Source organism: Azolla caroliniana, unplaced genomic scaffold (genome assembly GCF_043228905.1).
Source record: "Azolla caroliniana isolate FFs.n. ecotype wild unplaced genomic scaffold, voAzoCaro1.0.p SCAF_5, whole genome shotgun sequence".
Taxonomy (NCBI): domain Eukaryota; kingdom Viridiplantae; phylum Streptophyta; class Polypodiopsida; order Salviniales; family Salviniaceae; genus Azolla; species Azolla caroliniana.
In genome coordinates this window covers 7,578,067-7,650,155 of record NW_028230440.1, presented here as the reverse complement: position 1 = coordinate 7,650,155, position 72,089 = coordinate 7,578,067, and the positions used below count along the sequence as shown (strand labels likewise).

Genomic DNA, 72,089 nt, shown 5'->3' with positions numbered 1-72,089 from the left:
TCTTTTGTTGAAAATAGCTACCTCCAAAAGATAGTGTTTTGGGTGCATAAATGTGTTATAGCAACCTACTGGCTTGACAACAAAGATGTCATTGAATTGTTGCTCAAAAGGTAAGAAGGATTAATCTAAAGATGTGATTTAGGCCTATAGATTACAACACTTCTAAGGTGAATTATGAACTTTCTCCACCTTGCTTTTAACATAAGAGAATATTGGTTTCTATGTATTTTACTTCTGGGTTACATGCTCGCCCAAAAACTTCATAATAGAGTGGGGAATCAATCTATGATGAAAACAAGTGGCAGTAATATTCAAGATGACATGGCCGTTTGCATCGACTAAGATGCAATAGAGGAATTGATCAAGGATAAATAACCCTTTAAACTCTCCAATGAATGAAGTTATCTTCCCACCCCTTTCAACTAAAGAGATTCTCTTGGAGAAGCCAAACAACCTTGGCTACATTGATGGTCAAGCATCAATATGCAAATATGCCTTTTCCTATTTAATTCTTAAGGCTCCTATAAATGGCCTTACACTAATTGATTTAATGTCAAAGTAATAGATTGATGGAAACCAGTTAGGCCAATTTTTTATATTCCAAGAATGGCCATTCTTTTCATTATAGGAAATTACTTTGTTAGAAATACCTCTCTTAATAACCGAAATTACATGTCTCTCATTGGGCAGCCAACAAACTACTTCCCTAACATGGTGTCAAGGTTGTGGGAATACCATACAAACTACCTCCCACACTGCGTCATGGTTGCATGAATACATGCACAACTACCCCGTTAATATGGTGTCAAGTTTGTGAGATTACTATGGAAAACAGTGACTACAATAACGTTATGGGCATTATGGAAATGTCGATGCAACCAACGTTATGATGCGACAGATCAACGTCTCTTAGATGTCTTGCTTGAGATATGGGAGAACTTGCTGGCAGTACTCCGCGGCCAATATGACAACATGCAGGGTTCACCAGAGATTGTGAACAATAGAAAGAAGAAGCTCCTTCACTTATGGACAAAGTTACCCTTGTTTACAGAGTCAACTAAAGGGCCTCAATGGAACTATCAACTTCCATCGACCCTTTCTTGAATATCAGTGAAGCATAGCATAATGCAACAATAAATTTCAATACCTTTTACAAAGTTCTAGCTTTGGTCTTAGGATTATCGTATATCATTGTACAGGAAAATTGTAAGCTTTTGGGCATACAAGCTTAAGTTGTAGCATTCACATGTTTTTTCTTAATACTAATCTTTGAAGAAAAAAAAAACTCCCACAAATGCATGAAAATGAATGAAAGTCCGTGCAATTTTTTGACTTCTCTTAAGATGATAGCTTTGTCAATGATGGACTATTTATTTTATTTCCAACGAGCTTAACTTGGATTTGTCCTTTTGGCATGTCCATATTTTTTTTTTCCAAAAAAGAATATACTCCATTAGTTAAAATATACATGAACACGATCCCTTTCTCAGGTAGGCCGTGCCAAGATTATGCTAGCCTACATACGAGAGATCTCACTTATTTATCTTACACTTTTACATATGACTCAAGCCATCCTTACAAATACATCACCTACCGTCACTATCCCACTTGCCATGTCTTTCACGCCCCTCGTTCAACTAATGGGAGGGGGAAACAACCATCTGGGTACATCATACTTCCATAGTATATCCATTCCATTTGCTGCGGCCATCGGTGTCGTACACCATCTTTTTCGAAAATTCAGCCTCATTAGGTCTGCAGCATCATTAGTACCATTAATCCGCTCATATTGAGCTCTTAGTGTAGTTATGAGTGTGTGCCAAATTAGCTTAATTGATTCAGCTGGAGGGCGTTTGTGTGCGGAAAATACCCTGGTACACCTTGCTGTCCATATATGCCATATAGTGATGGGGGCAAGCAACATCCAAAGATCTTCAAGTTTTTGATTCTGTACACAAGTTGTAGGTACCCCGTTGTCAAGGATCAGCCGAACAATGCCATTCTCCCCTCTGTACTTAGCATTGCATGTGCTATCGTATGTCGCCACATCAACGTCAAGAGACATCCAACAAGCATGTCCCCAGTTGAGGGTGAACGAACTAGAGGCATGGCAAAGCAAACGAAGTGCCCTTCCCCATACAACCATTGCATCACGACATTCCCATAGACAATGGGAGATGCTTTCTATCTGTCCACATGCAGTACATCGAGGGTCTACATTGGGGCCTTTACCCCACGTCCCTACCGGCAAGGCTCTATGTGCAATAAGCCATAAACACATCATTATCTTGCGGTCATATTTGTCGGCATGTCCATATTTTTGAAGATAAACATGTCTAGAGAAGCCGACATCTTATTAATATTGTTTATACCCACGTACAAACGTTTTAATCCACTATTATAAACAAACTAATTATCAAAATAAAACAACATTGTCAACACTTACATGTTCTTAATTGTAGAGTTTGCAACTTGTAAACTTTGAATCACATCATAGGAGTTGAGAGACACAAATAGAGACAATTCTCTTAAATCTTAAGATAAACCATTTAAAAATATCAAAAACCTTCCATGTCAATAGAAAGCCCTTATATTATTGTCCTATAAATTAATAAACAACTTTATAGAAGCTTTTGTCAAAAGAACAAAAAATTAAAGATTAACCCTTCATTGTGACAAACACTTCGTTAGCATACACATGTCATTTGTGGGCAAAAATTTCTTTTTACCAATTTAAATCGGCAAAATGTTTTACAATGGGCGTGATTTCAACCAAATTTGGACATTGATCCATCATGACCTGAAAAGAATAGGTTTGTTGCAGATGCCTTTTCAAGCATCAAATGAGGTCTCCAAAATCTTATTGAACAAAGAAAGCAAAAGAGAATACTTTACCTGCTTGCTTATCTTTCTTTCTTCCAAAACAAAATCTCCTTTGGTAAAATTTTTGTATCACAAATAAACATTTATGACACGGGACATGATTGTCAAGCAATATAATAAAATATTAGATTATAGGCACAGAAGTCAATAACTATAGGTACATATTTGTGAAATTCTGCAAGATCAAGAACATTATATCTCTCATGTTATGATGATGGGGTCCTCCTAATGAAATTTTCCATTGATTTATATCTTACTCTTTTACTTAAGTCCAACAAAGTATATGAGATTATAGTGTTTCATGTTCTCTTCTTTCTAGACTCCTTATATAAGGAAGGAGATGAGTAGCTTTGCGTTACTTCTAGGATCCTATGTAGTTTCTCCCAAATGATGTGAATCCCTCTCTCTCTCTCTCTCTCTCTCTCTCTCTCTCTCTCTCTCCAAAAAGAGAGAGTAAATGGGGAATAAAAGATCTAATTGAGCTCTTAGGTGATGCTATGAAGTATTTGATCATCAAGGATAGATTATTAGAGGCACTAAGGATGATGTGACAAGATATTAAAATGTCAAATTTGGAATATATTATTTTGCAAAATGTCAACCCTCAATGCTTAGCCCGATACAAGGCAAAAAACGTCTAAATATGTTTGTTGAAACATATTCCTCTACATCTTACTACCCCACCATGAGCCTTGGCTCTGAAGGAGCCCTTTGCACTTCTTCCAAGTCACTCACAGTAGTTAGGTGTTGTGGTGGAATCATGCCATCATCGGCCTAGTATAACGATATTGCAAGGTAGGTGGAAAGGAAAACCTTGTAGAAGATAAATATCACTTACTTCCTTCATGCTCAAAATATAACATAATTCACAGGAAGAATGATGACTTGTTAGATGGGAATGATCATTTTAGTGTCATACTCAAAGTCCCTACCAAGAGGAGTGAGCACATGTGTGTGTGCAAATTATTTTCAGATAAAGTGTTTTTACAAGGCTCATGTCACATAGAATATGATATGTTTATTCAGTCCCATAGGTCAATTTTGGCTTCCTCATGGACCATAAACGATAATCTCTCTCTCTCTCTCTCTCTCTCTCTCACACACACACAAAATTTGTATGAAATAGATGTGCGATGATTATTAAGAATTATTAATCTTTCATCATGAAGAAATCTATCTATATTGAATTATATTAATCATATATTATTCGATATGAGCCACATGTAATGTCATGGAGGAGGATAGATGGTTTGCTTGAATTGAATGAAAATTTAGTAATATTTTAGCTTCCCAACGAGAGGGTTAACCCCTCTTTCCCTTTTGCGAGGTGTGGACATAAAAAACTGAATTCCCGCTTTGGAATTGGAACGGGTGGAAGACTTAGAACAAAGAAAAGGAAGAAAGAGAAAGGGATTGGAAGATGGGGACACCATCACATTTTGCTCCATGGCAGGCGCGTCAACGGGTTCGTCCGCGGAACGAGGCTTTTTTTTTGTTTGTCCTTTCCTTTTCTTTCTTTCTTTGCGCAATGCCAATGCATGATGACATACTCGGGAAAAAAAGGAGAGGATGAAGGGGAAGGGGTAGCGTTCTACACATTATTGTGGACGGGTTGTGAACGGGATGACAAAGTAGGTATTAGTTAGATTATTGTGCGGTTGTCATGGAGCTGCATTCACTCATTTGAGGTTATAGTCCAACCCATAGTACGTAATATACTCGTGAATGCATGGGCAAACATTCTTGTTCATAAGAATGCAAAACGAATGCGTATGTTATCACAACATTCTTACGTTTTTTTTTTTTTCAAACACTTTTTACCTTAAACTCTCGTTTTTTTGTTTACACTTTTTTACCTTAAACTTTTTTTTTTTACGTTATAATAAATAATGAATACACAAAAAGTATGGTATTTACCATACTTCGAAGGGGTGTTAACCATACTCGAGAAAACTGCACGTATGGTACGTATGGTTCATACATTTGGGTTCAACCCCTTCCCCCCTCCAAAACAAAAGGCGGGGCATGGGGGGGGACGGTGATCATTTTCTAGTATGTATGTATGTATGTATGTATGTATGTATGTATGTATGTATGTATATGGTAATGGCGTGTGTTCTTTTTGGTTGGGTGGATGTGATAATGTATGATTATTATTACATACATATTATTCTAGAAGAAACTCTGGCCTAACTTCCTTCTCCATTCTTTTGTTGTTCGTCAAACTTTGAATTCATAAAATTATAACACCAACACGCGCGCGCACACACACACACACAAATGAATGGAATGGGGAACCAAAATTTATACATACATACATAAATAAGTTCAAATATTGACTGAAGAGAGAGAGAGAGAGAGAGAGTCAAGGCTATGCTTCCTTACCGCGTGAGGATCTCTATCTCTCTCTCTCTCTTCTCATACTAATCAAACCTGCAAGAAGAAGAAGAAGTTTTGACACTCTCACCAAACCCTCTGCTGCTTAATTCTCTCTCTCTCTCTCTCTCTCAGATTCTCCATCTCCATCTCCATCTCCATCTCCATCTCCATCCTCTGTTTTCCTCCCCAATAATTTCTTCTTCTTCTTCTTCTTCTTCTTCTTCTTCTTCCAATTTCTGTGATTCATACGCGCATACCCGCTGCTGCTTAATCCGCTCCATCTCCATCTCCATCCTCTGTTTTCCTCACCAATAACTTCTTCTTCTTCTTCCAATTTCTGTGATTCATACGCCCATACCTGCTGCTTAATCCGCTCCATCTCCATCTCCATCGTCTGTTTTCCTCATCAATAACTTCTTCGTCTTCTTCTTCTTCTTCTTCTTCTTCTTCTTCTTCTTCTTCTTCTTCTTCTTCTTCTTCCAATTTCTGTGATTCATACGCCCATACCTGCTGCTTAATCCGCTCCATCTCCATCTCCATCTCCATCTCCCCGCCCCTGGGCGCCTTTATATGCCTCCCACTTATTATATGTTTGCGCTCGGATGGCCCCCAGCAGCCATGGTTCCTTCACCAGCCTTCCATCGCTCCAACTTCTCCACCCTATTCTCCTTCTCCTTCCTCTTCATCCTACTCCTTTCTGATCATTGCGCCATAGCAAGCCTCCAGGAGGATGCATCCGCCCTCCTCGCATTCAAAGCGAATCTCATCAACGCAAGGTCTCTCTCCTCATGGCAAAACACAAGCGATGCCTGCGTTTCATGGGTAGGGGTAACTTGCGGTGCAGATGATTATGATCAGAACACGACGAGAATTCTGGCAGTTCGTCTTCCTGGACGCAGCCTCTATGGTCCCATCCCTGCAGGAACACTCGGGAAGCTCCACGCTTTACGAGTTCTGAGTCTTCACCATAACCATCTCCAGAACATCCCATCGGACCTCACAAACTGTGTCTCCCTCCGAGAGCTTTCCCTCTTTAACAACGACTTTTCAGGTCCCCTACCCGCCAATTTCTCTGTGTGGCCTCTCCTGCGTCGTGTTGATCTCTCGTTTAATAGCTTTAATGGCTCCATTCCTCCCTCACTGAACAACTTAACGCAGCTGCGGCTTCTTCGGCTGCAGGAGAATGATCTTTCTGGCTCCATTCCATATCTTTCTGATATAGCCTTGAATCTTCAGAACTTCAGCGTTGCAGGAAACAATCTAAGTGGACCGATCCCTTCATATTTGGCACGATTTGGAGAGGAAAGCTTCACAGGAAACAGCGAACTGTGTGGATCGCCAGTACAAACACCATGCGTAAATAGTCCTTCTACTTCTCCTTCTCCTTCTCCATATCAAGCTCCGTCTCCATCCTCACCCGTATCACAGACGTCGCCGCCACCATCGCCACCATCTTCTAAAAGAAAGCTCACTGCAGGAGCCATTGCTGCGATTGTGGTAGGATCTGTGGCTGGAGCAGCGTTGTTTTTCGTTCTATGCTTGCTTCTCTGGGTAAGGAGGAGATCAAGGCAGAATCGGATGCAAGGATCGGATCCGTACGCAGGAGGAAGGGATAAGTTCGAATCGAGATATATAGTTAACAATCCAAACATGAGCAAGACCACGATTTACAAGCACGAAGCAGTAGAAAGAGCAGCAATCAGCGATGGCGATGGTCAGGATAAAAATAGTAATGGCCAGCGAGCCCTGAACAAGCTTACTTTCATTGGAGACGATGAAAAACCAAACTACGATCTTGAAGACCTGCTTCGTGCTTCTGCAGAGGTTTTAGGGAAAGGAGGATTAGGTGCAGTGTATAAGGCCACCATGAGCGACGGCCTAACTCTTGCTGTGAAGAGACTGAGACAAATCGGTAGGGACATGGATGATGAAGCTTCTTGTAAGAGGGCCGTGGAGAGTGTGGGTAGACTCAGACATCCGAATCTTGTTCCTGTGCGAGCTTTCTTCTTCACCAAGAACGAAAAGCTTATCATCTCTGATTATATGCCTCAAGGGAGTTTGTTCTCATTGCTTCATGGTAAAGCTCTATTGGATCTCTTCGATATACATATTCAGTCTCTGTCTTTTTAGCACTGCTTTTCTGAAGCTTTTTTCTGACTTTCTTAACACTGTGTTTTCAATCAACCCCTAATGCATGTTCAATGACTTCTTCGAAACTTACTGTGCTTTTTAATCGTCCTCACTGATTATTATCCATATGAAATGTCTTGGCTGCTCAAAATTAGGGTTTTCAATCATCTTCTCTGCAATTTCTGGCTTCTCAAAACTATGTTTTTTTCAATCATCATCCCTGATACACATTCAATCTCTGTCTTTGTAGCGCTGTTTTCTAAGCAAATCTTCTGACCATCTGAACACTGATTCCAATCAACTTTGAATGCTTAAACTCAATGTGCTCTGGCTTCTCAACGCTCTGTTTTCATTCAATCTCTGTCTTTTAAGCTCTATTCATTCAATCTCCGACTTTCTTGCCACTTTTGTTTTTCAATAAATCTCTGGCGCATACTCAACTGGAGACAAAACTCAAAACTCTGCTCCACTCAATCTCTCACGTTTTTAACACTGCCTTATTAAACACAAAAATCTCTTGGCTTTTTCGAACACACACGTAGGGGTAGACAAAACTATGGGAACGAATGAAAACATCTAAAATGCATGCATAGTGAGAGGGCTAGAGAAACTTGAGCTAAACCTGTGCATAACCATGCATAATTAGGACTGCACTTAACCAGGATCCATGCATCATTAGGAGACACAACCAATTTAAGTTAACCACAACGTTTTGCATAATTGTGGTTAAAGACGAGACATGCCCACTAATTTGATTTTTCCTTGTATACCAATACATTCATAAACAAGAGCCATTGTATCATATTTTTCCGCATAATCCCTTTTTTCTCGTCAGATCAGATTTAGGTGCCATTCTGTTAACTGTATGATAATGATAGATCATCATATATTCCATTCTAGAAGAAAAACTGATGCATTTGATGAAATAGGAATGGTTGGATTGGCTTAACATGTTTAAATTAAGTGACATGAGGATGTGGGCGAAGTTAAGGTTTCTAACATGAAAAAGAAATTGGGATCCACAGGGAACAACAAAGGACAGATAGAGTGGGAGGCAAGATTGGCAATCGCATCGGGGGCGGCGAAGGGGCTTGTGTTTTTGCATAGCAAGAAAGTGGTACATGGTAACATCAAATCCATGAATGTTCACTTGGATAAGGAGGGGGTGGCGAGATGGAGTGATTACGGCCTATTACAGAAGCTCGCCCCGGCCAAGTCCGAGGAGGTGGGGGCCTCCGGTGCGAGCCCGAATGGCTACACGCCACCAGAGGTCGCATCGGATGGGAAAATGATGACTTACAAGGGGGATGTGTACTCTTTCGGGGTTTTGCTCCTAGAGCTAATCACAGGGAAGTCCCCGATGAAGTTGTTTCCGGAGGAAGGCGGCGTGCTTTTGCCCGAGTGGGTCAAATCTTGTGCCCGGGACGTGGAGGCCGTGGATCCGTGGATCCAAGAGAAGTTTACCCATGAGAACGATGTGTTGTACGACGAGGTTCTCGGCCTCCTCCGTATCGCCTTGCCTTGTGTCTCTCCTTCCCCTGATAAGAGGCCACACATGGTAGAAATCGTTAAGCACATCCAAGATCTCATTGAAACTCGAGGCAATGTATAGGCTCCCGGCCGAATCCCCCCTTCTCTCTTGTCCATTTCCTCTCGGGACATCGAGCCATCCAACGTGTTTCTCAACGCAGTTTCATTTACCAAGCAAAGCTATACAAACGTTTTCTCCGGTGCATACGATGAGTGTTTTGCGTTAGTTTCTCGAGGACTTACGATGCTTTTATACTCTCATTCATTTGCTCATTGAGGATTCTGGTTGTTTCCTTGAGATATCTACAAGGTGATTGTCAAATATTCTCACTAATAAATCCAACATGCTCAATTCTTTCATTATTGCTTCCTGCGAAGACCAGATCGCCTTGATATACATGTATTATTTGTAAGATGTGAATGTTGTAGAAGCTAAGGCCTACAAGCATACAAATAACAGCCTGAAGTTAGTAACCGTAAAAAATCATAAATTCGGTTGTACTCTTTGGACCATGTACATCTATCTCTACATACCTCAAATTCTTTGAGTAATGTATATTCAAATGTGTACCTATCATGTATATCTCCACTTGTATATTCAAATGTTTAGCTATCATGTTCAAATAGTAGAACCTCCTAATAACACACACCTCGATCATGTTTTAATGTATCAAAACGCATAGCACAATGCTTTCATGTAGTAACAAATTTCACAAGTTTATTGTCTCATGCACTACTGGTGTAAATCTCTATCAAGTTCCTTGATTTTGTAATGACTTCAAAGAGTAACTTAAATTTGAGCAAACTTATGAATCTCATACAAGCCTTTGTAACAATATCATCTTGTATGCGAATATGCAAATATTTCGTTTCACTACCCATATAAGCACACCTCCTCTTATTTGCTAAAGGTGCACACCATCTACCCAGTAGTATTCGTTATTCCATAGGAGATACCATCGTCACATTGTCATAAAACTATACGAAATGACTCCTCTGCACAGATAGTCAACCCCAGATAACACCACACGTTGATATGAGACATTTGTGGTGTTCATTTATTCCTTCTAATACACATGTTTGTATATAATGCTTGGGTTTCCATCTATCCACTCTTCTTTCATTTTATTCATGAAACTCCTTAAGCAAATTTGCCTTTGAATCCACTTTGTGGTGATTTTGAGTTGATATTCATGGCTATACTAGAAGATTGTATGAGAGTAGGCACACATCATTGCAATGTTTTGATAATATGACTTGACTTTATGTAGGAAAGACATACAAACATTACAAAAGAATAATGCTAACAATCAACAACTAGATGATGCTAATGATGACTATGACAACATTGGTGATGACAAGAATGATGCTCTACATTGCTGAAATGTTCTTGGATTCTACATAAGTCAAGATAATAGTATCATAAACAACCTTGGAGAATGTCTTTCATTCAATCCATCTCAATTTAGAAAATATCTTACACTTTCATTTTTGTGTAGTGGATATAATATTGCCATGCATGGAGAATCTTTTGCTCCAACCCCTCAGAAAGATTTCCATGTTGTTCTATATGGGCTCAATTTGGAAGATATCATCTTGCAGTTCCACCTTGATTTGAGTTCACACTCTCATAATTTTCATAAAAATGATATTTGTTTTGTTGAATTGAGCAATCCCAACAAATCAATATAATCATAATTGCTCTAACTTCATTCTTGATTGTTGATATGGGGATGTGAAAAGAATTCATCAATGTATCCCAAATGGCTTGGTTTTCCTCCTACCATACAATAATAAAAAATAGAGATTTGTCACACAATATATATGTATACAATGGGTGTGTGATTGAGTGGTTAACAAAACATGTGTTTCTTTTGCATGCAATAGTTTGGATGTTGAATATTTATGCAATGAATTTAAAACACCTATGCATTCAAGATGGCACAACGATTAAGGAGGATACCTGACACATATTTCCGTGCATGCCTACTTGCTAAAGCCATTTTTTATTTGTATGTTGCAACATTGGGCATTAGGGCCTAAATTTGACGGGTTAGTATTAAAGTTTTTTGAGAGGCATCTTTTAAAGATGTATGTCATATAACACAAGAAGTTGTAGCCACTCTAAAAAGCCAATATGATGGCCTCAAGGGCGACTACGATGGAGTTAAAAGACAACGACTAGCCTTCATCCAGTAATGGTTGACCTCCCCCTTTATTGAGTCAGTGGGCATCCACATAAGGTGAACCTATCGCGTCCCTACACGGATTTGTATATATTAATCTCATACATATGTAAAATTTTATAACTAATGGAAGGAGTTTTTTCTTTGGAAAAAGAAAAAGACTCAAGAGTGCAAAAACTAACATGTCATTTGACATACAAAATTAAAAAATGAAAAGCTCTATATAATGCTACATTGTTATACATTTCATTACTATAAAAAGTATGCAAATATACACAAATCACCATAACTACCTCACAAAGATAATGACATACATAAATAAATATCGTGTTCATGTTTTTAAAGCCAAAGCACAACCAAGATATGTATTGAGAATCATAATTCATTCTTGCAAAGTGGATACAATAAGCATCAAACAAAACTCATGCACATTGGATACTTAATCATCATATATTCCTTAAAGCCCAAAAAACATACAAAAATGCAATGCAATATGTATCTTTTTCAATGATAGTATCCTTCTCTCTTTCTCTTCAAACCAATGTGTGATGTCTCTTGAACATTTAATGATAAAACATCTAAACATCTAAAGTTTCGAAAGATAAAATATTTCTAATGTCATTTTTTATGATATTTTGATGTGAAAGCCTCATTGATATGAAGCTTTACTAATAGGAATAGTCATACATTGTTGCCAAATTGCATCATACCCGGAAATAATTGCCACAAAGATTGTGCTTTGCAATAAATATCCCATGCATTATGCATTCTCTTCCTTTAGCAATTCTTACAAGCATACCAACAAAATCTTACATTACATTTGCCTAATAGCTTATGGATGAGTCACACCTTTTGTTTGTTTATTGATGGATGAGAAATCCGTAGGAACACAAACCATGGCTCATCTTGATACTCTCCTACAAATGATCCCATATAACTTGACAAAAAACTCCCTCTTTCTCTCTTTTTTATTTATCATAATTAACTTACCCAATGATAAGTTGTTAGACTGTTTACCCATCTACATCCATCTAGTTTCTCTCTCTAGATAAAAGCACGCAATTATATTAATTGCATGTATAACTCATTGTTACAACTTCTTAGTCATTTTTACCTATGTATGTAGAGGGACATCTTGTAAAGCCATTAAAAATTCTGAATATGAATTTGGGAAAATAATCTCCACATGTTGCAATATCCAAAACCGCCACATCAAAATGCATTTCAATTTCTTAACATAGCCTTTTTCCATGATTGTAAATTTGTATGCTTCCCACCATACATTTCATGATGTGTATGTTGACAATTATCATCAGAACATTCAATACATTATGCAATATATTTTGTTATACAATCAAACCATATTGAGATAGATGAATAATTTGAGATAAATATTTCTTTAGTCTGTTGTATAACGTCTTTGCAAACACTTTGTACAAGCCTCTCATCAATGAAATAGGCCTCCATTGTAAAAAATTTGAAGGGATGGTACCTTTGGTATCAGTTTGAGTACCTTCCAACTCTTATACATGAAACTAGTATCAGAACATTCTTGAAACATTTGGACAAATGGAATCTGAAGAATATGCAAGCATATTTCGTAAGACTTCATTTCTAATACCATGCCAACTAGGTTTTTTCCCAAACACCTCTCCTCCAAAATCGGCATCCAATTATTGACCAATATCTATATTCACAATATACATGCCAACTACAGTATAGATCTCATGTCTTGCTTCCAACACATCAACATTAATAATCAATTCTAGTCCAATCAAAACCTTTAAATGAGATATACATACCCCGATAACCTTGACTAAGTTCACAATAATCTCATGTCTGTCTATGTTTCTTTCTCTCTTTGTCATAATTAGCTTACCCTAGTGGTTTGGATGATAGAAAAAATGAGGGGCTCAAACATGTATTTATGTGTGTGGTTTCTCTGTTCAACGAAGAATACGGTTCTATAGTTAGGTTATAATATGTTAAGGGTGAGCCTCCACACTTTCACCATGTCATGATACGTTGATGTTGCAAAAAGGTTGCATTCAAAAAGGAATTTGTTGATGCCTCATGAAGAAAGAGAGTGTTAGAGAGAGAGAGAGAGAGCTCAAATGGATGTAGCTCAATCGGTAAGGTTGCCCAATGGAGACTAGGTGGTCATGGGTTCAACCACTACAAATTTTTTTTCGTTCACTTGTCTTATAAATATTTAAGTGAGTATTCTAGTTCATCAATTTATTCATGTGTAATTTATCCAACGCTTCAATTTTATTATTTTCATCTTGACGCCACACAATTACCACATTATGAATGACGATTACTCGACTCTATTTTAGATTATTTTCAAGACGTGTTTCCTAACTAATTGCCGCTTACTTTACCACCACAACATAATGTGGATCATCAGATTGAACTCATTCCCAGTGTTGCTCCTATGAGTGTTCCACCACCTTATCGACTTAGTCAATTAGAAGAAGCTCAGATCGCCAAACAACTTAAGGAATACTTGAGTATGGGTCTCATTAGGTATAGTAAATCACCTTGGGGTGCGCCAATTCTTTTAGTTAACAAGAAGGAAGGTTCATGGCGAATGTGTATTAACTATCGCCGTTTCAATAAACTGACAATTAAAAATGCATATCCATTACATCATGCCGATGATTTGATTGATCGTTTGCATGGGGCTCGATATTTTGCGAAAATTGACTTATGAACATGTTATCATCAGATTTGCATTGATGAGGATGATATTCCTAAAATCACTTTTCGTACGCGTTATAGCCTATATGAGTTTTTTGTCATGCCTTTTGGGTTGACTAATGCTCCAACCACATTCCAACAAGCAATGAATGATGTTTTCCGAGATCAATTCGGTGATTTTGTTGTCGTCTTCTTGGATTATATTCTCATATATAGTCGTACCTTGCAAGATCCTGTTCAACATGTTCGATTTGTTTTGCAAAAGTTGCGTGACAACTCTTTCTATGCAAAACATTCAAAATGTGATTTTTTTCAAAAATCTATTGTGTACCTAGGTCATTTAATTACGGAAAATGGCGTTGAAATTGAACCTTCTCATATTGAAAAGGTTAAACTTTGGTCAATTCCTCATAATATTCGTGAACTTCGATCATTCTTAGGATTTGTTGGATTTTGTAAAGAATAGTGTGCGGAAGCAAGTAGAAAACCGAACATAGAAACGCAGGTTTAATGGAGAGCTTGAATATACACAGTACGCGGGAGAGAGAGAGAGAGAGAGAGAGAGAGAGAGAAGACACATTGAAACTCAATTCAAAATAATAATCAATCTATACATAGGATGTGCTCAGTGAGCACTTTTATACAAACCCTGACTATCGAGCTGACACAAGTACTGACAGTACTTGAATTCTCATAAATGAGCCTACTACTCTAACTCCCAAAATTATTATTTACGAGGAATACCATACTAATGGCCTTCCGGTTTACGCACCGATACGGCCACGTTATGCGTATCGTTTTACGCACCCAGTCTACACACTGGGTTACGTACCGTATTACGCACTCAATGTTGAGCTGGTCACTCAACAAATTTTTACAAAAATCAATTCGTAATTATTCTAAATTGACTTTGCCATTGATTGACCTTTTAAAAGGTCATCCACGTAAGGTTGTCAAACCAATTTCATGGAATGAACAACTTGACAAATCATTTGAGACACTCAAAGAGCATGTGTGTCAGCCTCTAACTCTTCTATTACTGAACCCTTCCAAGCCTTTCTCCATTGAAACCGATGCTAGTGATTATGCTATTGGTGCCGTCCTTTATCAAGGCGAACACCCTATTGGTTTTGAAAGTAAAAAGCTTGATGCTACTCAATCTCAACATTCGGTTCAAGAGAAGGAGTTGTTCGCGGTAATACATGCACTAAAAACATGGAGGCATTATCTCAATGGAAATCAATTTGTGGTTACAACAGACCATCAATCCATGAAGTCTTTTTGTGACCAACCAGATCTTGTTGGTTGTAAAGACCATTGGGATGACCTTATGCAAGATTTTGATTTTTCATACGTTATCGCAAGGGTTCTATGAACACCCTCGTGATGCTCTTAGTCGCATTAAAGAAGTTAACATACTTAGCTTCATGGAAATAAAATCTGATCTTTTAGATCACCTTCGAGGGAAATACCTTGATGATAGTTATTTCTTGAAATACTCGATGAAAGCCGAATCTGGTTTAGATGTCGTTACTAGCACCCTACCCTCGAAGGCAATCTTTCACATTACAAACAGTTTGCTCTGCCATAGTGGAAAGGTCTGTGTTCTTGATTTACCAAACGTAAAACAGGAAATTCTTCATGAATGTCATGATGCACCATCTGTTGGTCATCCTGCTATACAATGCACACTCGTTCTCATCTCGAGTACTTTTTTTGGCCTAAGATGCGCTCTGACATGAATAAATATGTGACTCAGTGCTTACAATGTCAGATTAATAGTTGGAAAGGCTTAAAGCCGTTGGTCTTTTACATCCCTTAGATATTCCCAACAACAAATGGGAAAATATCTCGATGGATTTTATTGTTAGTTTACCTCGTACACAGAGGGGTCAAGATGCCATTTGGGTTGTTGTTGACTGACTAACAAATTTGGCTAGATTCATTCCTACCAAAACCACGGTAACCGCTCAATAATTGGCTTATCAATTTGTTGATGAGTTATTTCATTTTTATGGATTACCGATGGATATTGTTAGTGATCGAGATTCCAAGTTTACTAGTGACTTTTGGACTGAGGTCTTTAAGAAACTAGAAACTACATTGAGCATGAGTTTTGTAGATCATCTTCAATCTGATGGACATCAAATTATTGAGGACATACTTCGAGCTTATGTAGCAAAAACCCCTTCTAAGTGGGAACAATACCTTCCTATCTTAGAATTTGCCTATAATAGCTCTAAACATATATCCACTGGATATAGTCCTTCTATGTTGATGTATGGTTTTCGGCCACGTGCCCCAGTCGATGTCATGATTCATCGTGATACATTAGACTGTACACACAATTTTTTGCAAGACATGAACCAAATGTTGCATATTGCCAAAGAAAATGTCAAAATAGCTCAAAATCGTGCTCGATTTTATGTTGGTTAGGATAGTCGTCATCGTGTATTTACTATTAGTCAAAAAGTTTTTTTGTGTGTCCCTACTAACTCTATGTCATTGTCTACATGCAAGTGCGCTAAGTTAGCCCCACGATATTGTGGCCCATTTGAAATCCTTAAGCGAGTCGGGTCATTTGCTTATCACCTTGCCTTACCCCGTAACGTTGGTATTCATCCCGTTATTCACGTCAGTCGTTTAAATCCATTTTTAGGCTCTGGTGATAACATCATCACAATCCAAGATCTTGTAACATTAGAGGGTTTTACTTACAAACCTTATGTTCCTAAATGAATTCTTGATTCTCATACTTAACGTTTAAGTTCTAAAGAGATTCGGCTATTCAAAATCAAATGGATGGATAAACCTATTGATGATGCCACATGGGAATGCGAGCATACTCTTTAAGACACAATTTCCTCACTTTATATTGCAAGAGTGCAATCGGCTGGCAAGAAGGCTTAAGGAGGTCCAAACCAGAGTGTGAAAAGGAATAGTTTATTTGGGAACTGTTGTAATTAGTAGTCTTAAAATATATAGTAATATATGAGTAGATGTGGACGGACGGACCGGAATCGGTATGCCGATCCGGATCCGGACCGATTCCGAAAAGGTGCCGGTTGGCACCGTTTTGTATTTCACACCGGGGACCTATATAAAGGCCCGGTTACAATGTAATTGAGAGTGGATAATTAATAGAACTTATTGCCTTAATCTTTCAGTGTTGATTACCGTTCTGTGCTTATTGTATATCTTACGCGTGTTAATGATGTATTGTTAAGTAATCGATTAAGGTCTAATTAAGCGTTGTGCCGTAAGTCATTCTGCTGTACCACCCTTTGGTGAAGTGTCTTAAGTGGACACCCTGTATTAGGCTCTTGTCCGGCCCTAGGAGTAACACAGTTTTTGGCAACCACGATTCCTGCACAATCACAGTGAACAACGGTAGGAATGGATGACTAGGCCAACATACAACCTGGTTACGGAGAGAGCACGAAGACTTGCTGAATGGAGAAGGCGGCGAGAGGCTTTCCAGCAAGCAGCGGAAGAAATCCGATCGGATCGATCATTTTCCAAAGTGATCCGGAAAGTAGCGGAGGAGTCGCTCCGTTTGCAACAAAACGCCTACCCGGACGAAGGAAGCAGCTTAAGCAGCCTCCGGGAAGTGGAAACCCTGAGAGGCTTTCCAGCAAGCAGCGGAAGAAATCCGATCGGATCGATCATTTTCCAAAGTGATCCGGAAAGTAGCGGAGGAGTCACTCCGTTTGCAACAAAACGCCTACCCGGACGAAGGAAGCAGCTTAAGCAGCCTCTGGGAAGCGGAAACCCTGAGAGGTTTTCCAGCAAGCAGCGGAAGAAATCCGATCGGATCGATCATTTTCCAAAGTGATCCGGAAAGTAGCGGAGGAGTCGCTCCGTTTGCAACAAAACGCCTACCCGGACGAAGGAAGCAGCTTAAGCAGCCTCCGGGAAGCGGAAACCCTTCTCCAGGCCGTGGCCGGAAGAGATGGCGAATCCGAAGCATTTTCAGCGCTGGAATCGGATTCGGAAGGGGGTTACAGCGCGCACACGAATTATTGCAGCAGTAACAACACCCCAGGAGGACCGGAGGACGAGGAGTCGGATACATTACCGACACCGGAACCAGAGTTGGCAGACTGGGAACCTCCGGCACTAAACGTGGAGCAACCTCCGGAGACGGAAAAAGATTGGCAAAAAACTCCAACAACGGAAGTCGAGCCGGCAACACCAAAGGAAGACCGGCAAAGACCTCCGACGCCAACAGAACAGCAGGAAAGACCACCGACACCGCCAGCCCGCGTATCGACACCGGACGACGACATGTCGTTCCAGTACTCCAAGTATAGGGATGATCCGGACGCAGAGGCCCATGTTCACGCGTTTCAACAAACATGGGAGGCGAACCATGTGTCACAACGGTTAACCGCGGCCGAAGAGGAACGATATAAGATAGCCAAATTCGGCGTGACATTGGAAGGATCGGCCGCCATATGGCACCGGACGCAGGATTGCAACACCATCACCACCTTTGCAGACCTAAAAGATCAATTCTTGCACTTCTTTCAGAAGGAGGTGGACCAGAGAGAAATGGTGGGCCTATTTTATACCATCCGGCAGGACCCCGAGAGAGCATTCCGCAGTTTGTTCTCCGGTTTCAACAGATGCACAGTCAGCTTACCCGGGGCTTACCCGCGCACCTCTAGAGGAAGAAACACGAGCTATATTTTTAGCCGCGCTCCGGGAACCTCTACGAACGGTATGCATGGTCATCGACTTTCGCACAAGCACCGTCGACCAGGTCATCGACCGAGTTAGAGAAATGGAGAAAACGAGCTCTTGGCTAACAATGGGAGCCCTCCAACGAGCGTTACCAACCTATGAGGATCTCCGGTTCCGGTAAGCAATCCAATGCACGACCTGCTTGAATTCCGGACACTCGTCACTGGAGTGCACCATGCGAACGCACTGCTTACTCTGCCAATCTACGAGCCACACGATGGACTGGTGCGAATATAACTTATTGAATCGGCAAGCACCCCCAGTTCGGCAAATCAAGCCACGAAACAACCGAGACGAAGAAGACGAACGATGACGGTGAGAGGAGCGATATTGACCAGCACAGGATGTCCGGTACGACGATCGGCGAGACAAATATGACCGGTACAAGAGATATGACAAGTACCGAGATTACAATGGACGGTACGAGCATCACAACCGGGATCACCCCCCCGGGTATCACCAACGACGGAAAGATTACGGGAGGTATGACGACCAATCCCGGCAAGGGTACCGCAAAAAAAAGAACTTTAATAAAAAACGGCATTTCAAAAACGGGAGCCACCCACGTGAACCGGAAAAAGGTGCCTCAAGCAGCGAACTGGACCAGAGCCCCGCGGTTACCACAGGTCCTCCACCGGGTACAGGAAACAATGCCGAATCCAGCAATACCCGGAAAGCATATTGCTATTATTGCCGGCAAGAAAGACATTATAGTAATCAATGTCCGGCAAAGAGCTATGATAAGCGACCGGCAGTAAACATGGTAGTCGCCGAAGTCGCAGACCTACAGCAAGTCACCACAAGGTCGAAGGGCAAGACGACGGAATGGGAGACACAAGAGGCCATTCGGAAACAGGCAACGGAATGGGTGAAAAAGGCAAATGAGCGAAACGTAGCAGAACTTGCACAGCAAAAGGAGAACACCGAAGAGCTCGTCGTCGGCAGTCAGTTTGAAAACGCGACATGGCATGCATTGTAGGAATGCCAGATCACGCTGTCGTTAGAACGACTCTTGCAGTGAGTACCAAGATTCACAGAAGGACTCAAGCCCGGCATGAAGACAGGCGGTACACCACCGGCTCCGGCATTCTTCTCAAATCCGGAGGAGGGACCGACGGTGGTGGACACCAACAGTCCGGCAATTACTGCCATTGTGAAAGGGAAAGAACTCCCCGGCACGATAATAGACGGAGGATCTAGCGTTAATGTAATAAGAATCCGGACGTGCGATGCAATTGGAATCCAAGAGTGGGAGCCATGTCCGTTCTGGCTCCGAATGGCGGACACAAGCTCGGTGCGACCGACAGGATTAATACGGGACTTAGAAGTAACCATCGGGGGCCACACATTCCGAATCTCAGTCGTAGTTCTCCAGTTGCAGGCTCCAGGAGCATACATTATTGTTGGGACGCCCTTGGTTAAAGACGGCACACATCAAGCAGAACTGGAGGAGGAATATGATTACATTTCGGCGGGGAAAAGCGAAGGTACAGGTACCAACACAACCAAGGAAGGGCACCGGCAAGGATCTGACACCATTATATGCAGAGTGCGTCAATATGCTGGAAGGATTAGTAGACGAAGAAGAAGATCAGTACTTGCAGGAGAACCCGAAGATTGTACCTCTATTCGAAATTGACGTCGCCGAAGCGGTATCACCCTACTTACTGCAACCGGACGGAACCGAAGCAGGACCAGATAGAGAAGCAATTCGGGAGTTACGGCAAGCGCAGGAGGCGTTGGAAAGAGAAATGGCCGTATCACAACGCGTAAAAGCGTCTCAATTACAAGAGGTAAATCTAGGAACGGCGGAGGAGGCAAAACCGGTGCATGTCGCCAAAGAAATGAATGTAGAGAACAAAACTGCGATAATTACACTCCTCAACGAGTTTCGCGACGTATTTGCCTGGTCTTACGAGGATATGAGAGGGCTGGATACTCAGTTGTATCAACACCAGATACATCTGAGCAAAGACGCCAAGCCAATAGCACAACGTCGGTACCGGATGAACCCAAACTACGCCGCCAAAGTCAAGGTGGAAATCGATAAATTGCTGAGGGTTGGCTTCATCTGTCCCGTGAAGAAATCTACATGGCTGAGCTCGATCGTAGTCGTACCAAAGAAGAACGGCAAAATTAGAGTCTGTGTCGACTATAGGAAGCTCAATGCGGCAACGGTAACGGATGCATTTCCACTTCCGTTTACGGATGGAGTTTTGGATGTCGTCGCCGGCCATGAAGTCTACAGTTTCTTAGACGGATTCAGCGGGTATAATCAGATCCGGATGCACCCTGATGATCAAGAGAAAACGGCTTTCGTCACCGAATGGGGAGTGTTTGTTGCTGTGGTGATGATGTTCGGACTGAAAACGGCATCGACAACATTCCAACGGATCATCATGGAGATCTTTGGCGAATATATACCGGCTTTTATGCAGGTGTTCCTTGACGACTTTGCCGTCTATAGCCGAGAAGAAGATCATTTGCAGCACCTCAGACTATGTCTAGAGAAGTGTAGGGCGTACCGGCTAAGCCTGAATCCGGCGAAGTGTGTATTTGGAGTGTCCAGCGGAACGCTACTAGGGCATATTGTGAGCAAGGAAGTCATTGTCGTGGATCCGGACAAAGTAAAAGCGATCCTGGAGGCGCCGGCACCAAAAACGGCAAAGGCATTGAGCCGTTTCTTAGAACAAATCCATTGGCATAGCCGAATGCTCCGGTATTTGGCGGACCTAACTACACCACTGCATGTTGCGGTACACTGAACACCGTTCCAGTGGACCAATACCGAAGATAAGGCATACCGGGCACTCAAAGTTCTATTGTCGCAAGCGCAGGTAGTGCAAATAGTTGGAATGCTAGGTCAAAATTAGGACCATCTTCAAATATAGGGCCACGGTTTCCTCTTACCTGCCAATTTTGTTTTCACGTCAGCTATTTGAAACCATTCACTGTAAGGGCAACCCCCGGATTGGGTGAAGGAATTTCATGTGTTCGTGGATGCGTCCGACATTGCAATCGGGAGTGCGTTGATGGAACTTACAGAGCCAAGATGGTATCGGCCCGTATATTACGCAAGCCGGAAGTTATCCCAAGCCGAACGAAATTACTCCACCACGGAAAGGGAAGCTTTAGGCATGATCTACAGTGTAACAAAATTCAGGCACTATTTATTGGGAAGAAAGTTTTCCTTCCATGTAGATCACTCGGCACTCCTCTACCTAGTGTCCAAAGCGTCACTTACTGGTAAGTTGGCCCGATGGACTTTGCTATTACAGGAATTCGAGTTCGAGATATTCCACTGACCCGGCATACAGCATGCGGTAGCAGATTATCGAAGCCAGTTAGATTCCGGTGAAACGGGTGACGGAGTATCGGACGAGTTTCCGGATGCAGAGCTTTTTCGAGTCACCACGGAAACGGCAACAGATGAAACGGTGGCACAAGAAGATAAGTGGCTAACTAATATGCACCAGTTTCTGAGTACCGGATTGCCTCCGAAGGAGATGAACCGGGACGAGAGGAAGCGCCTGGCGGTACAAAGCCAGCACTTCTGTTTACTCCAGGACATGCTATACCACAAAGGTGCAAACGGTACATGGCGACAAGCGGTGCACAGCGACGAGAAAGAGGTAATACTACGGGAAGCACACTGCGGAGTCGCCGGAGGCCATTATGCCGGGGATGCTACGGCAAGGAAGATATGGCAAAGTGAGCTATGGTGGCTGACTACATTGAAAGACGCAGTCCGGTACGCAAAAGAGTGTGATCTATGCCAGCCAACGGAGCAAGCTAGGATGCCGCACCAGCCAGTACTATCGCTAGAACCATTTCAAAAATGGGGTCTGGATTTTGTCGGAGCATTTAAACCACCGGCAATGAGAACTGGCAACCGATATGTTATCGTCGCGACGGACTACTGCATTAAATGGGTGGAAGCCAAAGCCTTACGAGATAACATCGCGACATCGATGGAAAAATTCTTATATGAATGCATTTGGTGCTGGTATGGATGCCCAATAGAGCTGATAAGCGACCAAGGAGGGCACTTTCTAGGATAGGTAGTGGAGAGCTTGACGTCATTCTATGCGGTAGTACATAAACGGAGCACCCCGTACTCCCACAAGCCAACGGATTAGCGGAGTCAACAAACAAAACGCTACAGAATATCCTGCGCAAGATCGTCAATGAAAATCAGACAGATTGGGACACGAAGCTGCACAGTGCGCTCTGGGCTTACCGGACATCGTACAAAACAAGCATCCGAACAACGTCGTTCCGGTTAGCATTCGGATTAGAGGCAGTCATGCCGGTCGAATTCCAGGTACCGAGCTTACGGATTCAGATTCGGGAACGACTCAATGAAAAAGAATCGGAGGCAATTAGGTTAAAGGCTCTGTGTGAACTAGAGGAACACCGATTGGCGAGCATCATGCACCTGGAATTGGAACAACGGCGACGGAAAGCGTTTGTAGATCGGCACCGGAAGGGAAACAAGAAATGTTCGAAATTGGCAAGCCGGTACTAGTGTTCCAGACCCGGATGGGTAAAATGCCAGGCAAACTACGATTTAGATGGACCGGACCGTACTAGATCACACGCGACTTCAATGGATCCTACCAGTTAGGGACACTTGTTGGCGAAGTGCAGGGTAAATGGGTCAACGGATTTAGACTAAAGCCATACAAAGGACCTATGCCCAAGAACCCATTTGCATGAAGGATCGCCACCGAATTAGACGCCGGCAGGCCAACCACGACGGCAACCCGTGAGGAAAACGGCTACCACCAAGCCGGTAAGGGGGAGTACGAGCCGGAAACCGGGGAAAGCATAACGACGGCAAACCGTCAAGAGGCTGGCAAGGTGCGCATTTCGGGTAAGGGTCCAACAGAACCGGAGAAAAATTAACCACACAATTAATCTTAAAAAAAAAAAAAAAAAAAGTAAGTAAAAATCGAATGGAATCAAATAAATCATGAAAAGGAGTGGTGGAAACGGCCATGCAAACGAGGAGTAAAGAGGCACGTCAAAAAGGTACGAGGGGCTATGAATAGGACATTAAACCACCGGCACATGGCACACAATGCTATTATAGTACACGACCTGCACATGCGGAGGCTCGAAAAAGGCGCCAAGATGGAGAGAGAAAAACCCCCACGCATCGAGACCTTCTCCTATCGCGAACCAAGGAGAACAGACGCAGACAGACGCGTGAAGATCAATCGCAGAGAGCTCGCACACAAAGAACCCCCTCCCTCAAAAATTTCTCTCTCACACTCTCCCCACCACCAAACCTCGCCAACGCTCTCCGACCTCGATGCAGAGATGGACTGCCAAACGTTGTCGGAAGCCGCCAAGAAATGGCTACAGCAGCACGGACTGGAGGGTTTTTTAACAATCATGGAGGCGGCGCCACACAAGGAGACCGAAAAGATTATCAAAGAAATCGACACAGAGGTGATCACGGAGGAGGCGATCCGTGCGTTAATAGGCCTTCCGGAGGGAGGCATCTACACGATCGACAATCCTACCTCCGAGCAACTCATCAAATATTTCGGTGAGTACTCTCTCGCCAACAAGGGCTACAGGACACAGGGCGGCGAAGATATGTTATTTCGTGAAATTGCCCGTGTGCTCCATGAGTTCGGCCACGTATACCCTCGACCCCCAGTCATGCCTCAGAACCGAGCAGGCTTGATTATCGCGACATACGAAGGGGTCAAGGTGGATTGGCTGGTGCTGATCGCCAACGGCTGTGTACGGCTATTGATATAGTAAGAGGAAAGGACGGCAAGGAAGGCCGGAAAATATGGCATGCGGTGACACAATGGCTCACCCTATTGGCGCCACCGGTCGAGCCTGTCCAGACCAAGAAGCGGGGAAGAGCCACGGACGGCACCCTGAAACCTGCTTCGAAACGGCAACAGTTGTTGGCCTCCAAGGCCACTAAGGCGAATACGGCTGACGCAGAGAAGGCGGCAAAGGAGTGCGCCTGCCGAAAGCGGCCGACGGATGCAAGTGAGGAGACATCGGCACGGCCCCTGAAGAGCCCACTCCACTGACCGATGCAACAAGAAACGGACACCCTGGTGGCAAGAATGAATGTCAGGACTCAAGCGGAGGAAATGGAGGAAGAACCCACGGAGCACCTCCAGCGGCGGTTGGTAAAGAGCACTGTTGAGCCAGCCGGGAAGCGTTCGGACCCATAGAGGGATGGAACGCCCGCAATTCACACTAAGCATCCCACACCAAGGGAGGCACCGGAACCGGTTCGGATGGAACCGGTCACAGAAGTCCCTGCACAACAGGCAGCGCCGGCAAGCCCCGTAACTCAAGAGCCGGATATACAAAGGCCAACCTTCCCAGCCGGCCAAGAACAAGCAGACAAGGGGCGGCTAGCTGAAATACACTTAGAGCCGGAACGGCAAAGTGGTCAGCTGGCAGAACCAGAAGGGCAGCTCGACGCAGTAAGGCGGGACCAGCCATCGGCGAGTGAACCCATCAGCCAACCCTCCGTGCAAGCGCAACAATAGTGCACCGGCAGCCAATGGCTCCGGTGGATAGGAGACCAAATTGCCGGAGTAGTCGAATGAATAGAGGCGGAAGAAAGAGCGCAAACGGAACGGTTGCTCGTCACAACCGATGAACTGGAGACGGCCCGGTCAAGGATCCGGTGCCTCAAACAAGACTTGGATCGGATCACAGGAGACATGGCCAAAATGGCCCTAACCGCAATGCAGATCCAAGCACCGATGACTCCGGTTGATGTACAGAGGAATAAGACCCCGGAGACACAAACTGTCCCGAAGAAAGATGCATCGCAAGCCCAAGAGCTTGCGGAATTACGAAATGAACTTGCCACACAAGAAGCATTACGGAGCCGCGAACGCGACTTGAAGAAGGCAGTCGAAGAAGAATTAAAGAAGACTATTGAGAACCTCCGCCGGGCAGAGGAAAACCTGTGTAAAGGACATCATGCTTACAACTGGCTAAAGGAGGAAAAGGAGAAATTGTTGCAGGAAAAAGACAAGCTGCGACAGATGGCAGAGACGAAAATCGAGAGGCTGAAGGAGGAACTCCGTCAACAGAAGGACCGGGAGGACCGCGCGCGCCGGCAGATCAACCAGAGGCTGAAGCAGAAGACCGATGATTTTGATCATCTACACCGAGACTACAAGCAGCTAGAGACGGAGTATAAGCAGCAATAGGAATGGATGGTTGAGCTCCGGCAAGAAGTTGATAGGGCCACAGCAGCACTCGCCAAAGAACGAGCTGAGAGTTCCAAGCTATTGGAGGAAGCGGCGAATGACCGGATGGAGCTCCACAAACAGAACCATGAAGACAAGGAAAGAGCGACAATGGTATTACAGAGGTTGCAAACAACCTATCAAAATCAATTGTCGCATTATAGGGAGCAGGAGGCGGACACGGTCCGAATCATCAAGCAATTGAAAGAGGAGCGACAAGCCGCAGAAAATAAATCACGGATGGGAGCCGAACGGAACCAGTGCATCCTCCGGTCATGGCTCACTAAGACCAAAAGCTTGATTGACGACAACTCTGTGCGTTGGTGGACGAAATGGGTGCAGAATACGACGGAACTCCAATTGCTCAGGGCGGACGTGGAAAACCGACGGAAGGAGAGTGACGACTGTTATACGCTGACATCGAAGGACTTCACCGCCATAAGGGATGAGCTGGCTGAAGATTTCACAGCCCTGGCGGATGAACAATTGGTGCAGGTCTGGCAGCTCATAGCTCAACTGGACGACGATCGGCTGGAGGCTCAAATCCAGTTTGAGAGCTATGAGCGGTCCCGGCTTTGGGAAGAAAAATCGTGGAAGGCGGCAACGGTCAGGTCAACCTTAGTGATGAGGAACCGTCACCGGTACTAAGACCAAACGGGGACCAAGCCGGGGTCAGTCAGCCATAAACAACTCCGACGGAGGAACCAACAAAGTAAACGTCGGTGCCAGAACGACAAACGGAGCCGCAGCCCCAAACGGAGAAGGCACAAACGCAGCAGCCACAGCCACAAACGGAACAGCAGCCACAGCAACAACAACATATTCTCGACGAGCCATTGGAAATTTTGGAGCAAAGCATTCTGGACATTTTGGACGAAGCGTAAAAGGGCTAGATAATGGGTTCGACGTACAAGGTACTGTCCCACGGGTGTGCCATGTGTTACCGGTTGGCAAGAAGGCTTAAGGAGGTCCAAACCAGAGTGTGAAAAGGAATAGTTTATTCGAGAACTGTTGTAATTAGTAGTCTTAAAATATATAGTAATATATGAGTAGCTGTGGACGGACGGACCGGAATCAGTATGCCAATCCGGATCCGGACCGATTCCGAAAAGGTGCCGATTGGCACCGTTTTGTATTTCGCACCGGGGACCTATATAAAGGCTCGGTTACAATGTAATCGAGAGCGGATAATTAATAGAACTTATTGCCTTAATCTTTCAGTGTTGATTACCGTTCTGTGCTTATTGTATATCTTACGCGTGTTAATGATGTATTGTTAAGTAATCGATTAAGGTCTAATTAAGCGTTGTGCCGTAAGTCATTTTGCCGTACCACCCTTTGGTGAAGTGTCTTAAGTGGACACCCTGTGTTAGGCTCTTGTCCGGCCCTAGGAGTATCACTCTTTAAGACACAATTTCCTCACTTTATATTGCAAGAGTGCAGCAATCTTTTGAAGTAGGGGAGTATGTTATGTACACATAACGTGGGTGAGGGTAGGTCACTAATAGTTACATAAGTGAAGGGTATGTTCACTAATGTTAAAAAGGGGACTAATGTGATTGGATAGAAGGAATGATAGGTGCATGCACTATCATGATTTGGACAACCAATGAATAGAGAGCCTTTTAGAAAGGCACATCTATTCAAGGGGCCTAGGAAAAGGTATTAATATGAGGCTTAGCTACCCTCATACGGACATTACGTCGAAAGGTTGCTATCTTAGACATTGGCGGTGCGGGCTTTGCTTTCGTCTCAACGATCGTGTTATCTCTTCCAAGGTATTAGTCATCCTAATATCCGGCGGTATGGGACTTCTGTGGTAGGTTGGCTATGTCTAGATCATAGCTCGGGGGTGGTAAGGTGGAATAGGTTTTTCAATCCAATCTATTTTCCTTCATTATACTTTATTTTGGTCTATTGATTAGTAATAGACTCTTAATAGTGGTATCGGAGCATTTACTAACAATTTTGTTGTTGTTGTTTTGATGTTTTTTGCATGTGAGCGATGGGGATCTAACAAGGCTCGTCATGCTCTTCTCAAGATCGAAACAACATTCTTAACCCGGTATTCTTCTTTATCGCTCTCTCTCCTTTTTCTATGATGTGTTCTTCTTGGTCGCATCAAATTTGTATTACGTTTTCTTTTCTTTCTTTCTTCTTTCTACAATGCCACGATTTTAATTATTATTGTGTTTGCACTAATCGCACACACTCAACTCATGGCCCTTTTGCATATTGTGATGTATCTCCCACTCTTGAACCATCTCTTTCAATAATAATTATTCTTGTGCATCGGGCCGAGCGTGTTTGCCCTAATCGCACATCCTCACCTCAATGGCCCTTTTGCATATGATGTTGAGTATGCTAGCCTTCCCTTTATTCAGCCATCACTTGGGCGATTCTATGGGATGTTGTGGCCTTGATGAGGTGTATGTCACTTACCTATGCCACTCTACTCTCTATTGAGCCATCACTTGGCCGATTCTATGGGATGTGGTGGTCTTAAGGAGGTGCATGTCGATTACCCTAGGGTTTCTTACCTTTTGGCATGCTTAATGTTTCATACACCTAATTGATTATTATTCTACCTAATATTTTTTAATTACACAAGTTATCTTCTTGCTTTCTTAAGATTTTCTTGTGATTGTCATCTACCCACACACAATTCACTCTCTTTTTTTACCCTTACTTTTCATGTTTAAAGTATTTACGTGCGTTTACCTATGATGTAACGCTTCCATGTAAACTATTTTTTCGTATTGAGTGGGCATCATGCCGCTTTTTTAGATGATTTTTTCCAACGGGTCATCTAGGTTTAACTCATATTATCGAGCCTTAGAACTCAAGTAAAACCACATGAGTTCCCCTATTGATGTTTTACTCATAGATTTGAGTATTACATCTTTACGCACAACACCACCACCACTTATATCAATTTGTGGCTTATGTCACAATTCTGCAAATTACAACCACCATATTGGGATGTATATGTGCATACCTCACACCATCCATTTATTTGTGACATTTTTTTAGTAGGTAGCACATGGATTTTTTGACCCTTGTTTTTGTCATTGCTTGACTCTTATGGGTAGTGCCTTGACTCTTATCGTTTCTGTCATAACATTTCCTTGTTACTCGCAAGACTAGAATATTACTTGCGAGTGAACTTGGCTTTTCACATAATACACTTTCTCGACCATATCAATACATGTTGAGTTGGCATTTTAATATAAGGCTAACTAGGAAATTCCATTGATGCTAGAACCATGGTTCAACCTTGAGGAGCCACCATGATCATTCAAGATAGAGATATGAGAAAGACATATTTGCTATGTTTTCCCCAATGGTTTTTAAAACACCATAGTGTTACCATAGTTATCAAATCTTGAATCACATCTCATATGTCTAAAGGGGTAAAGACGTGAGATGCTTTCTTGGATAAAGTTCTTCCAATCAAAATATCAAGCATTCATTTTGCTTGTGTATTTTCTGAACCTCCTTATTTATATTGCGTACACATAGCTTGCATCATGGAACAAGTTTTGAACACTGTTACAACGATCTCTCCGACGAGACCTCTCAACTCCAATCCGCATCTCACACACAAGCTGGATAACTATTGAGCAATTCCTCACCACTACCTTGAATCAATTGGCCGAAATGAGGCAACCCAATATGGCTTTCGAAAAGAAATTTCAAGAATTTACTATTGAATCCAAGAAAGAAGGTGAACCTTCTTTTGTAGTCACGCCATTCAAGGGAGATAAGAAAGAAAGAACCGAGGAGGGCATTAGCACTTGGTTTGGTCATTGGGAGTCTCACTTTGAGCTCCATACCAAGCCCGATGTTGTAAAAATTGGTTATGTCAGTCGCGAGTTAGGTGGTGGAGTTGATGCTTCGTGGCGCGGCCTAAGGATTGTAAAGAACATACCCACAACTTGGGACGGTTTCGTCGATGTTTTTAAGAATCAGTTCTTGCAGCCACCTTCTCAAACCAAACAAGCACAAAACTTGCTCACTTTGTCGAGCAAGCCATTTACCTCTCGTGCATCATGCTCGGACCCAAATCCAAAAATCGGGACTTACGGGTGAGAAATGGTTTGTCTCTTGTTTTTTTAATGGTATTCCCAATGGGGATTACCATTGGATTGTCCATGGCAAGGACCCCACAACTTACGAGGAAGCCGTCAACATTGTATTTCGGTACCATAGGACTTCCAAGAAAGACCACAATAAACCTGAGTTCGCCAAAACTGCGAATGTCAAGTTCATTGGGAAACGTAAGCAATCCAGTGACACTCTTGACCGCGACTCAAAGAAACCGAACCTCTTCTATGCATATTGCAAGAAGCGGGGCCACACAAAGGATACATGTCGTCGTCTTGAGAGGAAGTCAATGAACACCCCTCCTCAAGACAAATCTACAAGTCACACAGGTGAGTCTTTTGATCTTATTAAAGTTCATACCAACCACTTAAGTTCATGTGGATGCACTTTTCCTTCACATTTACTTGGACCTAATGATTTACTCCGAGCAGTTGGGTATATCAATGGAACACATGCACATTTCTTGTTTGATTCCGGTAGTTCTCACAATTTTCTTAATGATCACTTGGTGCAGCAAATGCAACTCTGCATAAACGCAAGTGATCATATCTATCAAGTTCACATGGCAAATGGAGGCGTTCAAAACATCAATGGCATTGTTTGTCAATTGCCAATTCAAATAGTATCTGGAGAATGGAATGTAGGGGTTGAACCCATGACTATTTGGTCTCCATTGGGCAACCTTACCAATTGAGCTAAATCCATTTGAGATCTCTCTTTCACACACGCACTCTCTCGAGCTCTTCATGAGGCATCAACAAATTCCTCTTTGAATGCAACCTTTTTGCAACATCAATGTATCATGACATGGTGAAAGTGCGAAGGCTCATCCCTAACATATTATAACCTAACTATAGAACCGTATTCTTCGTTGAACGAAGGAACCGCACACATGAATACATGTTTGAGCCCCTCATTTTTTCTATCATCCAAACCATTGCTTCCATGCATTGTAGTTGATACTCACTAGAATGTGTGATGGGGGCACAAGTGATGAGAGTATTCAACAATGTACACTTTGCCCTTAACATGTTTGGGAGTTTAAATATCAAACTTTCATAAAATGCTCTACCTTTGATCACATGCGAGCATGTTTTCGACACATATTCGACCAAACCCACCCAATCCCTAACAAACTTCTCTAACTATCACAATGCACACTCTCGATTGCAACATTCATTAGTAAAAATTTTGAACATCAAGAGTCGCTCGTCACTTTTACAAGTATTATGTGGAAATGGTATATTTTTTGTCCCAAATGTCATATTTGTCCCCGAAAACAATAATAAAATCTATCTATATCTAAAAGGGTTGTGATATATGGATGTGCAATGTTTACATCTAGAAGTCGTCATAAGTCTTCTATAGACATGTTTAGGTTGATAGTAGGGATATGCAATACATACAATTTGAGAAGAATCTCAATAGAAATGTAATAAAAGTGCATTTGCACCAAGTACTAATACTAACCCCAATATAATATAATACAAATTTGATGGTAAACCATTTGTGCAAGATTCCATTGATTGCTTGAACAATAAGTTTTTGGAACCCAATATTTTTTAATGGTGGAGAGTTCTTTAATTGATCATTTCACCCAACCAACTTAATTGAAAAGTATATTATACTCCCCAATGATTGAAAATGTCAAAAGATGCTTAAGTGAATGAGAAGAGTTTCTTATACTTTATCGAGATACAAAGGGCAAGGGTATGTGTGATGCCTTTGAAATATGCACTCAAGCGAAGATATGGTGAAATGTGTGTTGCCGTGTAATTTTGCATTTGTGACAATTGTGCAGGGCATCTCACTATCAAGAAAATTAAATTATGTCTAAATATTTTAGATGTGTATATACTTATATCCTCAAATGACATTTTCATTAGGGTGATGTTTCCAATTTCCAATTATTGATCGACACAATTAAGGATTAGGGCACTAATGGGTCATTAATGCTTGGTCTTGTGATGTGGCTTATTTCCCAAGCTCCGGCATTTAGTCATTTAGTTGTTGTTCTTCATCCATCTTAACCTTTGGTTGAAGAGTGCTCCATGCCTCGATCCATAAACCCTCTCATTGCTCACCTATGAGATGACATGACTTATTCTCTATGCTATATATTCTCATGAAAGAATATTGATTCCAAATGGAAATTTGGTGCTTACATTAAAGATTTGTTTCCTTTTCTTACATTTCATAAACAAATATTGCCCTAAACATGCTCTGAAGTATAGACCATGCATTTTAATATTGATGCTAATGTTTTAAATTAATAATGTTTTCAAAGGGAATTTGTGCCAATCAAATAACCAACTTAAAGAACTTCTATCACACAAAAGGTTAGATACTTGCTTGTCATTCAAATACGAGAGCGCACATCAATTTGGACATTGACTGAAATTTATTCGAACCATTTCAACTATTCATCATCAAAGTAACCAAGTAGCTGACACATATCATTGGGAGATTTTCAGAAGTTCTTTCAACCTATATTTTAGGATGGTTTGTAACAATCGGCAATGGTTTGGTTCGTTCGAGAGGGTCAAAACTGAACCGTTTAAAAATTTAGAAACCTGAACCGAACAAAACCACGAAATTGTTAAACTGAACCATTAAAAAATTTCAAACCGATAAAACTACGGGTTCATGGTTCGGTTTCGGTTTTCAGCTTAGGTCAAATTTGAATTTTAAAATTTTAAAATATTTCATTATTTAAATTTTCAAAATTTTAAAGATTTTTCTAAAATGTGAGAATAAGGCATGAAAATGAAAAGATTATTTAAACCGGGGTTTCTAAGTGTTGAAACTGAACCGAACCGAACCGTTTAAAAAAAAAACCAAACCGAACCGTTTAAACCGTTAAGCCATGGTTTCGCAATTCAGTTCGGTTCAAACTGAACCGTTGCCGATTGTTAATGGTTTGTAAATGGAGATAAACAATTGTGTTCGAAAGTCATGTAAATACATATATGAAAAGCCTATGAGTAGTGAGTGTGAGTGAGTGAGAGACAGAGAGGGGGGCATTGTGGGAAATAAAGAGAAAATGTGAAGGGTATGGTTTGGAATTTGGAAGAAGTAGAGAGAGAGAGAGAGAGAGAGAGAGTCATTGCAGATGTATGAAGGAAGGAAGAAACCTTGCGTTCTGAGAGTGAGAAACAGAGAGAGAAACGGCACACCCAGAATTCTCTGTGTCTCTCTTGAAACTACGCGAAACGATGATTCTTCTTCTTCTTCTTCTTCTTCTTCTTCTTCTTCTTGTTTCTGTGTTGAGACCTTCAGCTTCAAACCGATGGCTTTATCCCATATCTCCCCTGTTTATTGACTCTCATGGCAACATCCCTTGTTCCACCTCGTTTCCTTTCATTTCTTCGAATGCAGATGGCACCGATATGGCAGTCATTAAGCCGAGTTATGTCGGGTAGTAGAAGGAAAAAGAAAGAAGAAGAAGAAAAGGAAGAAGGTCGTTCAAAATGGAGATATTTTTTGATACCACTTGTGTGTACAGTGGAGATATTGTTTCTCATCATGGTAATGTATGTGAATTACTGTCCACAGCAGTCGGGTTTCTGTGTTTTAGGGTTTCTTGGAAGGTTCTCATTTCAGCCTTTCAGAGAGAATCCTCTACTCGGACCCTCGTCTTCAACGTAAGAATCCATTTCTTTTCTGCATTATCACCAAAGAGATTGATTCTTTTATCTAAGATGAAAGAAAGTTTGTTTTCAGTTAAGGGGCTAAGTCATGTTGCTTCTAGTTGTTTATTGAAACTGAAAACAGAAGGAATTATAGATGAAGTCATGTTTTTTATTCTAGCTTTTTATCTATGCAGAAAAAAATGATGGCTTATATACAGCACCTTAAAATGATGGCTTAGCAGAAAATAGAATGTCTTTCAGGTTTCCTTTATTTAAGTTCTGATCACATGCATTATTTTATTTATCATTCATCCTCCAGATGTGGGATACGTTATCATACGTATGTTAACTAAGTTTGAACATGTGGAATAGGTTTTCCGTATGCTTTATGAGGTTCTTGTCTACAGACATTGTTTTATTTTAGCTCGTTCATCATTGAATGTACATAGGATCTCCGTTTAACTCCAGATACGAACTAAAGAGGAATATAAATAATCTTTCTTCCTGCTTATAATTAATGAACACAATAAAAATTCCAAACCCCACAATAACCTTCTTGACAGGGCTCAGCCTGTATAACTGACTGTATTGGGCATACATATATTTGCAGCCATTCTTCTTTTTAGTTTGTTTCAACCTTTATATATGTACTATTATACATGGGGTCTGATTTTTAATTCCAAATTTGCAATGCATTTTATCTATGCTGGACTCTAGTGGGAATGTACTTTCTATTCACAGATATTGTTCCATTTAATTCTTTCATTCTTCTGTATATGCAGCACTCTGATTATTATGTTTTCCCGACTAATTTCTTGCATCAGATTATTGAAAATGGGTGGATTATCCTCTGATCAGCTATGGCGTATCTTTACTTGCATTTGGTTGCATGTGGGCGTTTTCCATCTCTTTGTTAATGTTTTAAGTCTGCTGTTTATAGGGATACCATTGGAACAAGAGTTTGGTTTTGGTGAGTTGCATTGCCATTTGCCACTCTTATTTATTACCCAAAGGTTTTGAGAATAAAAATGTATTAATAAACTTTCTTTTGTTGTATGTCTGTTCATTCATTTGATAGGGAGGATAGGTGGCATATTATTTCTATCTGGCATTGGTGGTAGCCTTTTTGGGGCACTTTTTGTTCAGCATCAGGTTTCAGCAGGTGCATCCACTCCATTGTTTGGCTTGCTAGGTGCTATGCTTTCTGAATTAATCACCAATGCATCCCACCATAAAACAAAGGTTGGTATCACTTACGTATGTATCCCCACCTTTTTATTAGATCGAATCAGTTAAAACATAAATGCTTTGTGTGAGTGATCCTCGTTGTTTTTTTTGCAGTTTGTATCATTTATGACTATTTTCTGCATATTTTCCTTGAATCTAGCTGTTGGAATATTTCCATATGTTGGAAACTTTGCTTCTATTGGAGGGTTTATCTTTGGCTTCTGGTTGGGTTTTATGTTTCTTATGCGGCCTCACCGTGATTGGAACAGTAAAGCACCAGGCGAAAGACCAAACACACTTGTAAAATATGCTGGATATCAAATTACTCTCTGGGTTATTGCTGCCTTCCTTCTAGCCATAGGGTAATGCTAGTAATGAAAACTGTTTATTTCCTTGTGTTTTCTGTGGGCTAAATCTAGAAATCTAGTATATATTTGCCTAGTTTTCAAGCATTACAAGAATACGTTGTAGGAATAGCCTGGCAAGCGTTGAGAACTGAGGGTTTATTCTGGTAAATATCAAATGTGTTCGGTCTGTTTTGGTGTTTGACTTATAGAGGATATTGAAATTAATCAATGTAAAGGTTATTGACATTAGGGATATCAAGGATGTCTATGTCTTTCCCCAACAATCAAGAAACTTCCATTGATACTCTGTTGTGTGAATATGCTGATCATGGATATTTTCTGTCTTTGACATGCAGATTTATTACTCTTATAATACTGATTTTGCATGGAGTAAATGGCAGTGCCAATTGTGGTTGGTGCCGATACTGGGCGTGTGTGCCCTCTCCTTGGTGGAATTGCAATGATGATGACACTGTTATTCGGGCAACTTGTAATGTGAGTAGAAATATAAAATCACTTGGCAAAATTCAGGACATCTCTCTTATTTCAGACGTGCACTAAGTTAAGTAATGCTTGCTTTTTTGCAGTATGTGATTAGTGGTGGTTACATGTTCATGAGATGTATGAACAATAAAAGAGCACAATTGTTTAATGGGTTCTTCTCAGGTTCTAGTATAAGGTTGTTATGTGCAGACCTTTGCCGTGGTAAATATGGACCTTGATTTGAGATTTGTTGCTCTAGATGGCGGAACACCTTCACTCTGATCTACTAGGAAGTCCCAAGTGTACATATATATAGCTACAATTTTTGTAAGCTGTATAGAGATCAATGATCCTGAATTTCTCTTCATCAGCAAAAGATGGTATTGGTAGTTGATTTGCTTATCACAATTATATGTAGGCAATCAAAGGTGTTATTTGAAGCTCAACAAATACCATATTTGTTTGAAATGTACCAAACCTTTACATTGTAACTTGGAGCATAATAATAAAAGCTGTATCCTTGTATTATTCCAATCAACTAACCGTAACATGTAAAGAATATATCTATATTGAACATTTTATTTCAAGTAAGAATAAAACAAATTCCAGTCAAAGACCAGAGTATATATAGATATCGAGAACAAAATTTCAAAATTTTTATCTATGTTGCAAAGCTACCGGTAGTAAAGTCTTCTGCTCACAGATGTGCTTCTGAAGTGGGGTAGTTACATAGTGTATTTGAAAGTTGACCAATGTACATTCATATTTATTCCAGTGAGTTAGTTTTGTTAGCTTGTTAAGAGAGATTTGGCAGAGGTGGGGAACTTATTTTTAAAGAAATAGATAAGAGTTCCAAGTTGCTTGAAATCATATTCCACCATCGATAATAATGATTTTGTACTGCATTATAAATAAAATAAAAGACCATTTTGCTAAGACAATCAAATATCAAACAGTATATAATTTGAATCTGTGCAATTAATAATATAGAATGTAGCTTCTGCTGTGTGTGATATCATGATTTTGTAGAGAATTAGAAACAAAATCATGTTGCATGATCAAAAACCATTTTGCATGGCGGTGAATGTAGCCATTGGCATATGGTGATTTTAACTTCATCATCAAAGATTTATTGAAATAATCAAGGATTTAAGAACCAATGGTTGTTTAATGGATCAAAATGTTGGCTTGACACACCAAATCGTCTTTTGATTAACCTTCCTTGGCTAACTTTTGTAAAACCATTAGTAGGTATTCAATTATACTCAAGGATTTTATGTTAACTAAGACGTCCAAGTCCCTCATTCTTACAAGGCCAAGTTCTAGGTTTTGTTTGATTTCAGTTGTTTTTGTATGAAGGCCATGCAAAGAGGGTTGGGGAAGGCTTCTTCTGTTTATGCATAGATACTAACAACTCCAACTTCTATGCCACATAAGCCAAAGGTCCAATTTCAAGAAAGCCAAGAATTCACATATGTTTTCAACAAGGTGCAAGTCCATACACTCCTAGAGTACTAGGCTTGTAATTATCTTATTGGTTTGCAACTAAGGAAGGTGTCGCCATGGGGGACCAACCTATTAAAAGCTAGAGGTCTTCAAGAATATATTGATGAGAATTTGGCAAAATAGAGTTGCTCAACATTCTAGCTACTCTATTGATGTGCCTATCGTCATTGCTAAAAAAGAAGAGAATTCTACTTGTTTGGTCTTGGATTACCAAGGGAGGGTTGAACTTGGTCACCATTTGAAACATAAGATATTGCAAATGGTATTTTCTTAAGAATTCCTATTCTAATGACAGTCTATGTGGATAAAATAGGATTTACCCAAGAAAACAAGAGAAGCATGATGATCATGTTTGAAGTTCTATGTTGGTTGTCTCATATATATGTCGACAAATTGCTCGCTATATATAACATATATACAATAAAGGACAACAAGAGGTCTCTCAGAATCTTTGGTTTAGGATGGTCAACTAGTTTAAATTCAAGAGATCCAATCCAGCTTTGTCATCACTTTCGAGTGTTCAAGTAGCAAACCAATTTGTCATCACTTGGATTTCTCCCTAGAGGTGTTGCATAATGGTCATACAATATGTTGTGTATCACGTGAAGGACTTGAACTGATGAACCCCTTAATGCATGCCTTGACCTTTAGCAAGCATGCCCCAATTATATATACAAGCTAGGGGTGAGGTGCACATATAAAGTTGTGATCTTGCAAAAATAGTAAATTAGTCTTTGGCCATCACATTCAAACATGCTCTTGTGCCAATGTACACTTGCATACATATAAAAAGCTTCATTTTTGCTTTGCCAATTTAGTGTTGTTTGTTTGCTATAGGCCTTGATAATAACGCAAGTGACAATAGTGTGTGTTGCCCATGGTGCAAGGCAAATGTGTATATTGCTATTCCTTTAGACAATTTTTGCATTGGTTGGATATGAGAAAATCGCATTTCACTAAAATTAGGCTTGCCATTAAGTGTATGTGTGTGTGTGTGTATAATTGAGAGAGTCAAGGATGGGAAAGGCATGTCAATCAAGCTTAATTTTGAATCATCTCGAGCCAACATACATGAAGTGGAAATTATAACTAGATCAGTGAACCCAAGTGTGGAGTAAAGTATGTACACGAAGTGAGAAAGCATTGCGTATTGTGCTATTTCTACTTCATCGAACCAACGATAGACACCCTCGGGGGTCGAGTAAGTAAACACTTGCGTGTCCGGGGGTTCAGAGGAGCCTCTGGGAAGTGTTGTTGTTGTTGCGGAAGGAGTGTCCGAGGGACGAGGACGTGACTCGCCGGAGCTCTTTGAGGAGATCGTTGATGCGTTTCTTGGTAATGGTGGGGCAGTCCATCTGGGCGACGACGAGGAGCTTCTGGGAGGCGTCGTGGGCGAGGGCGAGGGCGGGATAGGGGGTGTTATTGTTATTATGATTATTATTATTATTATTATCGGAGGAGGAGGAGGAGGGGGTGGGGGCACAGAGCAAGCACCAGAGGATGGTTACGGAGAGGTCGTTGGCGAGGTCGGAGACGAGGAGCAAGGTGCGGAGGACGGCCGGGAGGGAGAGGGGGTGCGCGCGGACAAAGGCGCGGCCGGCTTGGGAGGACAAGCAGAGGGTGGACAGGAGGCCCAAGATCCTCTCGGAGTAGCCCTTCCGAGCCCCAGGAAGGAGGTCTATGAGCACGCCCATCCTCTCCTCCCTCTCCACCATCGCCCTCACCACCCACTCTCTTGTGGATGGGTCCCCCTGCAGGGCTGCCAGGGCCCTCACCCCTGCCTTGCACCTCGCCGACCACTCCCCTTTCCCTCCCATCCTCACAAGCTTGAACAGGCTCCCCATCACGTCGTTTGGGCGCCATGTCATCGCCTCCATCGCCTCCCCTCCCATCCTGCATTCTGTCGCCATCCTCTCTATCAGCCTCGCCCCTTGTATGGACGCCCTCTCTCGCAGAAGCCAAGCTATGGTGCACACAGCTTCTGGGTTGCTTAGCACCTCCAGATCCGCCCGGTTGAGGTGAAGGAGACCTAAAATGGACACACTCTCCTCCAGAGCTTCGATGGTTTCCTCATCTATAGGGTTAGAGCTAGAGTTAGAATTAGAGTTCGAGTTCGAGTTGGTATTATTGCTATAATTGTTAGTCTTCAGGTTAAGGCTAGACATGTTGCTAGGGCTAGTGTTAAGGTTCATGTATTTGGCTTGGTCTCGCAGAAATTTATCTAAGACTGCCACTAATCCTTCTTGCTGGATACAGCTTTTTTGGGTTTTCCCAGATTCAATCAAGGTTCTTAGGCGTTTAAGGGAAGCTAAACGGTGAGAGCCTGTAGCATCACATGCAATGTTGTCCATGATGTGCCGGAAATTGATTGGGGGAGAGGGTGTGGCTGCTTGGCTTTGATTGCTCGATTGCCAGTCGAGGATCAACCCACGGATCATGTGGTTTGGAATGAGGTTAGGATTGGCTCCTATGACAGACATTGTGACTGGACAAGTGGATTTGCCTTCTCGTAACCATTTCTCTACACTTGGACGATCATATGTGATACCTGAAGGTAATGTTACCGGATCCTCCATCATGCACAGAGAAATCGGGCACATGAATAATGCTGGGATTCCGCCGTTCTCAGACATATTGAATGATGGCATCCTTTTCCTTATTCGCGCAAGCGAATCGTATGGTGAAGAATCCAATCAGAATATGGAGATTCAGTTGGAATCTTCTGCAGATGAAGGGTTTAGGGTTTGAAATTTTGGGGTGGCAAGGAATCTGATCAGAATATTAGGGGTTTGTTTACATAATAAAGATGAGTGGCGACTGCTGTTGGAGGCGTGGTCGATGGATTCAGTTAAAAACAAAATTTGCAGGACGGTTGTGAACTGAATACTGTGGATCTTTGGAAGGAAGCTAGCTATTCAAGGCGGACTCTGCCAGAATCTGCAGGATTGTTGCAAACTGATCGAGTATGAGCTTCAGAGAGGCGGGCTATGTGTAATGGTGAACAATAATCTGATCCATAGAAACATGAATTGTGGAGATGGTATTCTTAGCTCCAGAATGTGTTGGATTGCTTTTATACAAGGAAAGTGAGATATAGGGCAGGCAGGGCATGGTCAAAAAGAGTCGGTGATTACTAGTGGTTGAATGGTATGCAATCAGAGAGTAGTAATGTACACATGGAGGGATTAGGGAAGAAAAATTCACGGAAGTGGATTTAATGATGTGTTAACCACTAAAGGTAGGTAGTGTATATATACACTCACTGTACACATACACCACCGTATGTCTGTATATATGTATATAGATATGTGTGTGTGTGTGTGTGTGTGGATATAGTTATCTATATGTATGTATAGGTATATTGTTTATATACACTTGTGTGTGTATAGGTAGCTAGTAGGGAGTGTATATATACACTCAATGTACACATACACCACCGTATGTCTGTATATATGTATGTTTGGATATAGTTATCTATATGTATGTATAGGTAGATTGTTTATATACACTTTGTGTGTGTATAGATGTAGCTATCTGTATGGATAGAATACATGTGCTTGCCTATACACTCAACACGCAAAGAGACAGGATGGTTTGGTGGGTCCACCCTTGGGATGAAAGAAAAGGCCAAAAACTCATTACATATCCAAACAAGAAAGCTTTTGTAAATCCTTCCATGAAAGCTTGATGGCCGACCTTACCTTTTCCCTTTTTTGACCCTAAGCTTTCTTTTAGAGCTTTCCATGACACACTTCTGTGGACCCCCAAACCTGAACTTTTCAAAGCTTTGAATTATCATTGCTCTTTGTCTTCCTCCGTCTTTTTTTTCTCTCTTTGATATTAAAAGCTCTCACAAAATCCTTGCTCTCAAGCAAATTCAATGGAACTTTAAAGTCAAGCCCTTGAATTTTGAAGGTTGCTTAAGCCCGTGTATGAGTCTTTTGACCCGTGTATGAATCTTTTGAACTGTTCTACTAGGGTAACTTCTGAAATGATCTCTGAAAATTTAGTTTTAGATGCTACTTCAGCCTTTATACACAAGAACAAGAACATGGTTATCATATTTTCTAACACGTCCAATCGAGAGATGGATCAATTAAATTTCCTTGGATAATTCATATATATATATATATATATCCATGCATGAGTGGACATTATATTTTGATATATTCGTTCACAGAAAATTGTTATCAGGTTCACATTATTTATTTAGTAAGAATGCGTTGTATCATTGTAATACCTATGCTGTTATCAGGATTGCTAGGTCTTTGTTACTTGTCGTTTTGCAGACACATTGTATGCTTAGTTTAGTGCAATTAAAGGTGTAATACATAAAATGAAATCCTTGTCTGAGACATCCTTGTTACTCAGTGCACTTTGTATGGAAGACATCTTTGTCTGCCAAAGCATTCCATAAAGTTTCCTTCAAACCATCTAAAGAAGCCAAATCTAATAAAAAAACAAATATCTGTAAGAAGATAACCATTTACCTTCCTCTCATTGTTTATTTTTTGCACAAAACTTCAATTTGGAAACTTCTTGCATCTACACAATTAACCCTAAACTGAACATCTTTAATCATTATTTATGAAAAACTCTACAATGGCATACGCAATACTAAAAATTAACATGTCTGATATCAGAAGTTGTTCACGGCTATGAATTGCTTAGCTTCAAAAGATAAAACAGAACACACACGTATCAGCCCTCTTACACATGTATCAGAAGTTTTGCCTTCACCAGCCTTGAAGTAGTTTACCTTTATCCAGCATTTTCACATTTCCACTTTGTCTTAAATCTCTTCAATATATCTCTTTACTGCTATTCCATGAGCATGTTGAAAACGTGGATCTTATATATAAGAACACAGCACTCCCCTTTCAGTTTACAGTGTTACAGCAGGGAACATATTAGACTACTGAGGATACCGCCATTCTTTATGAAGGTTAATTTGTGCATTCACTCTGGTAAAAGCTTTTCTTTTTATCTAGTAGAAGTGCAAATGGAACTTCAAATGTAATATCCATTCATTTGAACACGAGAGTTCTCTCATAGAATTTAAGAGAAGGTAAACAGAATTTTGAATAAGAGTATTTTTTGTGATTATGGATTTGAATGCACACTCTTGGGTCAAGCTGATTTGAGATGAGTATCAATATGAGTCATGTAACAGACGTATTGAAATTCCATACCCGAACTTATTGCCTGATAAGTAAGAAAGAAAGATGAATAAATTAAGAAACATGTACACTCAAGATATACCATTGGCCAAAAGCTCAGTCACCCTTTACTCAAAGAATAATGAATAAATATCTAACTTGAGTCTCTAAACCGTTAGTAAAAGCATGCAATCACTCTGAATCATAAAAATCACTTGGACAGGGTGACATGATCTCAGCTTCTAGCATCTTCACCACGTCATGCATCGTTGGCCGATTCTCTGGCATAGGACTCAAGCACTGAGTGGCAACCTGTAGCAATGCATCTAAGCTCTCCATATTTACACCCTCACATTTTGGGTCAAGAATCTCCTGCAAATTCTTTTCATGCTTGAGCGAGATTGCCTGTTCATAGAGCAGCAGTGTTCTCAATCAATTTGTGATATTTACAGAAACAGATAGTAAGAATAGACAAACAAAAAATATACCCAGCCAACAATATTCAATCCTCTCTCTACAAAAGATGCATCACTGGGACGCTTTCCACTAATAAGCTCTAATAGAACCACCCCATAGCTATAAACATCAGTCTTTTCTGTTGCTCTTCCACTTTGAAGATACTCTACAAAAGAACAGATATGTTAATACAATGAAACATCACCATTCTTCTAGAATCATTGCAATGTTGATGCAATACATATTCCCAATCTATTACACATTGTGGGGAAAGGATATTTTCAAGTGACATCACATAAGAATTCTTTTACTAAATCCGTATGTTACCATCATATATGCATTGCATATAGGATAACATCTTTTGTTCGCATAGCTCATGATGTTAGACAAGAGCCAACAAGAAGGGGACTTCACATCCAAATTTTACTGAATTGTTGGTTTAACTTCATTACATTGCCCACAAGTCAATGAAATCCCAAATCCTAAACACTTTAATCTTCAGGTCAGTCAGTTTTCTTTTGTTTTCTGAGGTGCTTCTTTACTATCACAAAATATATGCTATGGCAGTGTCAAGTTCATGAATTACATACCTGGAGCTAAGTATCCGAAAGTTCCAACAATGACAGTTGTAACATGAGAGATATTGTCTCCCAATAATTTGGCTAAACCAAAATCCGATACGTAAGGTTCAAAATTGTTCCCAATTAGGATATTGCTTGATTTTACATCACGGTGTATGATTCTCGGTGAGCAGTCGTGATGCAAGTATGCGAGACCACGTGCTGCACCTAACGCAACCTTTAGGCGGGCTGTCCAGTTCAGTACTGCTACACTAGGACTTTGACCTATATTACAATGAGAATGTTAGGCAAATGGCACTCATTCAATCAGCTTGAAAACAACACTGCAGTGTTTCTAAAGGTTGAAATTTATTACCATGCAGTAATCCTTCTAGACTCCCATTTTGAAGAAAATCATAGATAAGCAACTTTGCTGAGGGTGCATTACAATAGCCTCTAAGATTTACCAAGTTCCGGTGCTTAATGCTTCCTAGAACCTCTAATTCTCTTTCAAACAGTTGCCCAAAACTGCATTTGTCAATCCTCTTTACAGCAAATGCACTGCCATCCTCCATTATGAGTTTGTACACGGTTCCAAAGCCACCATGCCCAATGATGTGCGTCTCATCAAGTAGCTCAGTTCTGCGGAGTATCTCTTTTGAACTGTAGGGTATATCACCATGGAAGATCACCACAGTTGCACCTACCAAAATTCAAGATTAGTCAAATAACTTTCACATATCATAAGAAAGTTTAGATGTAAATGAAAATTGATTCAAAACACTTCAAATCCATACAGATTATTTAAATCACACTATTTTATTTACGTAATTTTCTGGGTAGGGAGAAAGAAAGAAAGACATGTTCACATATTTCAAGAGGCCATAATGTCCTATGAGATCAAACGAGAGATTACATCCTGAAATGATGTCTAATTTATCTTGAGAACTACAATCTGAAATCAATATAATTAAATTAGTAAAAGCACCTAAGGTACCAGACAATCTTGTTGGCTAAGCACATAACATCCTGACCTTAGATGGACTGAAACTTCTACCTTCAAAATATCTCCAAAATGGGCCTATTCAAAATGAGAAACTAGTAAGAAAAAGGATGACATTATGGAGGAAATTGAATGGATGGAGGAGAAAATAGAGGAAGGTCATATATGAGTCTATAGGTAAAAGAAAAAATCCATACTGAAGAGAGAAAAGATAAGTGAAGAACGTTCTTCTATTAAGATAAATATTTAGAAACAGCAGAAGTGAATTCCAGAATTTGGACTTCCTCGCTCTCCTATTCTAGGAAATTGAATCCTAAATTTCATTTTCTAAATATTAATCTAGGTTTGTAAATTAGATCTTAGAAAGGCAACATTTAATTTATGTGGCATTTGTTATGTCTCATATCAAATGAAAGGGTCTCTCATAGAACTCATTCTCCCTTAAATTGCAAGTTCACCATACCATGATTTGGTACACAACTACTATGCCACGAATGACTCATGACACTAGAATGTTTCTAAATGGTTCTTCTAATACCAGAACATTGAAAACCATCAGTTAACTGGAATATCAACCTAGAAAATACCCCATGAGGATCAATGCCATAAAAAATGAGCATAAAAATTCCAACTCAAGACTCGCCCCTCAACTTCACAACCACCTAATAAAGATCACAAGCTCACCAAGAGCATAATGACCAATGAGAAAATAAATAAATCCTTGACAATTATACAGACCCATATAGTTGTCACTCCTGGATCCTCCTCACTAGCTTCTCTCTTAGTTTATATCTTGTAATAAACTGTACGTTTTAGAGTCTTATAGGTTACAATAGTAGCTTTTTCCTATTACCAGCATACACTATGTTTTGATTTAGTGTTTTTGGAGATAATATGCAATCGTGCTGTAACCGTTTTAAGTTTCATAGGTCACTCAAGTAGTTCTCATCTTCTCTTTAAAAACATTATTTTATCATCCATCTACAATGTACATTTGAAACTTCCATCAATTCAAAGGGATCACAATAGGTAAAATAGTATCTTATGAGGTATGGAAAAAATTTAAAATGTAACTGCAACATACCATCATCTCCGATCTCTTCATCAACTTTGTACTTTCTACCAAACTTATGATACAGAAACCATCCCCAAAAGCATACAAATGCAGTAAGAACAGTTAGGGCAACTGCAGCGCTAATAAGGAATTCTGCTGAAGCTTTAGATTTCCTTTTAGGGAAACCTGCAATAAAGTACAGAAAACAATGTCGTATTATAATATGGAACTCCATATCTGCTAGATTATTATCATTGATTGATGTGATAATTACCATAAAGATGGTCTGATGCCCCACTTGGAGGAGCAGCCAATGAAACAATGTTTATGGGAGGTTGTTCCAGCTGACTCTTACAGATTTCACCAACTTGCTGACCACAAAGTCCCAGATTCCCAATAAACCTGTATAATTTTGTCATCAACAAACAGAAGTTTTGATCATCTGCTGAAAAGATATTAAACATTCTACATAAATGGGGCATCACAAAATATTTGACTTACGATACTGCATTAAAGTTTCGCAAAACACCATTCTCGGGTATTTCCCCACTTAACAAGTTTGTTGAAACATTGCTGAAACAACATAAAAGGTTATTTCAGAAAACTAGTCAGTATCGAAATACATTCAAATTCCTCATACTTACAATGTAGTTAAACTTTGAAGATTTCCAAGGGCTGTCGGAATTGCACCACTGAGCAAGTTACTTGACATATCCCTGAAAAGAAAGAAAATGTAAATGAATGGCAGAGACCAATAACCAGAAACCATTGACCAATATCCGATTGATAACACGCGAAAGACATACAGGATCTTGAGCTCGGATAATTGACCTAGCTCTTTAGGAATCTGGCCACTTAGATAATTATCTTGTAAAAGCCTGCATCCAAACTATTTCAAAGTAATTATCCACTCTGTTTAACTATAGTATCACACTATCATTAAAAAATGAAAACATCTCACTATGCTCAATGAATACAAGTATTCATGTCAGAGGATCTTAGGGATGCATTTACAACAAAAAATTTCAACTGCTACAGAAATTCTATATGTGTGTGTGATTCCTCAAAGTGAAAGGTTTCAACCCAAAAAATATCATTGCATCCAGTATCATTTCAATGTATAGTCTTGGCTTTATTGAAAACTAAGTGTAGACTTCACCTTCAGAGAGGACACCTCAAGAAGTGCAAGACCGTTCATCTTGCATAGTCTAATTAAAAGCCATGTTTTCCTACTCCATTATTAGCCCAAGAAATGTAAAAGCATGGTTGCATATCTTCTTTCAATATCCATGGAAAGTAAGAATGTTTGTCACCTAAAATGTGGAATAAGACGTTTGGCAGCTGAAAGGTTTTAGGTCTGGGTTTAAACTATATTGTTAAAAGGAAATTGATTTTGGGCTTTACAGAATCTTCAGAGCGTTTATAGGACAAATTTGCAGGATTTTTTGGTCTTCCTTTACAGATAGAGAATTAGATTCTTTATGTGAGAATCCAAGAGAACCAATGTCCAGCTTTAGCTATTTACACATAGAAGGTGCCACATTTACAGACGCATTCCTCCAGACTTGAATTTATGGCCTATGTTAACAGACATCATGTAAATGACAATAGTCCCAATACGTTAAATTTGAGCTGTCAAAAACTGATTTATTTCCACCATGAGTGTTTCAACATGTCACATATGATATTTTACATCTATGAGCACTGTATTTTACAGAAGCTTTCCTCCAGACTTGAATTATGGCCTATGTTAACAGACATCATGTAAATGACAATAGTCCCAATACATGAAATTTGAGTTGTCAAAAACTGTTGTAAGTTTCCACTACAAGTGTTTCAACATGTCACATATGATCTTTTACATCTATGAGCATTATATTTTCAATTAATGACAGATTTATTGCACATTATAGAGTATAATAAGAAATAAATGATTCAGAATTCAGCATACAAAATGGTGCTAAGAATCAGGAATGTCAAGTTACTCACAAAGCTTTTAAATGAGAGCAATTCCCTAGTGTTTCAGGGATAGGACCATTCAGGATATTCTGATCAAGTTCCCTGAATAACACCACCTTGTGAGGAAAGAAATCGGATTGAAAAACAGCTAAAGCAACTGATTATATGAAATCTTACAGTTGTTCTAGTTGCTCAAGCTTCCCCAAATCAGGGGATATCTTTCCCCATAGCTTTCGCGATGCAAGATTTCTGTTTGGAATCCAGTATTAGCAAGTGCAAACAATATTGAAAAAACTACACCATCTTTCAACCTGGGACTATGAACGTAAAACTCCAAGGACACTTACAATGAAACCACACGCTGCGTCTGGTTATTACATGTGACACCATCCCAATTGCATGGGCTTATATCATCTTCCTTCCAATGGAGGAGTATTTTATCTGAATTCCATAGATTCATTTTGAATGCAAGCAATGCATCTCCTGGTAATAGAGATATAAGATAGAATATTTGAGCACTGAACACACATGGATAAGCTTTTAGTTTCCAGGGAACTAATTTGCACATACCATCAGGGGTTAAGGCAAGGCTGCAGCTACTCAATAATAGGGAGCATATCAGGAATGCCAATCTTCTGAATCTCATTTCTCCCCTGGGAGAACCCTCCCATTTTATGTTCCAATTTCCTGCAGTAAAGAATAAAAGTGGTTCTACTATCTATATGAGTACAGTTAATCAGATGTGACAAAAAGAGAAAGAATGAGATTTGCTGGTATCCTTCTAAAAGCAAAAGAAATATAGTTTAGAATTCCTTTCATGGATGTGTTTTCAGGTGCGCAATCTAAATTTTAACAGAAACTTGTGAATGGGCAGAAGAAACTAGACCATAATGCCGGCGAAGTTCAAACAAAACTCAGGATCTAATATCCATTACCCGCATTAAATTACTCACAAAATATAACAATACCATTTGATGAAACGGATGTCTTCAATGAGAAAAGATGAATTTTGTTTCACCACTACTCTGATACCTATTTTGCATACTCGAATCCATTTAATGCAACTTATGTAAGTCAGAATACAATGGCTTGCCCCTTGGACAACCCCACACATTACATCCAAAACCATATGTATGGGAATTCAACAATATTCGCACAGTCATTTAACACTTGAATCAGTTTTACATTATAATAAGAACTTCTGCATCCAACAGCCTTCATGTCTTAGAAGTCACGCAAAATACACCAAAACCACAGAATGAAAATCTACAATGTTCACATTTTCAGGGTTTCATATTGCAGTGCACTGCATCCCTGAACATTACATCCAAAACAACAAAATATGCATGTTCTTACATTCTTTGCATAAAGCATTTTATACTTGCATCATCTTTACAAAATACAGTTTTCACCTTAATCATTTTACCACACAACTTCCTCAATTCAGAAATATAATAACGTGAGTATCTGAAAAACTACAACATTACATCTGAAAACTGCATACATGCTATTCTACACTCTTTGCATTTTTACACTCAAAACATAGAATAGATCTTTCCCTTGAATCAGTTCAGTTTTACATTTTTAGTCACAATTCTCTTGAGAAATAGAAGGGCCTACCTGTCTGAAAAATCGCAAACATCACATCCGAAATCACATTTATGAAGTAACCACATATGTGGAGCTCGACACTTCTCTTTAACATCCACAGACAGATCAGCATTTGAAATAATTCCCAAGATCAAGTAAGATGTTAAAGCCCATAATTTGGAACAAGCGTTTTAGTATTTAGGTCTACAAGTACAAAAGTTCAGAACTGTGCGGGATGACATCATTTTTTTCCCTTCCCCCATATCAATTGCTCTGCACGTAGATGAAGTGAGCATTTCTGTTTCGTCAACACAGAGAGGGAGGGAGGGAGGGAGGGAATGGGAATGGGATTCAGAGAGCTTTAACGGGGACCTTCTCCGTGGTGTTCTTCGTAAGCTTCACAAACTTCCCCTCACTCGCGCCTTGGTCTGCGACAGTATCAGAAGAAGAAGAAGAAGAAGAAGAAGAGGAAGGCAAAGAAACGATGGCAAAGACACGAATTATCCTAAAAGGGAAGGGAAGGAGAAGAGTAGGTGTGTATGTATGTATGTATGTAATGTATGTACGTACGTACGTATGTATGTATGCGTATGCGTATGTGTATGTGTATGTGTATGTGTATGTGTATGTGTATGTGTATGTATGTGTACGTGTACGTGTATGGGTATGGGTATGGGTATGGGTATGGGTAAGTAGTTTATACACATTCACATTCGTACAACTAGTAACATGGTGTTGACATGGTTTCATACCAAGGGGGCCCTAAACTAAGAGATAATGATTACTATAGTTTACATCCATCAAAGGAGCCATGAACGTGACCTGTTGGACCCTAAACGAGCATCATAAGTGGGTCTCCTCCATTGGTGTAGAAGCCATAGCCACATGTGGCTTCGGTATTTTCTTTAAGGGTCGCTCCTATGTTTGAGTAGAGATTATAGTATGTGCCTAAGCAAGCAAGGGGGAGTTTGTACAAGGTTTGTGCATTCAAAAAATAATGCTGGAAAGCATTGTGGGATGGTTCCATGTGCTTCACATCACAATGTGAGATTCTCTCCCTCATCTTCAATCTCCTTGTGTGCCAGATTACAAGGTTGCTCTTGCTAGTCATCTCTAAGCCCCATTCATGATTTCAAGATTGTAATTTGTGACTATGAGTGCAAAGAAAGGTAATAGCCAGTTCTCTTGTTAAATGACATTGGTCGAGAAAATGTGGCTAGGTGTTTCTAATCATTTCATTGTAGGTGTTCCAAGTTCCAACATGTTCGGTTTTTGTGAGTGTAATAATATTGTAATTTGATATTATCTACATCCTCGCTCCATCCATATGGGTCCTAAAGTGCATATGCGTGGCAATATTTATTGTCCATCGTACATATATCATAGGTAGGTGGGCCTAATAGTGTGAAGCAAAATCAACCTTTTATACCATTTCCATGTGCAGTGTGCCCAATTAGAAAAGACATTTGTGTTTTTATTTGTCATATGAGTTTTGAGACTACCATCCTAAGACTTTTGATCGCAACGACTCCATATTGTAAAACAAAGGGTTCCATTTACGGCATAATCTTTTATACCATTTCCATGTGTAGTGTGCCCAATTAGAAGAGACATTTGAGCTTTTATTTGTCATATGAGTTTTGAGACTACCATCCTACGACTTTTGATCGCAAACCCTCCATATTGTAAAACAAAGAGTTCCATTTTATGGCATAAACTTTCTACCCAAATCTCCATTGAGCCACATTGTAATACTCGGAACATGCTATGTATAAAATTGTCTCTCATTTGTCTGACATGTTTGAAGTTCATTGAGTTTGCATTTCAATTCAAAGATATGGCACATTGCCCAACCGGATTTCCATCAAAATTCATAAACATGCACTATTTATGCATAGTGGGGACACCAATGCTTTACTAATCTACAAAAGAATGTTTCTCCTTGAGTTGACTCTCTTCCATTACGACCATAGGTCCCGAGGCATCCTCAAAAAGGAAATGAAAACTCGCGATATTTTACTGTATTCTATTTATACATAAGAGCCTCTCAAAAGTTCTTCAAATAGTCTAAGGTACATTGGTAATTTTCCCAACATTTTATCTAATCATTAAAACACAAGGCAAAAAAGTTCCACGACCATTAAATGTTTTCTCACTCAAGGTAAGGTAGGGAAAGTTCGTGGTGGAGATCGTTGCACAAATACGAGATGGATTTGGGATGAGTATTATAATGAATGGTTTGCAAATAATATTGGGTGGGCCTTGGATTAGATCAAATCATGAATGATGTGGTATGGATATCAATGGATAAGATATGCGGTGGGTATGGTATGAAATTTGAATATTCATGGGGTGCATAGATTATCACATACATTCATGATGAGACATTTTGGTGAGTTATGAATGCATCATGGATGTATGGAGGTGGCTTCCCATGGATGCCTTTACATCTCTCGAAAAAGCAAAACTCTTAAAGCTCAACACCATTTGACTCTAGCATCGTAAAAAGCTTGTGAGGTAACTCCTTATATTGGGACAATCTAATACTACATGCTATTAATGATGGTCATGTTAATTGATTTCGTTGAAAACACATCGTCTCAACCTCACAATGGATACATGCTCATTGTTTGCCATAGTTGTCGGGTACCTCTCGAGTGTCAAGGATATTTGCTTCTCAACACCATCAAGTGACACATTGCAAATGTGGAGGTTGATCTTAGACAATTCAATGATGAAATTTTGGTTTAAAACATAAACATGTACATGTCTAACACCAATTGAATTTCCATAAAACATAAACATGTACATGTTGTACGGATGCCAAAGAACAATTTTGAATTTAATTTGTAACTAAAACTTCGTTTGTGTAAGAAGTTTCTAGAGCCTCAAGATTGGGCCAGTCCCCACTCATTTACATATTTATGGTCAAACATTGTGTGTTTAATGCCATGCATTCTCATAATGAAAAAACACATAATGCATCTATGCAAAGAGATAACTATCAAGAGACATCATCTGCACAAGAGTTATTATTATCATGGTGTGTAGTTTCATCAATGGTATAAAAAAAAGGGGGTTATATGAATGTCACCATCTTGTTCCCTCTTACATTGTTTGTCCAATCTTTTGTTTGTTCAGAACTAAAATATATGCACAAACCTTATCATCCATTGAAGATTGTGTGCATTTCAAATATAAGATTTGAACCTAAAATTTTATTAGTGCTAAGTCTCGAATTTGTAAAGAGTCTTATAATCCTCCTTTTTCGTTTACAATGATGTATGTTAAAATGGATATTCTGCTTTATAAGATGCTTAGATAATGGGTAAGCTCCAAAATTGTATGCAATATATGACATGACGCATGAACCAAATTTTGTGTGATTAAATGGTCAATAATATATTGGTTTTCAACGCATGAATGGCTTTCAAGATCATCGAAATAGTAAGCCATAATGGTTATGTACATTGTTCATACCTAACATTGTTGCATATGACACCACATGTTTTGCTCATTGTTTTGTCATGGTTGATTATATGAAAGTTTCCTCCCTTCTTCATTCCACTTTGGAACGCCTCAATTGGCTCTCTATTTTGTTTGTTGACTCTCCCCTTTTGGGGTCCCATGGCACAATCAAACACATGACAAAATTGGTCTAATGAACTAGAAGATTCGTGCAATGACTACGGTCTACCTCACCTTTCATGTTAGTTTTCCAATTCTCTTCATCTACCATTGTCTCATCATGGTTGTGCAATGGTTTCAGTTGGTTGTCCATTAGTTACATGTTGTAGGTGCTACCACATGACTTCTTATATAGTGTACCCACATAGGGTTCCTTGCTATTTATAAGTACAAAATCTTTGACATACTCGATCAAAAATGTAGATCATGCCAAGAGGAGTCAAGATTAACGTTAGATTGCACTCTCGCAAACTACTTGCATTAGTCACTGACATTGCTTGACTTTTAGGTACATATACTTCAAACATGCTCATCTTCATTTTGAATCTTTCAGGTTTATTATTATGACACCACATGTTTCGCTCGTTGTTTTGCCATGGTTGATGATATGAAAGTTTCCTCCCTTCTTCATTCCACTTTGGAACGCCTCAATTGGCTCTCCATTTTGTTTGTTGACTCTCCCTTTTTGGGGTCCCATAGCACAATCAAACAAGTGACAAAAATGATCTAATGATAGAGAAGGTTCGTGATATGACTACAGTCTACCTCACCTTTCATATAAGTTTTCCAATTCTCTTCATCTACCATTGCCTCATCATAGTTGTGCAATGGTTTCAATTGGTTGTCCATTAGTTACATGTTGTAGGTGCTACCACATGACTTCTTATATAGTGCACCCACATAGGGTTTCTTGGTATTTATAAGTACAAAATCTTTGACATACTCGATCAACAATGTAGATCATGCCGAGGGGAGTCAAGATTAGCGTTAGACTGCACTCTTGCAAACTACTTGCATTAGTCACTGACATTGCTTGACTTTCAAATACATATACTTCAAACATGCTCATATTCGTTTTGATTCTTTTAGGTTTATTTTATACTCAACTAGAAAATGTTTGTCATCATATATTTTATTTGGGCTATTTTTCATCCATTGATCAAAATCAAGTCTTAGTTGTACTTAGCAAATCATTATTAATGTATTACTTTGAGGATCTCAAATAAGGAAGGTGTTTTAAAATATTAATTATTTGATTACACGAGAGAGAACTACAAGTCTCTGTTACCCTACAAAATTAAACCATTGCATACTTTTGGGTCCAAGCTCGAGCTAACTCATTATATCGAGCACGTTGGGTCTTGTAGACATGTGCAATTTCTGGCACAAGAGGATCATCAGGATTGGGATCCGTGAGCAATGAGCAAATTGAAAGCAACACCTTGGAGATTGTTAATGCAGGGCTCCATTGCTCCTTCAATATGTCCAAGCAAATGCTTCCATTAGAACTCACATTTGGATGATAAACCTACACACAACATATTTTGTATTATATTTAGAAGCTTTCTACCATTAGAATTCACATTTGGATGTTAAAGCTACACTTAATCGTGAATATAGTTTCCATTAGAACTCTTTTACCAATACAATTCACATTTGGAAGCATGTCTTCATATATATGTAGCTAGAAGTTTCCATTTGGAACTATTCTCGGAACAATTGCTATTTGAGAAATCACATATGGATGATAAACTTAGATTCATGTAATTAATACGTGATTTCAATTGTAAACAATTCTAAGCAAATGATAGAAGCGATCTTACTCTACAAATATTATGACATAATTCACAATTTGGATTTTGGTAAACCGACATACATATACTACAACTCTACTAAGAAAATGATACACATGGAACTATTTATCTTTAATTTGAACCCTTTAAAGCAAGATGGTACCACTAGACTTCACATTTGGTTGATAAACCTAGTAACTTAAGAAATGAAATATGTAGAAACTTTAGATGATAGGATTAATAGTTAAGAGGTCGAATATAGAAGAGTACCAACCTTTGTTTTGAAGGAGACCTTAGGAGGCTTGAAGGGGTAGTCAGGGGGGAAATGTATGATGATGTAGAAGAGGCCTCCAGCATAAGGGCTATCAGGGGGTCCCATGATCGTGGCTTGCCAATGGAAAAGATTCTCCCCCATTGGCCCTGCACTACATGAACTTGGAGGATCTCTCTCCAAATCCACCAACTCCTTCTGTATGCGTCGACTTGCCATCTTATTACACTTTTACTTCTTCGTTCTCTCACTCCCACTTGTTTCTATTCTCCTCTTCTAGCCTATCGAACTTGTTTCTTACCACCTTTTACTACGTGTTCTCTCTTTTGGCACCCAACATCTTCCTTGCTAATAAACACATTTGCTCACTCTTTCTTCTTCAATTGGAATAAAGTGGCTTACTTCACACGCCACCACTTTTCTCAACCAACATGCTCCTTTCTAAGATTCTCTCTCTTTCTCTCTCTCTCACTCTCCCCAACACACACACACACACACATGTTCAAATCCAAAGACACTGACACTTATGTTTCTAGACTTTTGACACCCATCACACATTACATTCTCTATCCCACTATTGTAGAATTAGTATCATATAATATCTAGTAACAAATCATGCCTTTACAAATATAAGGATTATTATGTAAAGTGCAAACTCCACAAGTGTTGTAAAATCTAAAGACACAAGAATGCTCCATCATAGGACAACCTACCCACATTGGTCCAAGTTCCAAATACTAAGTATACAAAATATCAAGTCCAAGTCATTTATAGGACAATGGATGGAATGAGGGGGGGAATTATTCTAGAAGTGGTGTCCCTATGGTCATTCCCAAACAACTAGAGCCATGCACATAGGTTTACGAAGAGTCACATTTGATGGAGAAATAAACGATAGCTTTTAATACTTGATTGGCATAACGAAAATAAAAATAAAGATTTATGTGCTACGATTGGTTGTACGTTACTTATGTAAAGGACCAATTGTTTAAATCATGCTTGTATTTTACCTTCTCTTCTTCTCTATGTATGTCACGCCAAAATCATTGTGAAGTCATAACCACATCACTTGTGTTATAACTCGACGTCATCTTTCAACATCTCATAATCTCATCATCAATGGCACTTTGAGCAAAGTTGAGTGCCCTGGATTATGTGCTCATTGATTAAGAGGAATTTACCTTATTAGGTTGTGTCTTCATGTAGGAATTTCATAGTGTGATTTAAAATTGTTTTTTTAATGGTTGAAGTTGTATGTCCAATGAGTCACTCACAAGTTAATAATTATATATCACAACAATTTTAGAATCCTTTTATGTGGTGAAAAGTTTATCCATAATTCTCAAGGCAAGAGATTCTTCTTACCTTTATATGAATAGGTGGGTGCTTCTTATTGTAAGAATAGGTAAAATGTTTTACATAGAAGCTAGACAATGAAGAGCTCACATGTGCTTGGAAGTATTTCATATTGATAATCAAATTCATTAGATTTTTGTGCATGGTATATTGACCCTTTCTCTTTGCAATGAGGTAATTCTGAAGACAAAACACTATGTTATCATTTTGTTTAAGTCTTGTGTTGTTTATGAACGTTATAAGAGGGAGTGACAAACAATGTAATTAAAACATACGTAGTTGGACATGTTGGCAAGCACCAAAGACTTTGCATATGAGAATAAATAAATACTGAAAGGACACCCAATTTCATTGCAAGAAAATGGTCCCAAGCTTGTATGGATGTAAATGAAGAGAGGTAAATAAGGTTTACATGTTGTATTGCATCAATGTAAGCCGATATGTGCCCAATAGAAACAACTAAACACTAGATTGTCAAAACACATGACTTTGTATTGTCTTTCAAAAAAATGCCATGATGTGAGGACAAATGTTGATTAGATGCAAAGTGTGTAATCACATAATCATGCACTTGGAGTGGGTTAATGCTAGCAATAACCAAATGTACCTCACATATAGAGGCAATATAGTAGGATGTTCCCATGTTTGGAACAAAGACAAATATTCCATGCTTGGACGATAAAAACATGTCAAATTACTTGCACATGCACATGTTCTTAGAATACGAAAATAAGATGGACATAATGACCACAACATACTGACTCCACATTGACAAGGTCATTGCTCGAAGACTTATTGGAAGGTTTGTTCATTATGCAAATATTTAGCATAAGGTTTTATACTTTCTTTTGGTGGACAATGGATATGGATGTGCATAAAGACATCATAAATATTTTTCTACGAGTGCATCTATAATATTTAGATGACTTGGGTCTATAAGACTTTGATTGAACTTAGAATGCATGCTCGTCTAATACATATGAGGTTATGGATTGATGGAATGAATAAAGAATTGGCATATTTTTGCTCCACTTAAAATTGTTCATGTTGTCAATGATATGGATGTGATTTTGATAGTCGAGTCAAAGGATCTCGTTGGCCTCATCACTATCTTCAACCTTTGTCTTATATTCATGAAAAGCATAATACATTTCTTAACATTTTGCATATGTTGTTCCATACAATGAGCATCAACAAAAACATGACAAAACAATATCTCATTTATATACACTTCAAACTCCAGAGTGTAACCCTTATAAATTCAAATATTATGATGCCTTAAACAATTTGCAATCTCGATATAAGAATGTCCTGTATAAAGCATAAAGACTCTATCATCTAACATACACAAAGGCTTCTCAATTAATATATTTGGTATAGCAAACCTTGAAACACATGACACATTATTATCAAATGGTTTTCCACCTCGCTACAATTCATTACACCTAATAAAAAAAATCAACGGTAGAGCATCACCATTGATTGTTATTCTCTACCATTGTCATGGGATTTCCACTATGTATGTTGATCTACCCAATTGGTAGTTATTTCACTCATTTTAATCTCACAAACACATGTAATGTGCACAAGAGATTGCATTCAATTAGGTTTAGATTAGTTTATACTAATTGAGGATATTAATATTATTTAAATCTAAGAGGCTGAAACACTATGAGCAATGTTCTACATTGCCTATGACCTCATTTTCATATTCTATAGAGACAAAGAATGGCAAAGAATAGTGGAATAGAGAGTTCATAATAATACAATCAATTAAAATAGTTTAATACAAATTACAAAAAGTAATTAGACAAAGATAAGTAAGCAATGCAATACTATATTAGAGAAATGTACAAGAATTCAACTATCAAATGATTGCCAATCACTCATTATAACTATACCACTCAAGGAGCTTATACATGGTGGGTTCCTTCACCCTCTATTTCAGCTTTAGAGTTTTATTTGTTGTGAGTCTTGGCTAATGGTCAATTTCATTCTAAATCTAGTCTTACGGTGTCGTGGAGAATTCCGGCTACTATGAGAAAACTCGTCAAATGAGCGTGAACGGATGTACATGAAATGGTCTTTATGAACAAACATATGTAATATTTATGTGTTGATGAGTACTAGGTGTTAGAGACATGAACTAATGTAAGCATAAAATAAGGATAAAAGATAGATCTAGATAGATAGAAAGGAGAGAAAGAAAGAAGGGTGTTGATCCACCTGACCACCCCCGAGCGAAGGGATCGAGACGGACTCGAGCCTCGATCGGCGTCCCATACCACCGTCGTGGTGTCGAGTCGTACCTGGTGCTGGCACACTTGCTACAAGAGTTGACCCACCACAAGACAGAGTCTCAACGTAGTCAACAAGATGATAAAATGAGGGTAGCTAGGCCTCTTATTTATAGCGATACCGAAGGCCCCCAGGCAAGTTCACACTTGGCCTAATGGGTTGTCTCAATCCCGAGGATTAAAAGTAATCCTCCCCTTCTTTACACTCTCGTTTAACCCTCACACTTACCCACGTGTATAGAATACTACGGTAAATTCTCACCACAGGATATTATATGGCCATGCCCGTAACATACTCCCCCTCTTTAAAACATTGCACTCTTGCAATGGAATGTTAGGGAAGTTAGTTTTGAGAGAATTTTCACGTTCCCATGTGGCATCTTTTATTGATTTATCCATCCATTTTATTTTAAATTCTCGGATTTCTTTAGTACGTAATTTTTTTGTTTTAACATTGAGAATTCTTTCTCGTACATGTGGTTTAGAAGATAATTCTTCAGAAGTAACCAAAGATTCAATTGTAATTGTATTGTCGCAAGAACCTAGAAGTTCTTTTAGACGACTCACATGAAAAATTGGATGAATTTCAACACCATCGGGAAGAGAGAGACGATAGGCTGATGACCCAATGCGTTTGAGGACTGTAAAAGATCCACAAAACCGTGGGGCTAACTTAGTGCACTTACCCTTAGACAATGTCTTAGAATTGTGAGGTACACGTAAAAATACCTTCTATCCAGGGTTGAATACATGAGGTTGCCTATAATGATCGGCATAAAAACACGCTCTATCTTTAGCTATTTTTATATTATCTTGTGCAAATATGCAACATATCTTGCATATCCTGAAGAAAGTTTTGCGTACTTTGCAACTCAGCATGATGTATATTAACATCAATCGGGGCTCGTGGCTGAAAACCATACATCAACATAAAAGGACTATATCCCGTTGATGTATGCATGGACCTATTATAAGCAAACTCCAGAATTGGGAGATAACGTTGTCGTGCCTTTCGGCTCCGGATCGTTGCGTGAGTCGGGTGGGAACCACTGGGGTTTTGGACTAGGAGAAAGAAGAATATGAGATGAGGCTAGTAATAAATAGATTATTAGAAAGAGAGATAGAAATTTCGTGAATCCCACGAGTGTATTGTATTCGATTAATCAATATTTAGATAAGAATATGTATTTAGATTGAAAGAAAGATATAAGAAACTTGTGAATCCCACAAGTATAGATTATATTATTTTCGTGAATCCCACGATTATATTAATCGGTTGGTGTTTTCGGAAATATATCCAATTTCCAAATATTTCACACACCTATTACATTGTGCTCCCCATCCTTATGTAGTGATGGGAGAGACTAAGCATAACTACATGCTTTTTTAATCCTTGCTTTTATTTGCTAAATATAGTGCTCATGCACGCTAGATGTGCATGAGTCACTTTTTAGTTGCTTGCGTTTTTCTATAAAATATTCACGCACTCTAAAAATACATGATTTACCTTTTAATAAAGGTAGGCGCAAATAAAGCAGTTATAGTTATTAAATCTATTTATAAAACACTAAAGATAAGGTAGCATAATGGTAAAGTTGAGGTTTGGCTACGTGGAGGTACAGGGTTCGAATCCTGCCCTATGCATGTGATAAATATCTTGATATATTATTTTATTTATTTATATGTAATTAAATCGGTTATATTATTTTTACTTTTTCACGTAGTGTACGAAATACACTACGACACTCGCCCCCTCCGAACCCGCACATCCTCCGGTATGTGCCGAAGTTGCCGATGCTCGTTGTCTCCCCTTCATCCTCCGTTTGTCCCACTATGTCAACTTTGTCTCTCCATTTTGAGTAGACCCATTCTTTCCACCCGAACCATTGTCGCCATCCGATCCACCATATTCTTTGTTCATTCGTGGTAGTGTCTTTTACTGGCCTCTTTCTTGTCTTCATCAACCTTGACTTTTTTCCGGATCGCTCTCGTCCGATCAACTTTCGGTTTGATCGGCTTCCGATCGGATTCGTATTCGCGTTCGGCCAAGTCAGACTCGGTCGATCGGTTTTGACCGATTCGACCCTTTTTCGGGTCGGCTTTCTTTCGGGTCGTCTTTCGGCCGAATCCTCATTCGCCCGGTTCGGCTTTAGTTTGTGTCGTCTTTCGGCCGAATTCTCTTCCTTTCGGTTCGGCTTTCTTTCGGGTCGACTTTCGGTCGAATCCTCTTTTACCCGGTTCGGCTTTCTTTCGGATCGGAATCCCGTCCGGATCACCTTCCATCCTAACTGGCTTCCGACTTTACCTTTCTTGCCGCCACCTCCTGTCTCTCCGGTCTCACGTTGGTTCTCGGACACAACTGCCGAAGTCTCTAGGATTAGTGGGTAGGAATCCTCGGTATTATCATCCTCCGTTGTTTCACCCATGGCCATATTCTCGGCTATCTCTCCGTCATACGCGTCAGCTTCAACCTTTGATTTCTCTCCGCCACCTTCCGTCTCTTCGGTCTCACGTTGCCTTTCGAACGCAACCGCCGGAGTCTCTAGAATCAGTGGTGGGGAAGTCTCGATATGGCCATCCGCCATTGATTCGTCCATAGCCACCTCCGATTCGATTTCGTCTTTTGTGGCTACCTCCTTAATCACATCCGCTTCACACTCTTTATCTGCATCAATTATGCAAACATCTATTATGCTTACCCCTTTTTGACCCGATGTCTCGGGCACTTGTATCCCGAAATTTCCTTCTACACTTGAATTATCGGCCTTATCCTTCGCCATCGTTCTTTCACAAGACGAGTGGGTGTCTTGTTCCACTCTTTCTCCCGTGGTACCATCATGTTGTATTTCGGCCTTCATATTGGCTTCATCGTTTTTCCTCAATCGACCATCCTTCATGGGCCATGTCGTTGTTGACGAGATTCTCAACTTCCTTTCATCATGTCTTCGGCATACCCTTTCGACTTTGGCCCAATCCTCGGTAAGACCGTTCGCACCGTCATCATCTTCGAGTTCGATCCCAATGTCCATCCTTTCTTTCCGATCGATCGATCTTACGAACATTAAGACTTTATCTTCTCCCACCAATCTTCGTTCCCGCTCCGAGAGTCGAGCAAAACGATGCTCGAACTCTAGGAACGCTTGCGTTGCACTTCGGTGAGTCTTCTCCGACGCCACCCATTCGTCGAATTCTTGTCGATCTCGTCCCGTCCATCTCTCATAGTCATATGCCTCCCGTAAAGCTTCTTCAAAGGACTCCCATGTCGAGTTTTGTTGTTGTATCTTGTGGATTCTCTCTTGTAGTTCGTCCGAGGCCACCCGACTAAAGGATATCACTTGCAATCCTTCCGGTATCCGATATTGCATCATCTCCGCCTTATATTCACGTAGGTAGCGTGACACACCCTTACCGTTGAATTCCCCGTTTCGTTGTACGAGCCGCTTTACTGCCCCCGTGATCTCCGACATCGCTCGTTGTTCTTGTAGCATCCGCTCGAACATCATTATCATCATGTTCATCGCCTCTTGTTGATTCTCCATCTCCTTGCCACCCGCCTTCACGTCGGGTTCACCAACTGTGTCGTGCCTTTCGGCTCCGGATCGTTGCGTGAGTCGGGTGGGAACCACCGGGGTTTTGGACTAGGAGGAGGAAGAATTTGAGGCTAATCTTGTGAATCCCACAAGTATTACATTAATCAATATTTATGTAAGAATATGAATTTAGATTGAAAGAGATAGATTATCTTAAACTTCGTGAATCCCACGAGTATATTTTATTAATTGGTGTTTTAGGAAATATATCCAATTTCCCAAATATTTTTCACACAATTACATTGTGCTCCCCATCCTTATGTAGTGATGAGGAAGTCTTAGTAATCTATGCTTTTTCTCTAACTATAGACCCCATGCTTTTCCTATAGATAGACTATATGCTTTATCTAAAGTGATCATGCTTTTTTCTAACTTGTGCGTTTTTTATCATGCACGCTAGATGTGTATGTATAGCTTTTTCTTTTGTTATGCGTTTTTCTAATGTTTATCCTAGCGTGAATTTACCTTTCTATGTGGGACATCTATGCTTTAACACTAATGAAATGCTAGTGTAATGGTAAGACATTACATTATTAACATGGAGGTGCAAGGTTCGAATCTTGCCCTATGCATGTTCCATTTATTTTGCTATTTTCTTCTATTTCTTCATTTTTTATTGAATCTAATACTATATACGTTTTTCACGTAGTGTACAAAAGACACTACGACAACGTTCCCATTTTGTTGGTTTTGTACCAACATATGCTCGAAGCATGTCCTCAATAATTTGATTTACTCGTTTTGTTTGTCCATTGGATTGAGGATGATCCGTGGAGCTCATGCTCAATGTAGTTTCTAACTTCTTGAAGACTTGCGTCATGAAATCACAAGTAAACTTTGGATCTCGATCACTCACGATATCCATCAGTAACCCATCAAAATGAAATAACTTGTCAACGAATTGGTAAGCCAATTTAGGAGATGTTACCATGGTTTTAGTAGCAATAAATCTGGCCATTTTAGTTAGTTTATCAACCATAACCCATATGGCATCATGGCCCTTTTGGGTGCGAGGAAGGCTAACAATAAAATCCATGGATATACTTTCCCACTTATTATTGGGAATGTCCAAGGGATGTAAAAGTTCTGCAGCTTTAAGTCACTCGACTTTGTTAAACTGACATTGGTGACATTTAGGCACATAGCTATGTATGTCAGGACGCATCTTAGGCCAATAGAATTGAGTGGAGATGAGAACGAGTGTGCGATGTATTCCAGGGTGCCCTGTTGAGGGTGTATCATGGCATTAAAAAAGAATCCTCTTTTTGACCTCGGGTAAATCTGGAACACAAACCTTCCCATTACAGTAGAGCAGATTGTTAGCAATGTGGAAGTATTCCTTCGAGGATGTGGTGGTGTCTATTCCAGACTCAACTCTTGCCCAATATTTTGCAAAATAAATGTCATCAAGATACTTTCCTTGAAGGTGATCATAAAGATCTGATGATATTTCAATGAAGCTAAGCATGTTAACTTCACAGATGTGACTTAGTGCATCAACGACAATGTTCATGGAACCTTTACGATATCGCATGGAAAAATCAAAGTCCTGGGTGAGATCAGCCCATCATGCCTTACGACCTTTAAGGTCTTGTTGGTCACAAAAATATTTCAAGGACTCGTGGTTTGTAGTTACCACAAAGAGATTTCCATAAAGATAATGGCGCCATGTCTTGCGCGCATGTATAACTGCAAATAATTTCTTTTCTTGAACGGTATACCGACATTGAGCAGAATCACGTTTCTTACTCTCGAATGCTATTGGTTTACCATCTTGATATAAGACAACACCTATAGCATAATTGCTTGCATCGGTTTCAACCTCAAAAGTTTTGAAGGATCGGGTAAAAGAAGTGAAGGAGCCTTGCACACCAGGTCCTTGAGTTCCTTAAAGGTGAGGTCTAGTGTAGCATTCTAGACAATATGTTTTGTAGACTTACGCGTTTGACCTTTTAGAAGATCAGTAAATGACGTCATCAATTGGGAGTAATTACGAAGGGATTTTCGCAAAAACCCGACAAAACCAAGGAATGATCGAACTTCTCTAATGTTCCGAAGAGTGGGCTAAAGCTTGATTTTCTTGATGTGAGAAGGATCAACTTCAACTCCTCGTTCAGTTATGAGATGTCCAAGATAAGTAATTGATTTCTTGAAGAACTCACATTTTGAGATTTTCGCATAAAACTGTTTGTCACGCAATGTTTGTAAAACAAAGCGGACATGTTTATCATGTTCTGTAATGTCACTCGGAAAAACATCACGAAAATCATTTAAGATTTCATCAAGTTGTTGTTGTTCAAAAAATATTAATTGAACCGAGACATTATCGATATTGTAAACGTGAATGTCTGGATCAAGAACATGATAAAATAGAGTAGAACAAGACCACTCGGATATTGATGGAGAGGAAACAATCGAGATTGATTGTTTTTTTACACATTGAATAAAATGAGTACAATCGTTCAATACAAATGTAATTGAATGATGAACCCAATCAATAGATAAAGAAGAGTTTTTATTATAAAACTAGGGATAACCCAATATTACATCAATGGCACAAAGATTCATTACATGGAAGTCTACTTCCTCTATATAAGTATCAATAGAAATTCCTAATGAATGAATCTCCCTGTTGATGTATTGTACTCTTCCATCAGCCAAGTGCATTGTATAGGTATGATCACTTACGGTAGGTTGGATTCCTCATATCTGAACCAAATGATCATTCACAAAGTTGTGTGAGCTTCCCGAATCAAACAAAAATTGTACGGGAGATCCATTGATATACCCGTTTGCACGTGATAAATCATTGGGACCCAATACATAGTGAGGGAAAGAACATTGACAATTACTTAAATGATGTGTATAGACTTGAAGGACATTAGGAATCTGACCTTTATGGTCAACAACTTTAGCTTTGTTGTCGTGCTCTTTCCGTTGGAGCTTTCGACATTGCTCTCCTTCTTTTTGCAGAATACGCAAAAAGGATGTTGTCGCTTACAAACGTGATCCATGAATTCGTTGGGTGTCTTGCGTTTCCTAGTGAATTGCGACTGCTTAGTCCTGGGTGCTTCATTGGGTTTGTTGTGGTCCTTCGAAGTGCGTTGATAGCGAAGAACTATTTCAATGGCCTCTTCGAAGGATTTTGGATCCTTATCGTGCACTATCCAGTGATAGTCCGAATTGGGGATGCCATTGACAAAACAAGCTATTAACCAATTGTTCCCTTCTAGACCCGACTTTTGGATTTGGGTTCTAACATGGCGAACATAGTTTTCTAATGAGGAAAACTTCCTACTAGAGAGGTTCATTAAAGCTTGTGCTGCCTCGGTTCGAGAGGGAGATTGCAGAAATTGGCCCTTGAAAACTGTGACAAATTGGCCAGATCGGTGTGAGGATCTCCATAGACCGTCCCTCCACTATCCTTTGCCTTCGTCCCCTCGCCGCTACCGTTCGTCACTCTAGGTCTCACGCCGGTTCTCGGTCGACCGCCGGAGTGTCTAGAACCGGTGTGAAGGATCCTCCTTGGGCTCGTTGTATCTCTGACCCTTATCCCGGGTCTTCCTTCTTTCTCAAGTCGAGAGGGTGGCTCGCTCCACACCCTCTCCCGTGGTACTGACGTACCGTGTTCCGGCCTCTTCGGCTAGTCACGTTCACCTGTTGCCACCGATCTCTCCTATAAGACTCACGCCGGCACTCGGGCCGACCGCCATATCGGTGTGAGGATCTCCATACCCCGCCCCTCCGTTGTCCTTTGCCTTCATCCCCTGTACTTCTCCCGAACTCGTCGTCTGTCTCCTTGCTGTGTTACCGCCTCCATCTTCCATCTCTTTCGGTCTCACGTTGCCACGCCGGCCGAACTACCGAAGTCTCCGATCAAGATGTGAGGACACCGATTTCGTAACGACTCCCGACGACTAGTCCCGACCACTGACCCTGTTAGTGGTGTCGGTGGAAAGCACCCGCTCTATGATCGATCAAGCCCCGCTTGGGCTTGATTCTCCAATGTCCGGAGTTTCGGCTCCGATGCCGATCCTGTCGGACTCGTTCCGCACCCTCGATCATTTCCCTTTTCCCGATTACCGACCTTTGCCCGGTTGGTCTTTCTTCCCATGTAAAAGAGGGCGGCTTGTTCCGCACCCTCTTCCATATCGGCACCCTCATGCCGATTCTGGCCCCGGTCGATCAAACCACGACCGGATCGCGTTCCAACCGAGTCGGAGTGCCGCGAGGTTCGGTTCTCGGTCGGGTCGATTCTTGGTCCCTTCGTCGACCTTCTCCGGGGCCATTTCCCATCCCTCTTCGCTGGCATCATGCCAGGACTCCTCGATACCGTCATCCATCTCCTTGGTCTCACGTGGGCGTAAGGGCCTGAATGCCGAGTTCTCCGGAATCGGTTCCGAGGGCTCTTGTCTGTTCCTTCCCCGTATCGTCTCACCAACGATTCTCCATCTCACGCCGCTGCCTTCCTCCTTTTGGGAATCACGTGGGCACTCGGGCCCGACTGCCATCGTCTCGGGAGCAAGTGTGGGAAGACGCGAAGAATCGCCCGACTGGTTTACGCCCTTGTCCGTAGCCATCGGTGTCGTGCCTTTCGGCACCATATCGTTTCCATGAGTCTGGTGGAAACTGCTGAGGTTTTGGACTAGGAGGAGGAAGAATTTGAGACAAGTCTAGTTATGAATGGATTATTAGAAAGAGAGATAGAAATCTTGTGAATCCCACGAGTGTATTGTATTCAATTAATCAATATTTAAATAAGAATATGTATTTAGATTGAAAGAAAGAGATTAAAAAAAACTTGTGAATCCCACAACCCACAAGTATAGATTATTTCGTGAATCCCACGCATATATTAATTGGTGTCTTTTAGAAATATATCCAATTTCCAAATATTTCACACACCTATTACATTGTGCTCCTCATCCTTATATAGTGATGAGAGAGTCTTAACAATCCATGCTTTTTCTATAGATAGACTCTATGCTTTTTCTAAAGTGTTCATGCACACTAAATGTGCATGAGTTGCTTTTTACACTATGCTTTTATTTCCTAAATATAGTGCTCATGCTCGTTAGATGTGCACGAGTAATATTTTATTGGTTTACATTTTTCTTATAAATAAAGTATTCACACACTCTAAAAATGCATGACTTACCTTTTTAATAAAGGTAGGCGTAAATAAAGGTCTTATAGGTATTAAATCTATATTTAGAACACTAAGGATAAGTTAGTGCAATGGTACGGTTGGGGTTTCTCTATGTGGAGGTATAGGGTTTGAATCTTGCCCTATGCACATAATAAATATTTTTTTAATATTTTATTTTATTTATTATACATACTTTAAATCGGATATTGTATTTTACAGATTTCACGTAATGTGTGATTCACACTATGACACTCGCCCCCTCCGAACCCGCACATCCTCTGGTATGTGCTGAAGCTGTCGGTGATTGTTAGTCTCATCTGTTCGGACTCCGCCCGGTTGGTTTCGTCGATGGTCGTGCTTGGTTGTCGGCTCCGCTTGATTTCTGGTTTTCAGTTGCTTGCTCCGCCCAGTTACCGGTTGCCGGCTCTCGTATTTCTCTTTTACTCACAATCCCCTCCGTTTCTCTTGCTATGTCGACTTTGTCTCTCCATTTTGAGCACATCCATTCTTTCCACCCAAACCATTGTCGCCATCCAATCCACCATATTCTTTGTTCTCGCTTTGCATTGCCATGGTCGATTGTCATGGCTCCTTCTGATCCTCTTGAGCATAACCCTTCTTGTCTTGTGCATGTGCCATGCTTCCCACTTTGTTCACCTTTGTCGTATAATCTCGCGTTAGAGTTGATAATCTTCATGTTAGAGCTCACCGTCTTTGTTAAGATCTCATCGTTAATAATACCGTTCAAATATGCTTGGCCCTTGTCGTCTGTGGTAGTGTGCATGTTTGGCATCTTCCTCGTGTTCACCGGCCTCGATTGCTTTGATCTTCGGTTGAGTCGAATTAGCTTCTTTTTGGATCGGTCTTGTCTAATCGGTGTTCGATTGGATTGGCTTCCGATCGGATTCATATTCGGCGGATTCGGACTCGGTTGATCGGTTTTTACCGATTCAGTCCCCTTCCGGGTCGGTTGGCTTTCTTTTCCTCGTTTTCACCGGCCTCGACCGGTTCAACCTCCGACTAAGTCAGATTAGCTTCTTTCCGGATCGATCTTGTCCGATCGGCTTTCGGCTAGGTCGGCTTCCATCCGTATTCGCGTTTGGCCGAATCGGACTCGGTCGATCGGTTTTGATCGAGTCGACCCCCTTTCGGATCGGAATTCCATCTGGATCATCTTCCATCTGAACTGGCTTTCCGACTTTACCTTTCTTGCCGCCACCTCCCGTCTCTCCGGTCTCATGTTGCTTCTTGGACACAACCGCCGAAGTCTCTAGGATTAGTGGGTAGGAATCCTCGGTATTATCATTCTCCGTCGTTTCACGCATATCCACCTTCTTGGCTATCTCTTCGTTGTATGCATCAGCTTCGGCCTTTGTTTTCTCTCCGCCACCTTCCGTCTCTTCGGTCTCACGTTGCCTTTCGAATGCAACCGCTGAAGTCTCTAAAACTAGTGATGGGAAAGTCTTCATACAACCATCCACCATTGATTCGTCCATAGCCACCTCCGATTCGATGTTATCTTTCGTGGCGACCTCCTCAATCAAGTCCGCCTCGCACTCTTTATCTCCCTCGATCATGCAAGCATCGATTATGCTTACCCCTTTTTCACCCGATGTGTCAGATACTTGTATTCCGAAACCTTCTTCCATTCTTGAAGTTGTGTTCGCCACTCTCAAGTCATCGACCTTATCCTTGGCCGTCGTTCTTTCACAAGACAAGAGAATGCCTTGTTCCACACCCTCTCCCGTGGTACCGTCGAATTGTACTTCGACCTTCGTATTAGCCACATCGTTCATCCTTAATCGATCATCCCTTATAGGTCATGTTGTTGCCAACAAGATTCTCTTCTTACTCTCATCATGTCTCTGGCATACCCTTTCGACGTCGGCCCAATCCTCAGTAAGGCCATTTGCACCGTCATCATCTTCGAGTTGGATCCCGATGTCCATCCTTTCTTTTTGATCGATCGATCTTACGAACATTAGGACTTTATTCTCCCCCAACAATCTTTGTTCCCGCTCTGAGAGTCGAGCAAAACGATGCTCGAACTCTAGGAATGCTTGTGTTGCACTTCGGTGGGTCTTCTCCGATGCCACCCATTCGTTGAACTCACATTGATCTCATCCCTTCGATCTCTTGTAGTCATATGCCTCTCCTAAAGCTTCTTCAAAGGACCCCCATGTCGGGTTTTGTTGTCGTTTCTTGTGGATTCTCTCTTGTAACTCATCCGTGGCCACCCGATTGAAGGAAATCATTTGCAATCCTTCTGGTATTCCACATCGCATCATCTCCACCTTGTAGTCACGTAGATAGTGTGAAACATCATTTTCGTTGAATTGCCTGTTTCGTTGCACAAGCCGCTCTACTGCCAACTTCAATTCTGACATCACACGTTGCTCTTGTTGCATCCGCTCAACCATCATCATCATTATGCTCATCGCCTCTTGTTGATTCTCCATCTCCTTGCCACCTGCCTTCACGTTGGGTTCACCACTTGTGTCGTGCCTTTCGGCGCCAGATCATTTTCGTGAGTCAGGTGGAAACCGATGGGGTTTTGGACTAGGAGGAGGAAGAATTTGAGACAAGTCTAATTATGAATGGATTATTAGAAAGAGAGATAGAAATCTCGTGAATCCCACGAGTGTATTGTATTCGATTAATCAATATTTAGATAAGAATACGTATTTAGATTGAAAGAAAGAGATTAAAAAGAACTTGTGAATCCCACAAGTATAGATTATTTCATGAATCCCACGCATATATTAATTGGTGTCTTTTAGAAATATATCCAATTTCCAAATATTTCACACACCTATTACATTGTGCTCCTCATCCTTATATAGTGATGAGAGAGTCTTAATAATCCATGCTTTTTCTAGAGATAGACTCTATGCTTTTTCTAAAGTGTTCATGCACACTAAATGTGCATGAGTTGCTTTTTACACTATGCTTTTATTTCCTAAATATAGTGCTCATGCTCGTTAGATGTGCACGAGTAATATTTTATTGGTTTACATTTTTCTTATAAATAAAGTATTCACGCACTCTTAAAATGCATGACTTACCTTTTTAATAAAGGTAGGCGTAAATAAAGGTCTTATGGGTATTAAATCTATATTTAAAACACTAAGGATAAGTTAGTACAATGGTACGGTTGGATGGCGATGACCCGAGAGAAGAACTCCAGCCTCAACGCCTCGTCTACGTCTCGCTCCTCCATTTTCGCGTTGTAGGCTTCCAAGTAGAATGAGACTTTGTCCCCGTTGAAACGACCGACTCTTTCGACCACTCGCTCAATAGCTTGCAGCGCCGTCTCCCTTCTTGTTGTTCCTCGTCCAAACTCCCTCACCGCTTCGACAAAAAGTTGCGCGAAGTCGTCTTCTTCCAACTCCATCCTCCCTTGCCGCCCTTCACATCGGGTTCACCAAATATGTTGCGGTATTCCGAAAACAACTTGTTTTGATTGCAAGTCTTGAAGGCTCTGGTAGTTGACGTGGCCGATCCGCTTATGCCAGAGGTTGATGTCCGATTCAATCTTCTGTCCTTTGACAAACATGGTGGTGTCGACGTCATTGGTGTTGAGGATGAACATCCTCCCTTCTCTGTGCCCTTGCGTGATTATCTGGCCTTCTTCCTCTATGAAGCACCCGAGGTGCGTAAACCGCACCTGCATCCCCTGGTCGACGATTTGTTCGACCGACACTAGGTTCTTTGTGATTGTTGGAACATGTAATACGTTCATCAGCTTTCCCTTCTATCTGACATGGCTCAAAGCGACTTCTCCAACATGCACAATCGGGTGAGGAGTGTCGTCTCCGGTTTCGACAACTCCCGGTTGATTTGGTTTCTCTAGAAAGGAGAACCACTCTTCGTGGCTCGTCATGTGGTTCGACGCACCTGAATCAACGTACCATACTTCCTTCGATTTGGAAGAGATCTTCTTCATCGGGTTTGCCTTGTGTCTCATCACGAAGGCTGGCCCTTTACCAGTCTTCCCGGTTCCGAATGGTTCTGATCCTTCTGCGTAATGCACGCTTTGCCGGTTTTCTTGACCAATTTTCCCGGATCCGGATTTTTTTGAATTGGCACGCTTCTTCCATCACTCTCTTTCCTTGTGGCCCCTTTTGCCACAGTACCAGCATTCCATGTCGGCTTTTCCTTGCCGGCTTCCGGCGCCGCTTTGTCTCCCCTTGCTTGTGGAGGGTTCAGAACTGCTGTCGGCACCATCTTTGTGCCTTTGGTTCTACTATTGTCGGCCGCCTCCATTGTGTGTCGACCCACCTTGTCCACCACGTTTGTGGGGCCGATTTGTCTCCGTGTACAGCATCCGGTCATCCGATTGAGTGGTCCTCGACCCACTCGCATGGTTTTCTTCGATCATTAGCATCGATTACAAGTTGAAAAAAGTTGGTGGCTTCTCCCAGGTGCAGATTGCTGTCCGGATTGGCCCGTACCTTTGCGCTAGACCACCGAGGCAGATTTGTAGCATCTCGTCTTCGTCCACCGTCATGTTGATGGACCCGAGTGTGGCACAAATCTCCTTTATTTTGTTGGTGTAATCTGTAACCGACATGTCTCTTTGCCGAATGTTGTTCAGTTCTTGTCGGAGCTACAACTTACGGGCTGTGGTACTCGCGACGAAAATCTTCCTCATATTTCCTTAGGCCTCCTTCGGCGTTTTTGCATCCTTTATGTAGCCAAGCATCTGGTCGTGCCCACAAGACGCGAGGCAGTACAATACTCGGCTCGCTCCTTGCTCACATACCATGAAGTCCTCGTGTGCCAACTATGGCGCTACTGCGTTCGTTCCTTCCACGAAGCTCCAATATCCATGCCCTAGCAAGTATTGGTGCATCTTATATGACCAGGACACGTAGTTGCTCCGGTCGAGCTTCTCTGTTGGAAGTGAACTTGACATTCCTATGTCCATATCTTCTCGTTGTTTGTTGTTACTAGGTTCTAGGGTTCGTCTATGAAAGCAAGTGTCGGTTGCAGAGGTTCTCAACCTTCGCGCTTTGATACCATGTCAATGTTAATGTGCAGAAGTGTTTGGATAGAACCAGCTCAGCTGGATAACAACAGAGAACAAGATGAAGGTTTAATGGAGAAGCTTATTACACAGAGATTATACGCGGGAGAGATAAAGAGATCAGTATGTAAACGTAGATTCAAAATAAGACAACGTGCTAAACAACACTATTTATACAAGTCCATAAAGGACTGACAGAAGTATTGACAAGTACTTCAATATTCCTACGTGCGACTGACACTAACTACG

General features: G+C 40.6%; 5 protein-coding genes across 6 annotated transcripts; 2 read left to right on the top strand and 3 right to left on the bottom strand.

Annotated features, from left to right (window-relative positions):
* The first annotated feature begins 5,832 nt into the window (after positions 1-5,832).
* Positions 5,833-9,519, top strand: LOC147864011 (putative inactive receptor kinase At2g26730). Its single transcript, XM_087319635.1, has 2 exons — positions 5,833-7,339; positions 8,418-9,519. Exons 1-2 carry the CDS (start codon positions 5,833-5,835, stop codon positions 9,002-9,004), a joined length of 2,094 nt encoding a protein of 697 aa, XP_087175761.1. The 3' UTR covers positions 9,005-9,519.
* A 23,532-nt stretch (positions 9,520-33,051) lies between these two features.
* Positions 33,052-36,174, top strand: LOC147864010 (RHOMBOID-like protein 2). Of its 2 annotated transcripts, none has more exons than XM_087319637.1 (6): positions 33,052-33,555; positions 34,368-34,513; positions 34,622-34,800; positions 34,885-35,132; positions 35,474-35,612; positions 35,705-36,174. In XM_087319637.1, the coding sequence occupies exons 1-6, from the start codon at positions 33,239-33,241 to the stop codon at positions 35,837-35,839; spliced, it is 1,164 nt and encodes a 387-aa protein (XP_087175763.1). In that variant the 5' UTR covers positions 33,052-33,238; the 3' UTR covers positions 35,840-36,174. The 2 variants fall into 2 exon arrangements, with proteins under 2 accessions (XP_087175763.1, XP_087175764.1); XM_087319638.1 differs by having other exon boundaries at positions 33,058-33,555; positions 34,622-34,785.
* Positions 36,175-38,122: 1,948 nt separating this feature from the next.
* Positions 38,123-40,291, bottom strand: LOC147864009 (U-box domain-containing protein 26-like). Its single transcript, XM_087319633.1, has one exon. It carries the CDS (start codon positions 39,752-39,754, stop codon positions 38,336-38,338), a length of 1,419 nt encoding a protein of 472 aa, XP_087175759.1. The 5' UTR covers positions 39,755-40,291; the 3' UTR covers positions 38,123-38,335.
* Positions 40,292-42,317: 2,026 nt separating this feature from the next.
* LOC147864008 (LRR receptor-like serine/threonine-protein kinase FEI 1) lies at positions 42,318-49,380 on the bottom strand. Its single transcript, XM_087319632.1, has 14 exons — positions 48,918-49,380; positions 47,868-47,984; positions 47,645-47,780; positions 47,475-47,546; positions 47,328-47,399; positions 46,145-46,216; positions 45,983-46,054; positions 45,840-45,911; positions 45,613-45,740; positions 45,369-45,524; positions 43,658-43,984; positions 43,312-43,566; positions 42,754-42,887; positions 42,318-42,670 (listed from the first exon to the last, which is right to left on the bottom strand). The coding sequence occupies exons 1-14, from the start codon at positions 49,018-49,020 to the stop codon at positions 42,458-42,460; spliced, it is 1,929 nt and encodes a 642-aa protein (XP_087175758.1). The 5' UTR covers positions 49,021-49,380; the 3' UTR covers positions 42,318-42,457.
* A 4,209-nt stretch (positions 49,381-53,589) lies between these two features.
* LOC147864007 (ubiquitin-conjugating enzyme E2 11-like) lies at positions 53,590-54,775 on the bottom strand. The gene is made up of 2 exons (XM_087320043.1): positions 54,423-54,775; positions 53,590-53,883 (listed from the first exon to the last, which is right to left on the bottom strand). The coding sequence occupies exons 1-2, from the start codon at positions 54,636-54,638 to the stop codon at positions 53,653-53,655; spliced, it is 447 nt and encodes a 148-aa protein (XP_087176169.1). The 5' UTR covers positions 54,639-54,775; the 3' UTR covers positions 53,590-53,652.
* Between the last annotated feature and the right edge of the window lie 17,314 nt (positions 54,776-72,089).

What these genes read in the sequence shown, in the direction of transcription:
- LOC147864011 (XM_087319635.1), top strand. Translation starts at nt 5,833, where the DNA reads ATGCCTCCCACTTATTATATGTTTGCGCTCGGATGGCCCCCAGCAGCC. An exon ending in TTTGTTCTCATTGCTTCATG is followed by an intron (nt 7,340 to 8,417) that starts GTAAAGCTCTAT and finishes TGGGATCCACAG; the next exon opens with GGAACAACAAAGGACAGATA.
- LOC147864010 (XM_087319637.1), top strand. Translation starts at nt 33,239, where the DNA reads ATGGCAACATCCCTTGTTCCACCTCGTTTCCTTTCATTTCTTCGAATG. An exon ending in CTCGGACCCTCGTCTTCAAC is followed by an intron (nt 33,556 to 34,367) that starts GTAAGAATCCAT and finishes TTCTTGCATCAG; the next exon opens with ATTATTGAAAATGGGTGGAT. An exon ending in TTATTCGGGCAACTTGTAAT is followed by an intron (nt 35,613 to 35,704) that starts GTGAGTAGAAAT and finishes GCTTTTTTGCAG; the next exon opens with TATGTGATTAGTGGTGGTTA.
- LOC147864009 (XM_087319633.1), bottom strand. Translation starts at nt 39,754, where the DNA reads ATGCCATCATTCAATATGTCTGAGAACGGCGGAATCCCAGCATTATTC.
- LOC147864008 (XM_087319632.1), bottom strand. Translation starts at nt 49,020, where the DNA reads ATGCTGATCTGTCTGTGGATGTTAAAGAGAAGTGTCGAGCTCCACATA. An exon ending in CTTCAAAGTTTAACTACATT is followed by an intron (nt 45,912 to 45,982) that starts GTAAGTATGAGG and finishes ATGTTGTTTCAG; the next exon opens with CAATGTTTCAACAAACTTGT. An exon ending in CGAAACTTTAATGCAGTATC is followed by an intron (nt 45,741 to 45,839) that starts GTAAGTCAAATA and finishes AAAATTATACAG; the next exon opens with GTTTATTGGGAATCTGGGAC.
- LOC147864007 (XM_087320043.1), bottom strand. Translation starts at nt 54,638, where the DNA reads ATGGCAAGTCGACGCATACAGAAGGAGTTGGTGGATTTGGAGAGAGAT. An exon ending in AGGTCTCCTTCAAAACAAAG is followed by an intron (nt 53,884 to 54,422) that starts GTTGGTACTCTT and finishes TGTTGTGTGTAG; the next exon opens with GTTTATCATCCAAATGTGAG.